Source organism: Lutjanus erythropterus, chromosome 4, assembly GCF_056507025.1.
Source record: "Lutjanus erythropterus isolate fLutEry1 chromosome 4, fLutEry1.hap2, whole genome shotgun sequence".
NCBI classification, from domain to species: Eukaryota; Metazoa; Chordata; class Actinopteri; order Lutjaniformes; family Lutjanidae; genus Lutjanus; species Lutjanus erythropterus.
In genome coordinates, this window is record NC_139320.1 from 41,883,747 (window position 1) to 41,944,616 (window position 60,870).

Below are 60,870 nucleotides of genomic sequence, written 5' to 3' on the forward strand. Positions count from 1 at the left end.
CAGTCCGCCACTTCTGAGCCCACAGTGGTTGATGAACTTTTACTTAAGGAAGTCGAACAAGGATTCATGATCGGCCGATTTCCCACCCCACCCTTCCCCAAATTCAGGATCAGTCCATTAGGCATAGCCACCAGAAAATACTTGGGGAAAAAGAGACTCATTATTGATCTCTCTTCCCCCCACGGTTCCACCATCCCTAGTATTAACAGTCTCATTCCAAGCCCCGACTTCTCAATGCAGTACGCAACAATCGACCATACCATCTCACTCATTCGCATTGCAGGCCAAGGAGCCTGGCTGTCCAAGGCGGATATCACCAGCGCCTTCAAAGTCCTTCCGATCCACCCCGACTACTGGCATCTCTTCGGTGTCCTCTGGAAGGGCGTTTACTATTTTGCAGTGTGCCTGACCTTCGGGTGTAAGAGCAGCCCAAAAATCTTTGACTCCCTTTCTGAAGCAATGTGCTGGATCCTGACAAACAACTACAAACTCCCATTTGTCATACATCTTCTGGACGACTTTCTCACAGTCCTGCCACCTTCTTCTCCCCCATCATTTGGTCTTTCCACCCTGATCTTCGCCTTCCATGAACTCGGTGTACCTCTCTCTTCTGAGAAAACAGAGGGTCCCAGCACATCTCTGGAGTTTCTTGGTATCACCCTCGACTCAGTCTTGCTCCAAGCATCCCTGCCTACTGAAAAAATCCACCGGCTTTCCTTACTCATTTCCAATTTCCTCCTGACTCACAGATGCACCAAACGCCAACTTCTCTCACTCTTGGGCCATCTCAACTACGCCATCCGCATCATCGCCCAGGGTCGATCCTTCTTGTCACACCTCCTTTCCATCGCCACCTCCGTTCCATCCCTCCACGGCCATGTCTCACTGGATGATGCATGCAAGATGGAACTGAAAATGTGGCATCAGTTCCTCTCATCATGGAACGGCATCTCCTTCTTTTACGACGACCACATCACTCAGCCAGAAGACTTCCAGCTCTTCACAGACGCAGCCCCCTCCATCGGTTTCGGGGGCTACTTTGACGGCAGGTGGTTCTCAGCCAAATGGCCGCCTGAATTCACTTCCCTCACCCCCTCCTCTGCCATCTATGAAATGTACCCTGTCATCGTAGCCGCTATCCTTTGGGGGCACAAATGATCCAGAAAGATCGTTGCCATCCACTGTGACAATAGCGCAGTCGTTGATATTATCAATAAAGGACGGTCCCAGTGTTTAGACATCATGCAGTTCATGTGGAGACTTACCCTGACTTCCGCCCAGAACCAGTTCATCATCCGAGCTTTGCACATTCCAGCTCACAAGAACTCAATTGCTGACTCACTTTCTCGCTTCTCAATACAGAAATTCAGACAATTGGCACCAGCCTCCGACCCTCTTCCAACCCCTGTCCCACCGTTTTCAGCCACCATCCTCAACTGATCCCCCAGCTGGAACATCTAGTAACCACATCACAAAATGCAATCCTCAACACTCTCCTCTTACCTGACAGGATGGAACTGCTTCAAGGCCTTCCACATCTCCCATAACCTTCCATTCCCCACTCTTGACGTCCTGACACTCTCCAGTTTCATTTCTTACGCCCATTCTATCCTCAGTATCAAGTCTTCAACCATCCAGGTTTACATCAGTGGTATTAACTTCTTAGTTAAACTGTCCTCAGGAGCACCATGCCCAGCCCTGTCTCACTCCCACATCAGTATGCTACTCAAAGGCCTTCGCAAGGCCGAACCTCACCAGACACCAAAACGCTTGCCCCTCACATCAGACCTCCTCGCCCGCTGCATTGCAACACTCCGTTCAGGCTACCTTACTCCTCCCATAGACAAGGTCCTAGAATCAATGTTCCTGCTGGCTTTCTTCGGCTTCCTACGCTGCTCGGAGTTCACCACTTCCTCCCTTAACTTCCAACCATAGCGACACGCAACCTTGTCAGATATTACAATTCAGTCCACCGACACCGTGGTTTTCCACCTTAAATGCAGCAAAACAAACCAGTCTGGTCCAGCGGAACTCATCTATCTCTTCCGACTAAACTCATACCTGAATCCATACAAACCCATATGTGACTACATCAACTCAAGACTAGCCAGTCGAGCATCCCCGCAAGATCCTCTATTCGGGCAAGGCCGTGTCCCGCTTCTGGTTCCACCACCATTTCCGCCACATCCTGTACAGATCAGGAATATCTCCTGAGCTTTACTCTGGACATTCCTTCTGCATCGGAGCCGCCTCAACCACATCCAAGCAGGGGATCCCTGACCACATCATTAAAGTTCTTGGTCGCTGGTCCTCTCCGGCTTACCTCTCCTATATCCAACATGACCTGAAAGACATCAGAAATGCCCACATGCACCTTTCAGCCTGAGGTTCTCTTGGGGGGCTCCATACATCAGGAGTCCGAGAGAGACGGTACCCCCACCCAGAGTCTCAACCCTGCCTGGTTCCACTCCATCTTCCAGCCACCAGCTGACTCCACCGAACCTGTCCATCCATCCAACTCAAACCCCTCGTTCCCCCATCCAACAACCCCCATCCCTCACCCCTCATCTCACATCCCTTTACCCTCACCCTCTCCCTCCATCCCACATCCCTTTACCCTCATCCCTCACCCTACATCCCACATCCCTTTACCCTAAACCCCCTCCCTTCATCCTGCATCCCTTTACCCTCATCCCTCCATCCCGCATCCCTTTACCCTCGCCCGCTGCATTGCAACACTCCGTTCAGGCTACCTTACTCCTCCCATAGACAAGGTCCTAGAATCAATGTTCCTGCTGGCTTTCTTCGGCTTCCTACGCTGCTCGGAGTTCACCACTTCCTCCCTTAACTTCCAACCATAGCGACACGCAACCTTGTCAGATATTACAATTCAGTCCACCGACACCGTGGTTTTACACCTTAAATGCAGCAAAACAAACCAGTCTGGTCCAGCGGAACTCATCTATCTCTTCTGACTAAACTCATACCTGAATCCATACAAACCCATATGTGACTACATCAACTCAAGACTAGCCAGTCGAGCATCCCCGCAAGATCCTCTATTCCTCACTGAGACGGGCAAGGCCGTGTCCCGCTTCTGGTTCCACCACCACTTCCGCTACCTCATCATCCAAGCTCTCCTCCATCCATCATAACCAATAAACCATTTATGTGCAAATCTATTCTGGCGTGGTCTTTGTTAGTGAATGTAATATTGTGATTTAAAAGAACACTTCACCCCAAAATCAAACATATTTTCCCCTAATCTGTAGTGGTATCAAACCATTTAGTTTGCTTTGGTGTGAGCAGCAGAGTTTTGGAGATATCAGCTGTAGACATGTCAGCTTTCTCTCCAATATACACTTTCTATAGATTCTACTGCAGAAAGAAAGTAGTTCCTATAGGAACAGCTCACAACAAGGCATGTGGATTATCATCAATACATTTAAAATCATTAAATTATTAATAATTTTGTAATATCATTTATTTTAAATCATTAGAGAATGAGAGGAGGATTTTGAATAAATAATTATTTATAGTCATAATTATACAGTGTTCGTTATTTTTGTTCACCCTTTAAAACAGTTTTCTCAGTTAGTAAAATAAAAGATTGTGTCTCAGTCAGACAGTCAGATACTGAATTTACTTCTTCCACTGTCAACGACATGGAAAAGGGATGTAAAATGTTATAAATCTCATTTCAGTTTTCATTGCTGTATTAGTTATTCCTCTTATACTGCATATACAGTGTTAGAAAATATCAAATTACATGTCATATCACACATTTTCCATATGTGCCATTAAATTAGTTTAATTCATAAGGAAATTAAATATCTTACACACAGAGCACACATACTGAAAATATTTTTTTTAGTCATTCCATTGTAAGGGAAAGAAAATTATGTATATTTTTCCATTTCCACATCATTAGCTCACGTTATAATCCACAAATGAGAAAATATTAAATATTTGAGGACACAATGGTATTACATAACAAAGTTTCACACCAAACAGAATGGGTGCATAGCATACTTTTTATTCAGATATGTTGGCCATGCATCTGTTGTACATTTCTTATTTACAGTCATAGTTTTGCTGATAACTTTCAGCAATCTTTCATTTCTGAAAGGATCTGTTATTGTTGTGAGACCATCTTTCTCTCACAGTAGATGCTGACATTAAATTCCCTTGAATTTGTGAGTCATTTATCAAAATGATTTACAGAAAAAATTCAATGACACATCACAGCTATTTCATGTGATGTGTCATATGTTTTGGAAAGTTCGATCATAAACCTTACTTAAAAGTGAACACTAGATAATTTTAAAAAATCACTAAATAAATGATCATCAGATGGAGTAAAGTGTAGTTTATTGTCCATGGTGAAAGAACACTGGCAAATATTTTTTCTCAAAGGATTTTGAAGTCTTCATTATTTTATGACCCCAAATGAATGTATAATATTTCACAGGAAAGCTGAAACTACAAACTTGTTATGGCTTTGATGAACCTACATTTCTTTTTAGTAATATTTTTATGCTCTGCTTGAGTTCTTTGGTTTTCAGCCCATAAATGATCGGGTCAAAAAAAGGAGGAAAAATTAAAACTGACACACCAAGAGCTCTCCTCAGAAAAGGGGACACACTCGCAATGCGATGAGCAAGGAGTGTAACAAAAGCATTGATTTCTAGGATTAAATAAATAGTTAAATGTGTGCCACATGTCTGAATGGCTTTTCGCCGGGCATCAGGCTGATTAGTTATTATACATGTACGCAAAATCTGTCCATATGTGTATAGCATTATTAACAGTGGACCACCTTGGAATAAGGCTATAGTAAACAGTCCATAGTAGTTGTTTACTCTGGTATCGTCACAGATCAGTTTCACTAATGAAGGATTGTTACAGTACAGATCTACAATATTTGTCCTGCAGATTTTGAAATGTAAAAGCAACAAAAACAATGTCACCATTATTAAGAAATTGATGCACCATATTAAAATAATAATTCTGACTAAGTTATATGGAGTCATGATGGCATTATACCTCAGAGGACAACATATAGCAACATATCTGTCATATGCCATGGCACTTAAGATCAACAAGTTTGCTACACCATAAAAATGAAAAAGAAAGGCCTGAGTGATGCACACAGGGTGAGAAATCAGTCTGTTCTGTGTCACAATGCTGAAAATCAGGTGAGGGAAAAAAGCTGTAGCACCCACCATGTCACTAATAGGCAAGTTCAACAGCAGGATAAACATGGGTTTGTGAAGCTTTTTACTACAAGCAATTGTGACTAAAACCAACATGTTGCAAAACATAATAGACAGATATGTTAAAGTCCCAAACAAAAATGCTGGGTAGACAGATGCATTAGATAAACCCAGTGCTTCCAATGTTAATAAAACTGCAGACGATGCATTTGTGTACATAATTGTACAGCAATGTACATTATAATGTTGTTGTTACTGTTGCTTCTTCTGTTGAAAACAATTGAAAAAAGAGAAAAACATTATGAACATTATCCCTTTACAAACAATCTTTAATTAAGTGCTGTGGAATAACTCAGCTGTGCCTCTGATATCTTACCTCTGACAATATGTGATCCTAATCTCACCTGCAGTTGAAACGTTTTATAAGATGTAATGTAAAAGACCCTGACTCTTGCTGGCTTTTATGCACAAGGACAACTAGTGGTTTTTCCCAAGAGTGCAGTGCAGAAGTTTGTGTGACAAGATTGACGTACAGTGGGAGGAAAAACATGTATGATGTAATGAAGTCTCAAAATAGTTTTAAATCATCACTTGGAGACCAACCAATCCAACCAACAGAACAAATAAACCGATCAATTGTTGTTACATTGGCCATACACCATTGTTGGGCTGATGGATAATGCTATTATCCATCGTGATGGCTGAAAGTCATCAACCACTGATTTCACAGGAAATATGGGACTGTGGGAAAATGTGGGAGAAAATGTATGCTGTCATGCTCTTCTATACAGTATGCAGCCCATAGCTGAAAACACTGCCTAGCATTAGCTTCCTGAGCTTAGCTATCAGCTCAATAGGAAAACTCTCTCTTAAACTTTACAGCACAACATTAATGGTGGCTCACAATTAAAAAAAGAAGAGGTGCCAGAGGACAAATATCAATATCAAAACACAACATTAGCAGCACCTAATTTTATTTACTTACTGAACAGTGTGAACAACCAAGGTGAAAGCACAGTCTGCAGGTTTAATGACAGAAACTCTGGCTTCAGTTGAGGGAGGTGTGTGTATAATGATGGGGATGTGGTGCATTGAGGACTTGAGGTGTCACGTCCCAGTTATTTGGAGTTAAGCATCAATAGTTCAGAGTTAATGTCACTACAACAACACTTACAGATTTAAAAACACTCAGTTAGGGCCCGAGCACCAAATTATGCGAGAACCCTACTGGATTTGCTTGGATTATTAATTAATTTCTTCTTTTTTTTTCTTTGTCCTCTTCAATCACATTTTTGGTGCTTGATGGCACATGAAATTTGGCACACGCATTAGTTGTGGTGAAAAATGTTGGCTGATATAGTAGCATTTGACGATGGGTGTGGCCCTCTAAAAACTCTCTTGGATCTCCTGAGTTAGCCTCGTAAATTACCCAAGAAGAACATCTTTGGGTTTCTCATCAGATGTTACTAACACATTTCTCTGCAGTGCTCAGTGTCAGCACATGTGCAGAGTAGAGCCGTAGCAGTCTTCAAAACCCACAACATAAACAAATGGTATATAGACCCAACTTTAATAACTTCGTGCATCACACACCAACAACAAATGTGTCTGAGCCGCGTTCAGCACTTTTTTAATGTCCTTACAAACACTTCTGTTGCTGTTTTATGTATTTGCGGTGTGTTTGTGTATTTGTTGTGTTGTGTGTATTTGCAGTGTGCTTTCTAAATGCCGTGCCTGTGTTGTCAAATAGATGAAGATGTTTTCTCAGTTTGCTTGTGTTTTGTCTATTTGTATGCATTTCATAAAGTTTCATAAAGTGTGTTTGCCTTTGTCTGCCACCATACAAATGAATTACAGGAGGTTTTCACATGTACATAACAATTTAGTGTTTGAAAATATCGAGATTAGTCGTATCACACATTTTCTACATTTGCCAATCATTTATTTGGAAATTACATAAGTTTCACATAGAGCATAGGCACATACTGAAACTATTTGATTTAATTTACTGTTGAGGACAATAAAAATATGTGTATTTTAAAATTTCTGTATCCTTATATTTTAAAACAATATAAATATTTGTTTTACATTTCCACATTAATAGCTCAAATTACAGTCCACATACATTATTAGAAAATATTACATATCAGACACAGTGGCATGAAATTACACAGTTTTAAACCAAGTTGAATATACAGTCAGCTCCAGTATAAGTATTTGACAGTGACAACATTTCTGTTATTTTGACTCTGTATACCCCCGAGACAATGGATTATACATTAAAAAAAAGCTTTAATTTGAGATCATTTATATCCAAACTGGATGAACAGTGTAAAAAGTCTATAATCTATAATCAACACTTTTTAGGGACGATTGGACAATGTACTCAGCTGTTTCTATGGCAGGTGTGTCTATCATCAGATGAAAAAAATGTGTAAGTCGCTGTATTCATTAGAGCCCACCCAATACTGGATATTTACTGGGGCCAAGCCAACAATATTGGAGAGTTAAAAAAAAACAAAACAATTGGGACAATATTGTAATGGTCACTCAAATGTGGTTATCAAACATTTGTGACACAAATATGCATTTGTAGGATATTTTATAGTTTATCAATAAACTTATTTGTCCAAAAATGACATCAGAGCATTGTTTTTCATAATTATAAATGACTACAAATAAAAAAAACACAAATTAAAGAAAAAATGTCTACATATTAAACTTGAATGAAGAAAAGGGATAAAATATAAATGAAATGCTGCCTTTAAACCTAAAAAAGAAAATCAAACATTATGTTCTGTCAAAAACAAAGTCTGCAATTTATAAATGAAATTATAACAAATTAAGTAATAAGTCTAAATTTGAAAAATAAAGGTTTAATTCCCTTCATGAAATTAAAATACTTAATAGGAAAACTAAAAACTGTGACTGCCACTCTAAGATTTTCTCTTTAGTAATATTTTTATGCTCTGCTTGAGTTCTTTGGTTTTCAGCCCATAAATGATCGGATCCAAAAAAGGAGGAAAAATTAAAATTGACACACCAAAAGTCTTCCTCAGAAAAGGGGACACACTCCCAATGCGATGAGATAGGAGTGCAACTAAAGTATTGATTTGTAGGAATAAATACACAACTAAATGTGAGCCACATGTCTGAATGGCCTTTTGCAGGGCATCAGCCTGATTAGTCATAATACATGTACGTAGAATCTGTGCATAAGTATAAATTACTAATAACAGTGGTCCGCCTTGGAGTAATACCACAAAAAACAGTCCATAGTAGTTGTTCACTCTGGTATCATCACAGATCAGTTTCACTAATGAAGGATTGTTACAGAACAAATCTACAATATTTGTCCTGCAGATTTTGAAACGTACAAGCAACAAAAACAATGTCACCATTATTGAGAAATTAATGCACCATATTAAAATAATAATTCTGACTAAGTTATGTGGCGTCATGATGGCATTATACCTCAGAGGACAACATATAGCAACATATCTGTCATATGCCATGGCACTTAAGATCAACAAGTTCGCTGTACCATAAACATGAATCAGAAAAGCCTGAGTGATACATGCAGGATAGGAAATCAGTCTGTTCTGTGTCACAATGCTGAAAATCAGCTGAGGGAAAAAAGCTGTAGCACCCACCATGTCACTAATAGGCAAGTTGAACAGCAGGATAAACATGGGTTTGTGAAGCTTTTTACTACAAGCAATAGTGACTAAAACCAACATGTTGCAAAACATAATAGACAGATATGTTAAAGTCCCAAACAAAAATGCTGGGTAGACAGATGCATTAGATAAACCCAGTGTTTCTAATGTTAATAAAACTGCAGACGATGCGTTTGTGTACATAATTATACAGTACTGTACACTATAATTTTATTGCTGTTGCTTCTCCTGTTGAAAAAATTGGCAACTCTTAATGACCGATGAAGAAACAATTTTCAACTGGAAAAAAGTGAAACACAAGCAAACAACCTTAAGTGCTATGGAATAACTCAGCTGTGCCTCTGTTATCTTACCTCTGGAGATATGTTATCTTATTCTCACCAGTCGAAACATAGTACAAGAGATAATACAAAAGACTCTGCCTCTTATTGGCATTTACCGCAAGCACCAAGGATAACCAGTGATACTAACCAAGAGGGCAGCTTTTTGTAATGGCAACTGTCATCCCACAGGGAAAACATGTATGATGTAACGCAGTTTCAAAACAGTTGCCTTTTGTATATCAGACAGAATTAAATGTTTAAACAGCTTACTTACCTTTAAATACCTGTCCACTGGTATTTATGTTTAATTCATGTTTAATTCAATCTCATGTTTGCTGCTAGTTTAACTGTTTGTTAAGACTGAGTCATAAGCAAATTTCACTCAGGTGGGATCATAGCTTAGATTCATGGTTTTTCCAGCACTGTCTGTCCACCGTCAGTCTGGTGATGGGTTAAGATGACACTACTTGAATTACATTCAAACCAAGAAAAGCTTCTTGACTTGTTGGATGAGTAGCTTTTATTAGGATGAATGGATGGAAACAGACCGTATAAAACATGAGTGATGTCTATGTGATGTCACCCACAGGTTTCTGAGGAGCCACTGATTCTGTTAATTCCTGACAGATCCAAAAATGAGCAAAGAGGTGGGCAGTTGTCAGGAATGGGAGAGTTAGCTGTAGAAACCAAAACCGTTTTTTGACAAGGCTGTAAATATACTCACCGGCCACTTTATTAAGTATACCTGTTCAAGTGCTCATTAACACAAATATCTACTCAGTCAATCAAATGGCAGCAACTCAATGCATTTAGGCGTGCAGGCATGGTCAAGACGACCTGCTGAAGTTCAAACCAAGCATCAGAATGGGGAAGAAGGGTGATTTGATTTCAAATGCGGCATGGTTGTTGGTGCCAGACGGGCTGGTCTGAGTATTTCAGGAACTGCTGATCTACTAGGATTTTCACGCGCAACCATCTCCAGGGTTTACAGAGAATGGTCCGAAAAAGAGAAAATATTCAGTGAGCGGTTGATACCAGAGGTCAGAGGAGAATGGCCAGAGTGGTTTGAGACAATAGACAGGCAACTGTAACCACTCGTACCTTGAAGCAGATGAGCTACAGCAGCAGAAGATCGCACCAGGTGCCACTCCTGTCGGCTAAGAACAGGAAAGTGAGGCTATTATTCACACGGGCTCACCAACTTGGACAATAGAAGATTAGAAAAATGTTGCCTGGTCTGATGCATGGATCCATCCTGCCTTGTATCAATGGTTCAAGCTACTGCTGGGGGTGTAATGGTGTAGGGGATATTTTCTTGGTACACTGTGGGCCCCTTAGTACCATGTCCATCACTTTATGAGCCCATCTTCTGAAGGCTACTTCCAGCAGGGTGAGACGCCGTGCCACAAAGCTCAAATCATCTCAGACTGGTTTCTTAAACAAAACAATGAGTTCATTGTACTCCAGTGGCCTCCACAGTCACCAGATCTCAGTCCAGTAGGGAACCTTTATGATGTGGTGGAACAGAAAATGCACATCGTGGATGTGCAGCTGATAAATCTGCAGCAACTGCATGAGGCTATCATGTCAGCATGGACCAAATTCTCTGAGGAATGTTTCCAGAGCTTTGTCGAATCTATGCCATGAAGAATTAAGGCAGTTCTGAAGGCAAAAGGGGGTCCTAGCCACTACTAGCAAGGTGTACCTAATGAAGTGGCCAGTGAATGTATATCGGGAATTGATTACTTTTTGGAGCCAGCTTCAAGTGGCCATTTGAGGAAATGCAGTTCTGGCATTTCTGCATTGACTGCATTTTTCAGACCAGGAGGATTTTTTTTTAATTAAATAATCCACATCCAAGTTTAGAAAATGAGGAACACACTCTGTTTATCACATTGCTAACATTTAACATTTAGATACACACAATTTTTAGTAGTTACCAGGGAACAAATTAAGAGCAAATGAGGAACAACCTCAGTACTTTCTGTTTTTGTATGCCCAAAGTGAAGTGATACATAATACTGAGTAGTTATTAAGTCGTCCATCATTAATTCATCATTGGCTTATGACATTTTTTGTGCACCCTAAAATCAAGTCATAATCCCGCATAGTCTCTCATTTCCTTATGATTAATATTAGTCACTCACTATTTCACGATTAATTACTCTTTTTGTGTCCCTTAAAGTAAAGTGATATATAATACTAGTAGTTATGAGTAGTTTCTCATTATTTTCTCATTATTTACCCTTCAAGCAAAGTTGTGCACAATTACTAAGTGGTTATTGAGTACTAAATCATTATTTAATTATTACTTGTGAATTATTTAAACTTTTTGTGTTTCTTCAAGTAAAGTTGTGCACAATACTAAGTGGTTACTGAGTACTGAATCATTACTTTATCATTGTGACGTGTTTCAGAATAATTCGATTTTTATTACATGGCATACATCTGCACATATTGTACAGCAATATTCTTTTTTGTTTGTTTTGAATTTAGCAATAACTGCAGTGTGATTGATAGATGTAAAGCTGTCTGCATTTTTGACACCAGGTAAGTATGGTGCATTTAGTGCTTGATAAGTAAAGAAAAATGTGAACACTGAAGGAGATCAGATGCAAATTTCACTCTTTAACATACAATTAAATGTGAAGACTATAAGCACAAGTTAAGAATGTGATAAATATCTGAGAGAACGTTTTGCAAAACACTTAAAATGAAAAAAATGTTTTTTATTTTGTATTTTCACATGTAAAACTACATTAAATCCATATAATGAAAAAAATCTATATGAAAAAGAAATGTTTCATCATAAGTTAGGAAGATATGGGTTTATATGATGGACCTCCCTCCCTTTAGGAAAAACACCAAACAATAGAAAATAATGTTATACATATATATATATATATATGTAAGAAAAAAAACAAAGTTAACATCACTTCAGGAAAATGCAGCAAAGAACAATGAGCAGAAAATCAGTAAACAATGATCAAATAAAGACAAAGAAACACATAAACAACAATAGGTGTAAAAATTAGATGAAAAAATACAGTATTTTTAAATATACACATCAAGAAATACACACTATTGTACTTTAACAACACAAAACAATCTACATACCAAAAGAAACACAAAAGTAACAGTGAAAAGTATGTGTTTTAAAGTAACATTTTTTTTTTTTGAGAAGATTGCAGAGGGAAGTGCACAGTTTGACGGTTTGAGTTCATCTTATCATTTTCAACTGTGGGACTCCAACACTCTCAGAAGGTTGACTTTGTATCATTGACTGGGATAAATATGTTCCTACCTTTTACAAAACTCTTTTTACAAAACAAGTTAAAATTATATTGACAAAAGTATGAGTCAATGCACCTCAAATCCAGAGTAAAACGAAAACAGCATTTCCATCAAGAATGTAGAGCTTCCACACAGCACAGAAGTGATTTTAGTTTGTTCAGGTTCATGCATGTGTTGCAGTTGATAATGTTTCCATATCATTGTTTACAGTATCAGAGTGAACCCTTTGAGATCGCACAGTGTTATGATGGTGACTGCAGTTCAAATATTCATAATTCATTGCTGTTAACGGCCTTGTGCAAAGATTAAGATGGATACTCTACTCTTTTTTAAGACACTCAAGAGAGTGTTTCGTATTTCACTCGTATACAGCCCGTAGACAATGGGATTGAGAAGAGGGGGTACAAGAAAAATTAACATTCCCATTATCTTTTGCAAGTCAGCTGAGACATTTTTAAACCTGTGAGATAAAATTGTGAAAGTTCCCACAATCTCAAATATGATTAATATGACCAACTGCGCCACACACGTGTTGACAGCTTTCGTCTTTGCTTCGGACCTCCTCGACACCACACACGCGATCAGAATCTTTACATAGGAAAATGCCTGAACAGACACACTCACAGCCTGCATGACAGCTGTGTTGAACAACCCTATAATGTTATTGACTGCCGTGTTTCCACATGTGAGCTTCAGCAGAGACGGGTTATCACAGAACACATTCATAATAACAGACTTGCACCTGGGAAGTCTTGTCTGTAAAGAGAACAACGATACAATCAAGACAAAGTCAAGACCCCAAACGAGAGCGATAATACAAATGACAACTCTGGGGGTCATGATGGAGGTGTAGCGTAGCGGCATGCAGATGGCAGCATAACGATCAAAAGACATTGCTGCAAGAATGAACAAAATTCCACCGCCATACATGTGCAGCAAGAACGCTTGTAAAACACAGAGAGGATAGTGAACCTTATTTGTCTCTGTGACGATGTCTGAAAGTACTTTAGGCAGCATTGCAGTTATGCCTATGAGATCATTTAGGGGAAGACTGAACAGGATGAAATACATGGGCTTGTGCAGGTTCCTCTTCAATATGATCAGAGTCAACAAGGTCAGGTTGCAAAATATGCCAAAGAAATAAATTGTAATACCAAGAAAAAATATGGGATACTTTCCTCCAGGTGGAATAACAAACGGGTCCAGGGTTAACTGAGCGCTAAATCCAAAAGATTCGTTTTCCATTTTTACTCAGATTAGTAAGAAGAAAAACAGTGATGAACTGTCATTACTGGAAATCAAGTCAGTGTCTAAAGCAAGTTACACAACATTTCACTTTCGTAGTAGTTCTGCATGAAGTCTGAGAACGGCCCTGACCACCTTGCTTTATCTAGAGTTATAACCATAACTTCGTGACATCACCTTTGTCCTCTGGGATTGTCAGCTGCTTTGCAAATACGTGAAGACAGTATAAAGTTCTGAGATTGCTTTTATAAAGAAAAACAAACCTATGGATCCCAGCAGGTATAAGTTTAATTATTTTTTTATGAATGAATATTATGTCCAAATAAATTACTGGAAGTGTTACATTTACATTTAAAAGTAGAATCCATAGGATTTTACAAGCTGTTTGTAAGCACACCAGAAAGAAAGTTGATTGTTGAGTCTCATTCCCAGGACGTCAAATACCGGCATTTTGGATTGGTAAAACCTCACGATTGAATAGGATTATGTCTATATGAGTCTGTACTTGGTTGGTAGTGATGCTAAATGTTTTACTGTAGTGCTGCACCCAAATTACTAAATTAATTCCCAGCAAACTGATAAGATAAAATGAGATGAGGTTATGATTACAAGTGATGGCAAGATAAGGAACAGCTAAAGATGTAAATTGACATAAATAAAAGAAAATGAATTCACTGCAAAAATCATGCACTAATTTATAATTAACATAACATAAAATATACAGGTTTTATTTATTCAGGCCAATTGAACTAAAGAAATTCTAGTATTTATTTGCAGAATACTTCAGAACTTCAAGTTGTTTGACTTGAATTGATGAGCTGAATTAAAGTACTGATTTCAATCGACTCATTAAAGTCAGTTTCTAAAGAAAAATGATTTGCATATAAGGAGACTTCCCAACATTCATTGTTTAAGAGTTAAAACTTTCACTTACTGAACTTGTTTTCTCAAGTAAAACTGAATTAATATCCAGGGGTGGAAGTAACTAATTACAAATACTCAAATTACTGTAATAAAGTAGTTTTTTGGGGGTTGGGGGCTTGTACTTTAATGAGTAGATTTTCAAGTCTGTACTTTTACTTGTACTTAAGTATGCATTACAAGATGTGATCTACTTAGTTACTTAAATTTGAGGGCAGTCTTGAGAGGTTTTTAAAATGAAAACTGTTTATTTTTACAGGACAAAAAAGAGTTTATTATTGCACCTACAACATGTGAGACTGACTTAGTTTTCAGGAATGCAGAGTTAAATGTTCAAACAGAGAGCAAAAACAAGTTTAAAGAAAAAATATTTTCAATCCAGACAAAAAAAGAGGAACAGTTTTTCTGTTGCAATATTACAGAAGCCGTGAATGGACGTGCTTACGTTTTTTGTGTTTGTTTCAGCTTATTAATTATAATGTAAATGGTATCTTGACAACTGCACCAACTGATTAAAACTTTCAAGAACGACTGTACCTCAATCAAGATCTAACATAGGCAGAAACTGAATTGTGTGTTCATATGTTAGAGAGACCATTCAGATCAATCGTTGTCATTTAAGATGAAGGATACCTGCAACGTCACAGGCGAGTGAAAAGTCACTTTATTGTAATAAATTATCATGAGAAATCTGCCTTTTGTTTTCTTGAGATAACCAGATAAATTGTCCTGTTATCACGAGAAACCAAGCTTTGTTATCTCAAGATCACAAAAAAATGAACATGAGATAACAGCATTAAAACCTTTCACCTTCATCAAGCCTTTCTCAGCTTCTTTACAGTATGTGGTTTGTGATACATTTTGATCATGTACTCTACGTGAGACATTTCATCTAAGGAAGTGACTGAAAGTGAGATAAGGTTTAATCTTTAATTTGATTGATTGTCTCTTATTTGACGTTGCAACTAGGGCTTTATCTTTTCAAACACAGGACCTGATGTAGAAACATTGTTTTTCTTGATTACCAAACTTATTACAATCTCCACAACCAATCAAAAAAGACAATTTTACAGTCACTTTAACCTCACAGTCTTGATCTTTGAATTTCATAAATCCAGCTATAAAGTTGGCTTTGTTTTAATAGTTGACTATAAAATCTAATATCAAATCCACACTTTATTGTACAACACTGCTGGGAAAGGCCCGGCTGGAGGTGCAAACCTTTAGCAAACTCATGCGGCATCTTCTCTTCTTTAGTTTCATTTACTTCTAAAAGGCTGTTTGATGTCGCACAATTTTAGGAATACTCAGAATTATCTTTTCCAACTCTGATCGTATCCAGGGGCTACTGCAACAATATTATGTAACTGGATTCACTACAAATTGGAAGAGTTACATCAGCCAGATGTGTCACTACTTTGTCAAAACACATTTATTAATGAGCACCTTTGAGATATAATTAACTGATTTGTTATTAACTGTGTCACATTGTAATTAATCCCTTGACAATTAGTAAACCTCCAGCTTGCTCGTTGTTTGCTAATGAAGAGTTTTGTTTTAATAACACTCAGGGGAGGCTACAACATGAGACCATACAACTTATAAACATTTGATTCTTTAACTTTAATTATCAATTTTCAACAGATTAATTCACAGCTGACGTTAAACTACCACAACATAATCTTTGCTTTGTGTGTTTTTTTCCGCCCTCTCCATTCATCTACAGTGTTTTATGACATTAATACTCAGGTTTAATGAACAGGTCAAAAGGTTCCATCAATTAAAAATGTCTAACATATTAGATTTGTACTGTTCAGCCTTTTTATATGTCTCAGAAGAAAAATACTAATTGAAACAGAGCAGTGAAGTGACAACACCAGGCCTGTGGGAACAAGGACACTGCTCGTGCCCACAAAAGAGCCATTAGGACATTAGGACATTAAGACTAATCATCTCACCCAAGGGAAATGGACATGATGGACCGCTGAGTTGCTTTGATAGGCCTAATTGATTTGACCCTCTAATTTCATTCTGTGTTTTTTCTTCTGTACAATACCTTAATTATAATCGCAATAAAATGGTTCAGTGATCAGTGCTGTCACCTCACATCAAACCGTGTGGGACAAATCTACTTTTTGAGGCCTTTCTTTGTAGAGTTTACATGTTTTTTGGGTGTTTACTAACTTGTCCTGTAGGTCTGCTTATACATATTAATCCAGGAGACCAGTCACACTCAGTATGAAACTTCCACAGGGTTTTTCTTTGCTGCCTGAACTGAATCCTGTATTTGTTGGAGAAAGACCTTAGGAGCCCAGTGTGTGAGTGTCCATGACTGTAATGCTTTCTGGTCATAAAAACCATGGCAGAGTGGATTTGCAAGTTATCAAGTGATATAGATGATCAGTTACACAGCAAAGAGTTGTCACTGCATACTCTGGCTTTTGAAGAAAGCACAGATGATTGATTGATTGATTTATAATTTTATTGTCAGAACATGTCTGAAATTTGTCTTGCGTAAGAGCAGCTCCTTTGCAACATCAAACTACATCAAGACAAAAAAAAAAAAAAAAATACATACATCCAACATGATATTACAATCACAAAAAGTAAGACAGCAGACAAACAATCCACTACATTTAACAATATTAACACCGAAGATGACATTCAAGGGCCTTTAACATACATTTGATCTGGGATTGAGCTCCACATTTCATTTTAAGATTGACTGAGTCTGGCCTTATTAAATCACAGGACCCTGTTGCTCTGGTTGGATGGTAAAAATCTGTATTCACTGTTCAGGATGTGGCAGGACATGGTGATTAGAAACAGTGTTGTTAGGCAGTCTTAATATGTTATTATGGTAGGCTGATCCATAGAGTTTCTCCAAAGGTTGGCCTACAAACAAAACACAGCTAAAACTAAACTAAAATGAAACTGCTGCATGCATTTTTTAAGTATGACATAAAATGTTAGTAATAGAAACAACAACAACAACAACAACAACAACAACAACAACAAAAAAGGTTCTCTCCAGGTACTCTGGCTTCCTCCCACAGTTCAAAGACATTCAGCGTGCTAGATTAACTGGCGACTCTAAATTGGCCATAATTGTGAACGTGAGAGTGAATGGTTGTCTGTCTCTGTGTGTGTCAGCCCTGAGATGAACTGGCAACTTGTTCAGGGTGAACCCTGCCTCTCACCCAGTGTCAGCTGGGACAGACTCCAGCTATCCTTCAAGGATAAGCAGTTACAGACGATGAATAAATGAATGTAATGTTTGTTTAGATACATGTTAGAGAGTCTTGAGCAAGTAAAGGTTCAAATAGCCCCAGAGGTCAGAAGCCTCAGTTTTGTAAAAGTCAATCTCTCTTCCTGTATTTTAAAACTTTTCACCAGTTAAACCAAAGTACAACCCTGTCTCCTAGAAATTACATTTGTATATTTCTAAGTTGTTGTAACTGTTGTAACTGTGAATACAGATACAAGCAAACATTTTCAAAGGAAAGGCAGCAAGATTTAGATTTTGCTTGATTCAATTAAAAAGTTACAAATATCAAAAACTCTGCACAAGATGTAACGCATGTAACACTGTGATGCATCACAGTCATGATAAATATTATACGTCACAATATAGTCATTAGATTTTGTGATCTCAACATTCAAGAAAGAATGTAGTACAAAAGCTTTATCATAATGAATGTGTGTATTTGTCTAGTCTTGGGTAAAATTATCTTTGGAGAAAAGACATTTCATGCTGTCATATGCTTGCTTACCTTATTTACCATGTACTAAAAACATGCAAAATATCAACAAATTGCACAGATGGCACAAAGTAAGGTTGAACGATTCATACTGATTGTTGTATTTTGTATTTTGTAATCCACTGTGTAATGTTGCATTGAAGGAATCTGTGAATTTGACCACACGTTGTGTTGTTTGATGGAAGCTGTTGTTTTTGTTGCAGTTTTTAATGTTTTGTGAGGGTTAGAGCATTTTACAAACAAAATGTTTCATATTGGTCAGTGACTCTTAGTTCAGGGTTGTGAGTGTTTTGAAAACGTAACTTTTGAATGGACATATGTGTTCAAGTAAATAAACCACTGGATCTCTAATGGGGAGGGCAATGAAGCGATGTCAAACGTCACTCATGCTGAAGATAAAAATGAAGATCCAGCTGCTGAGTGGATTCACATCTCCACACGCAAGGTACAGTCATCTGAGAAAACATACAACACTGTGACTATGCCTGGTTGTAGGTTTTTTTTTTAGCATTTATTGTATATATTGTGTGTACAGAATAAAAGTCAGCATCATTATGGTGTAACATTAAATGCTACTTTAAAGTAGCTACTGTGCATCTCTATGTTTAGAATATAATTGTCATTGTCTGCTATTGCAGAACACATTTGTGCTCAGATGGTTAAAAGATTTATACAAGACAAGAAGACTGACATTAATAGTTTAGAAAAGTAAGTAATGTCTTAACATGCAATACATTTCTGCGTTTTTCATTTTGACTTTATATCTTTTTGGACTAAAAAAAATTCCAATAATATACATTTTTGTTACTGTACGTATTTTAAATTTCTAACACATTTCTCTTGTAGGTTTTTCATCAGATTGAACAGAATGGAAAGCAACACAACAGTTTCAAGTGACATCCTTGAGATCCAAGGCTTTGACATATCTCCAGAGTTCACTTACCCTCTGTTTTTCTTACTGCTGTTTGTTTACTTTTCCCTGCTGTTTTCTAACATTGGAGTTCTAGTTCTCATCATCACCGAGAAAAGTTTGCACCAGCCGATGTACATCCTGTTCTGTAACCTGTCTGTGAATGATCTGATAGGAAACACGGTCCTGCTGCCTCAGCTGATGGCTCACATCATCTCAACAGAACGCTTCGTCAGCTATAACCAGTGTGCCGTTCAAGCGTTTTACAGCCACACGTTTGGATCAGCTTCACACATGATCCTCATCATTATGGCTATAGACAGATATGTGGCCATATGTCACCCGTTGAAGTACAGCTCAATCATGACCACCAAAGCTGTGATTGTGCTGTCAGCATCAGCGTGGGGGGTGTCCTTACTGCTCGTGTCCGTCCTGATCGGCCTCACGGTGAGGCTGACCCGCTGTAGGTCAGTCGTACAAAACGCTTATTGTGACAACGCGTCACTGTTCAAGCTTTCCTGCGAGGACGTGTCCATCAACAACATCTACGGCCTCTTTTTCACCGTGCTGCTCTTTGGCTGCTCCATTGGAAGCATCGCCGTCACCTACATCAGGATAGCTCTCATCTGCTGGATCAAGAAAAACAAAGAGTTGAACAACAGAGCGCTGCAAACATGTGCCAGCCACCTTGTCCTCTATCTCATTATGCTCTGGTCAGGGTTTTTAACAATCATATTGCACCGTTTCCCAGATTACCCAGATTTAAGGAAGATTGCATATATTTTATTTCATGTGGTTCCTGCTAATTTAAATCCCGTCATTTATGGGATGCAAACAAGGTCATTACGGGACAAAATTACACAAATACTGCATGGAAAAGTGACTCCTACCTAAAAACTTGTGTCTTCTGCTCACTGAACATAAAGACACACATAGTTAATTATTTCACCTGATACACCTGTTCTGAAGCTTGTCTGTATCTGGAACACAGAGATGTTTTACACACAGATCCACAGTTTCAGTTGAAATAATAATATATTTTTTATTTACAACTGTACGTTGCAGCTCCTTCTGCACACTCATGTAAGTTTATTTGTTTTAATTTCTTAAAAAAATATCAGAAACAGGCAAAGAAGTGCAAGGTTTTGGTCTTGCTACCAAATTTGCAAATGATTTTTTTTTAACTCAACACAGTAGATTATTATTATATGTGTGAAGAAAGAGTGTCTACAGTAGCTGACAGCTTTTCTTTTGTTCGTTTGTTTGCTTTGTTTGTTTGATTTTATTCTTTATTTGCTTTTTTTTACCTGTTAATATGGATGAGTGACATACATTAACCTTTAAAAGTTCATTTTAATCTTTTCAATGAATAACAAAATCCTGACATGTGACATATATAGTGAGAATATAATATTAAACCTGTGAAGGTAAAAACTGACTGCTAACTCTTCAAGTATTTAACAGAGTGTACTAGAATTTGATGAGGCCTAAGATATTTGAAGAGATCATTTGCAAAAACAGTTAAAAGTAATTTCTTATAATGAATAATCCAGCATCAGTTTGATTGATATATACCTGACTGCACAATGAAAAACAAGATGATTTAGGAAAAGTAAAAATAAGAGAGTGATATCATCAAAACAATAAAACACCAGTGATATTCCTTGACATGCACAATTAAAAAGGAAAATAATTTAAAATGGAGATAACTGTTTTTGCAAATGAGCCTTTCAATTCTTGTGGAAATAAACAGAATATTCCTAGAAATCCTGTACGTCCTCAGTGTTTGCTGTAGTGGGGTCTTGTCGGCCTCAGATCAAAGGTCAACCAACAGGTCTTGTGGTCTGAGTTGCATCTCAGTTTAATTATAAAAAACAATTCTCCACTTGAACCTTTGCACTATATACTACTCAAATAGATTTTTTCATATCAAAACAGATTCAAAGCACAGTTCTGCTGATTAAACATTCTGTTTTCTTTTGGGTTCAGATTAACGAGTCATGGCCCATTTTGCAACATAAAGACCTGCAGGGATAATAAACATCAAGAGCTGAGCAAACGGTGGTGATCCAGGGGATTTAACAGATAATCCATCTGAGTAACACTGAAATGTTGTTTTCTCTTGTTCAGATTTCATGCAGAGGTTGAATTTCTTCACATGTTGACCCTTGTACAAAGTTTTAGCTTTTCATTATTACAGTAAATGAACCCTCCTCAATGTTCTTGTGCACTTTTGCACATAAATATAGTTTGCAATGCAGCAGTTGGTTTTTATATTTATTTGTTACTTTATATTTATCTTGTGAATTCCTTGACATTTTACTGAAAATACAAAGAAATAAAGACTGCTTTGCAGAAACTAATCAATATTTTATTTATTTAAAATAAAAGCACAACATTGTAGAAATACCATCAGTAAAAAATGTATTGATTTGCCAGCAGAGTACTTCTTGGCTGAGCTTTGTAACTTTCATAGCACATTGGGATGAAAGTTGGGGAATGCAAGTTGTCAACAACAAAACCTATAAACAAGAAGTTAATCAAATATCTAATGTTACTGAATGTTAGGACTGCAGTACGGTGGGAGATGACATGGCCTCCAGAATGGACAGTTTCTAAGAGGTTTGGAAAAAAAAATGTAATCTGATTGATTAAACTACTGTATAAAATGTAGTATTTAAGGTTAACTTCAGTATTTTTTTTGTGTTTTTTTTTGTGTCTGACTGACACAGTTTAGCCAGAAAAAAAAACAGTTTCATTTCTGTCACCAAACCCACCAGTCTCAGACATTTACAGAAACCATAGATTTATTTTTGTAAAACGCACTTCATTCAAAGTCAACAGAAACAAACAAACAAAAACCCACCAAAAACACCTTTGCTCATCTTTCCACTGTTTCAAAACTCACCAACTCTGGTTGTTTAGTCCAAATAAACCCTTCTTTCACTGAGGCAGATGTGAAGATACTTGCCATTTCTCTTCCAGTATTTTCACTTCCAATGCAATGAATTAAGTGTTTATTTCAACCAAACCAGAACTGGTGATTTTTGGATTAGAGGGAAGACGAGTCGAGAAGTTTTAGACGTGAATCGTTACAGTCTGTGGGTGTCAATACACTCTCGTATAAGACGGCTTTCTTGGTATCCCTGTGTTCAGCGAAGCGTATTGGGGATATACATGCTCTCTCTGTTCATCTATCGTGCATGCAGTTCGCACTAGACGACTCTAAGGTGATGTTGCGCCCTAATCCCGCATACATCTCTAAGGTGCCTGCTTTGTCATATAAAGCAATGGTTTGTCAGCTGTCATCTTTCTCACCGCCCCCATTTGCATCTGCTGAACAACAGCGCTTGCACAACTTATGTCCTGTGCGCACGCTGCGCATATACATTAACCGTACATGGGAGATGCGGCGGACAGAGCAGCTGTTCGTCTGCTTTGCCAAACCAGTGCAGGGAAAAGCGCTATCCAAACAACGCCTCTCTCAGTGGGTGGTGGAGGTGATTTCCCGTGCTTACGCATGTAAGGACGCACAAATGCCTGGTGGAGTGCGCGCCCAGTATATTATATTGAAGTGATGTAGCTACATCGCGGATACTGCTGTCCCAGGGCCGGATCTTCTCAGTCTAGCTGCTAGGGTGCCTTGAGGCGTGAGGCTAGATCCCCATAATCATGTGTTGTAGCGAGTGTACCGACCAAAAGGGAACTGGGGGTTATGAATATTACCAATGTTCCCTGAGGGAGGGAAACGAGGTACAATGCAGGTTGGCCCCTCACCACCTGTAATGGCCTTTTCCTAAATTAGGTCTTAACCCCAATTACCATGGTTACCACACAGTTAAGATAGGACCTGTAAGTTTCAATAATACAGCCTCAGACCTTCAAATATAAGTTAAAAAATAAGTACACAAGAAATACCTCTGTGGTGAGAATATATATCAGTATACACAAGTCGTAGTATAGTACATATGATATTATGTGTAACAAGGGTGAAATTAAAAATGTAGTACCGTATCAGAATCAGAAATACTTTATTGATCCCTGTAGGGAAATTGTTGGGGAAAAAAAAAAACGCACAATGTCAAGAAAGGAACTTGAGGGGGTACACTACATGGGCAAATAATGCAAGCTTTTAAACGGACAGTTCATCCTAAAATCAAAAATGAGTCTTCTCCCTCTTAGCTTTTGTGCTTCTTAATCAACTATCATCATTGAGAGACTGGCTTGTGCTGCTCAAAGCACAAAAATAACAATAATGATAAATAATAAAAAATAAATAAATAAATAAATAATAGGCAGACAGTGTACTGTCGCTTTAAATCACCATGTTACAAAGGTAGAGGACTCAATGGTGACTGACTGTTGGTTTCTGGTCTCCAGGTGATGAATTTTTAACCTATTTTCAGACTGCATTACATCATACATGTTTTTTACATCGTGTCATATAAAACATTTCAACTGCAGGTGAGATTAGGATCACATATTGTCAGAGGTAAGATATCAGAGGCACAGCTGAGTTATTCCACAGCACTTAATTAAAAATTGTTTGTAAAGGGATAATGTTCATAATGGTGTTCTGTTTTTTCAGTTGTTTTTCAACAAAAGAAGCAACAGTAACAACTTTATAATGTACATTGTTGTACAATTATGTACACAAATGCATCGTCTGCAGTTTTATTAACATTGGAAATACTGGGTTTATCTAATGCATCTGTCTACCCAGCATCTTTGTTTGGGACTTTAACATATCTGTCTATTATGTTTTGCAACATGTTGGTTTTAGTCACTATTGCTTGTAGTAAAAAGCTTCACAAACCCATGTTTATCCTGCTGTTGAACTATACTATTAGTGACATGGTGGGTGCTACAGCTTTTTTCCCTCACCTGATTTTCAGCATTGTGACACAGAACAGACTGATTTCTCACCCTGTGTGCATCACTCAGGCCTTTCTTGTTCATTTTTACGGTACAGCGAACCTTTTTATCTTAAGTGCCATGGCATATGACAGATATGTTGCTATATGTTGTCCTCTGAGGTATAATGCCATCATGACTCCACATAACTTAGTCACAATTATTATTTTAATATGGCTCTTAGATTTCTCACTAATAGTCACATTAATTTCGTTGCTTTTACGTTTCAAAATCTGCAGGACAAACATTGTAGATCTGTTCTGTAACAATCCTTCATTAGTGAAACTGATTTGTGAAGACACCAGAGTGAACAACTACTATGGACTGTTTACTATAGCCTTATTTCAAGGTGGTCCACTGTTAATAATGTTATACACATATGGACAGATTTTGCGTACATGTGTAATGACTAATCAGTCTGATGCCCGGCGAAAAGCCATTCAGACATGTGGCTCGCATTTAACTGTGTATTTAATCCTAGAAATCAATGTTTTCATTACTTTCCTTGCTCATCGCATTGGGAGTGTGTCCCCTTTTCTGAGGAGAGCTCTTGGTGTGTCAGTTTTAATTTTTCCTCCTTTTTTTGACCCGATCATTTATGGGCTGAAAACCAAAGAACTCAAGCAGAGCATAAAAATATTACTAAAAAGAAATGTAGGTTCATTCAGGGTCATAAAATAATGAAGACTTCAAAATCCAGTGTAAGTTAATCCTTTGAGGAAAAAAGTGTTTGACAGTGTTCTTTCACCATAAATACAGCAAAGTACACTTTACTCCATCTGATGATTATATATTTTGTGTGTGTTTTTTTTTTTTTTTTTTTGTTTTGTTTTTACAAATGATCTAATGTTCATTTTTAAGTTCTGTTTATAATCTAACTTCAAAAATGACACACTTCTAGAAACAGCTGATGTAATTTCTCCTCTGGAGTTTTCTTATGTAAATCATTAATGACTCACAAATTCAAAGGAATTTAATGTCAGCATCTACTGTGAGAGAAAGATGGTCTCACAACAATAACAGATCCTTTCAGAAATGAAAGATTGCTGAAAGTTATCAGCAAAACTATTACTGTAAATATAAGAAATGTACAACAGATGAATGTACATTTTCTTTGGTTTTAAACTTTGTTATGTATTGTCATTGGGTCCTCAGATACTTATATTTTTTAATATGTGGACTATAAGATGAACTAATGATGTAAAATGGAAAAAAATATACATATTTATTTTCCTTTGAAATGAAATAAGTAAATAAAATATTTTCTGCAAATGCAAAGCATTTGTCATTTACTCGTAAATTAAATTCATTTGATGGAAAATGTGGAAAATGTGTGATATGACATTTAATTTGATATTTTTTAACATTGTATATGCACTATAACAGGAATCACCAATGCTGAAATCAAAAACTGAGATTTTTAAGATGAACATGTGTTTTCCATATCTTTGACAAAGATTTAAATAAATTCAGTGGCAAAACTGACTGTCTGACTGAGACTTTTACCAACTAAGAAAACTAACTTCAAGAGCAAACTATGATGAACATTGTATAATTATAAATATATTAGTTATTTGAAATTCTACTCTAATTCTGTAATGGATTTTATAACTTAATCATTTCTCTTAAGCACAAAGATGACACTTTGTGTGAAGTTATTCAAAAGCAGGTAAATGTGATCTCTGCTCTAGTGAACCACAGTGTTTACTGGAGAAACATAAATGTAACACAGGACATCATGTGATGTCTTTTTTTTTGTTATCAACTGTTTTATTAATATAAACTGAAAAACAGATAACACACAAAAACTGTGCTGTGATACAGGCTGCACAGCAGCCCTTTTTCCTTTTTGTAAAACTTATACACAACCTCACCTGGTCTGTCCAGACACCCTGCGCTCACTGTACAACTTTCTCACCAACTTGAAAATGTTATCGTCTGGCACACACTTGTTAGCTTGTCTTATGTTTATCTCCTTCTCTCAGGAGTGGATCCAGAGGAAACTCATGATAAATTTCAAGTATTCTGGAGCTTTCTGTTGTGCTCAGACCCTGGAGGGGAGAGTCAGGGGGGATCAACATTTCACGTCAGATTCTCCTTATACTAATGATGACAAATGAGCAGGACATGCAGTCCTGAGGACCATACTGGTACGTCATAAGCACAAGGGGTACTGTGTCCTGATCACTTTGATGATCGTCACTATGACTAGCTGCTCCACCACTGGAGGATTAAATCTTTAATCACTCCATCACTCCAGGAATGGCTTTTTCCCTAAATTGAGCCCTAACCCCAATTACAATGGTTACCAAACAGTTAAGATAGGAGCTGTACAACAAGTACACAGAAAATACCTCTATTACTGCAATGAGAGTATACATCAGTATAAACAAATCATAGTATAGTACGCAAAATATTACATTTTCACTGAAGAAAAAAGAAAAAGAAATACTGTATATGACAGGGCTGGACAATGTCTACCAAACTGGCATATGGCAATGTCCACAGTCAAACGTGGAAATGTATTGCAATGAACAGCAGCAACAGTTTATTTTTCATTTGTCTCCCACATGTCAACAAAGGAACTTCAGGATGCACAATGCCTCAAATAATGAAGACTTTTAAAGGGACACTTCACCCTAAAATCAAAAATAAATATTTTTCCCCTGGCCTGTTGTGCTATTTATCAATCCAGAATTTTTTTTATTTCTTTTTGTGAGCAGCAGAGTTTTGGAGATGTTGTTGTTTTTGAGAGATTGGCTTGTGCTGCTCAAAGCATCAAATCAATCAAAATATTGAAAACCAGCGTCACTTTTCACCAAAGATAATCCACACACTCAGATGTGAGAAGTTAGGAACTACTTTCTTTCTGCAGTAGAATCTACAGGAAGAGTATTCTGTCCTTTTAAAATATCTATCCCTTTAAATCACCATGTTAGAAAAGTAGAGGACTCAGAGGTCAATGACTGTTGGTAACCTATTTTCAGACTGCATTACATCATACATGTTTTTTACATCATGTCATATAAAACATTTCAACTGCAGGTGAGATTAGGATCACATATTGTCAGAGGTAAGATATCAGAGGCACAGCTGAGTTATTCCACAGCACTTAATTAAAGATTGTTTGTAAAGGGATAATGTTCATAATGTTTTTTCTCTTTTTTCAATTGTTTTTCAACAGAAGAAGCAACAGTAACAACAACATTATAACTTACATTGCTGTACAATTATGTACACAAATGCATCGTCTGCAGTTTTATTAACATTGGAAACACTGGGTTTATCTAATGCATCTGTCTACCCAGCATTTTTGTTTGGGACTTTAACATATCTGTCTATTATGTTTTGCAACATGTTGGTTTTAGTCACTATTGCTTGTAGTAAAAAGCTTCACAAACCCATGTTTATCCTGCTGTTGAACTATACTATTAGTGACATGGTGGGTGCTACAGCTTTTTTCCCTCACCTGATTTTCAGCATTGTGACACAGAACAGACTGATTTCTCACCCTGTGTGCATCACTCAGGCCTTTCTTTTTCATTTTTACGGTACAGCGACCTTGCTGACTTTAAGTGCCATGGCATATGACAGATATGTTGCTATATGTTGTCCTCTGAGGTATAATGCCATCATGACTCCATATAACTTAGTCACAATTATTATTTTAATATGGCTCTTAGATTTCTCACTAATAGTCACATTAATTTTGTTGCTTTTACGTTTCAAAATCTGCAGGACAAATATTGTAGATTTGTTCTGTAACAATCCTTCATTAGTGAAACTGATCTGTGACGATACCAGAGTGAACAACTACTATGGACTGTTTACTATAGCCTTATTCCAAGGTGGTCCACTGTTAATAATGTTATACACATATGGACAGATTTTGCGTACATGTGTAATGACTAATCAGCCTGATGCCCGGCGAAAAGCCATTCAGACATGTGGCACACATTTAACTATTTATTTAATACTAGAAATCAATGTTTTCATTACCTTCCTTGCTCATCGCATTGGGAGTGTGTCCCCTTTTCTGAGGAGAGTTCTTGGTGTGTCAGTTTTAATTTTTCCTCCTTTTTTGGACCCGATCATTTATGGGCTGAAAACCAAAGAACTCAAGCAGAGCATAAAAATGTTACTAAAAAGAAATGTAGGTTCATCAAAGCCGTAACAAGTTTGTAGTTTCTGCTTTCCTATGAAATATTTTACATGGCTGCAAACACACAGGACTCAAAGTTTCTGGTCAGTGTGAATGACTGATGGTTCCCAAAATCTGCTGAACATTCCCTCCACCAGTATGTCGACTATATCCTGATCTGGCAGTCTATAAGCCTTAGGCCATTACGTGAAATATTCCATGGCAGTAAGGGTGTATCTTTACCCTTTGTGTGTGCAAGGAAATATCAATATTCTCTGCATGTGACACTTCCCTCAAAATTTCTGCAGAAGGGCATTATGGGTGGACGATGTGACCCTAAAATAATATCATGATGTTATTGAAGATATGACAAAATAATAGCTGTTTAGCTGTCATCATCATCTACCAGGTGCTTTTGCTTGACTTTGTGAAATTAGTTTATTATTTTGCCCAGTTTTGTTGTTACAGTCTTCTTGCACTGCTTACACATATCATATCGCAATAGGATTTTTTGAATCATGAACAAAAAAAAACATTATGTTGTGTATACATGTAATGGGCATGGGGTCTATTTGAGGAGATCCTTGGATACAGCTGACAGAGAGGGAGAATTATTTCTGTGTTGGCCCATTAGAACCCCTGTTTTTGTGACTCTGGCTCCCCTTGTCTGCTCCAGAATACCACATCTCATAGAGCTCTTGGCACCACCACCTCATCTCCCCCATAGTACTCTTATCAGTTATCTCTCTCTCTCTGTTGTTCTTTAAGATCTGACCACACACTAATGCCCTTGCTCTCTAGTAATTAATGTATACAAAACTGCGCGATATCAATATTTCTTATGTGCAATAGTGTGTCTCTTTCTTGTTTATATTTTTATGGTACTGTGTCAGTGACGGCCGTGGCAGGAGGCATTATGTTTTCAGGTTATCTGTCCATCTGTCCTTTTTTTGTATATAAGATATCTCAAGAATGCCTTGAGAGAATTTACATGACTAAACACATAAAGAAAAGTAGTCTAAACACATCCACCATGCTACCCTCCCTGTCTGCTCAGTGTGTGGTCAAGGTTGTGATAATAAAAATAAATGGTGAGAGTCAGCTACACAAAGCGTGTCCATTATGGGTTGTTTCTTAGGTAACACACAGAGGGCGGCCAAATCTTTTAAAACTGAGTCTTTACATTTGATGGAGGATTTTTCAAGGTGAACGGTGTCTGTCATTTCTTTGAGCCACAGCTTAAAAGTGGGAACATCCAGAATGTCAAAATGTAATGTGTTTGTAATACAGATGTGAAATGTAAACTAACAAATGTCCAATTGGACTCAAGGAAGAAACTGATTAGATTTTGCTCGCCAAAGGTCACAGGTCAAGGTCACTTTGACCTCGCAAAACAACTCTAGAATTCATAGACTATGACAAAAAGAATGGATGGTGAAATTTTAAACCCAAAAGGTTAAAGGTCAGAAGGTACATTTCATAAATTTTATTAAATTCTTTCAAAGTCTTCACTACATACATGACATGAGTCTGGACAGACATGAATGTCAACTGCATCTTGACTGATTGTTGGTAACATAAACACTGTGACGGTAATTTTAGCTTTTTCTATTGTCCTATTTTTTGATTACATCTTGCTTGTTTGCATATTTATTATATATTGATTTTTATTGGTGTTGTAACATCGCAAATTTCTCCAGTTGTTGGATTAATAAAGGATTATTTTTACCTAATCTCTCATCTCAATGTAAACAATCATGACTTACATTTACAACACTAATTCAATACATTTTACAATTCTTTAAAGTGTCTGCGTGTCAATTCAATCATTATTTTCTTTATGTGAATGTGTAGGTGGCGTTGGGGTAACTAAAACACTTCATATTCTTCCAGATTCCCTCGTGACCCAGTACTTATGTCATTACCGTAAAACAATGTAAAGATGAATTTTCTGGAAGACTCCAGGGAGACGTCAGGAAAAAGCTCTCTTATAAAGCTGCCAGTCCTCCTGAACATCTCGCCAGTTGGTCATTGCCAGTATTGCTCATGCTGAGTGGTGATGATCCACTACATATGTCTCATTGCAATATTTATTCTGCTTGTTTTCTGTCTGTCCTCTCTGTGTATTTTGTTCCTTGAGCTTCAGTATAACTTATAAATGTATATAAGTTGTTGTGAATGTACAGTATATGATGTGTTGTGATTAAGTGAAATGTATGTGGACTCAGTGTGAAGAGGTGGGAACAGGCTTTAATATGGTAAGTTGTGACCTCAGCAGTGAGAATTTACAGTTTGCAAATTTTAAGTTGCATATTGTACACGTTTTTATTTTTTTATTTTTTTACATCATTGACTTTTAATATTCTTTGTTTTTCTTGTCTTATTGTGTCATCTGATGTTCACTAAAGTGATGTTGAGTATGAAATAGTCTGAATTATTAATGACTTTTACATTTTCTAGGGAGGAAGAGCATAAAAATGGACAACCCGTACAACACATCATCTGTTTTAGTGCTAAACCGCTTCAATCTCCCCTCTGAAACTGTCTTTCCTGCATTTCTCTTTGCAGTTCTCAGCTACATGATCATATTTTTCTGCAACCTTATTCTGATTCTCACCATTGTGCTGAACAAATCTCTGCATCAGCCCATGTATCTAATTCTGCTGAACCTTCCCATCAATGACCTCATAGGCGCCACAGCACTTTTCCTGCAGGTCATGAAAGAAATAGTGACAGGCAGTAGGACAATGCAATACTCGGCATGTGTCGCCCAAGCTTTTTTCATCCACATCTACGCAGGGGGTGCAGTGTTCATTCTGACTGCTATGGCATATGATAGATACATTGCCATATGTTGTCCTCTGAAATACAACACTGTTATGACTAATGTTCATCTTATGAGAATAATCACATTATTGTGGATTAGTAATATATTTTTAGTAGCTGTGCTTTTTGCTCTGCTGTTGCGTTTACCGCGCTGTCGATCTGAACTGACACATCCCTACTGTGATAATCCCAGTTTGCTGTCTCTGGTCTGTGGCAACACGACCATCAATAACATTTATGGGCTTTTTATAGTGGCTCTTTCACAAATGATAGCTAACGGGATGATTTTGTATACGTATCTCCAGATTCTTGTTGCGTGCTTCAGATCGAAGCGATCAGACACCAAAGCCAAAGCTCTGCAGACATGTGCGACACACCTCATTGTTTTTCTCTTGCTGGAGTGTCTGGGTCTTTTTACCATCATATCATACAGAATAAGGGACATTTCACCACATTTAAGGAGCTTCATAGGGGTGTCAACATTAATTTTCCCTCCAACATTGAATCCAATAATATATGGACTGAAAACAAAAGAAATCAGAGAAAAAGGAGTGCACTTTTTCAGGAACAAAATCCTTCCATCAAGCTAAGCAAACTAAACCTCCTTACAATTGTGATATGATTTTCTTCTCCCACTGACAATCTTTTATTTATCTTGCTACCTTATAAATACACTCTTTGCTATTAAATCCATTTTATTTCCTTAGCTTTATGTTCATGAGCATAAAATTCATTTTCAAATAATACATATGAAAACTACAGTGCAGTATGAGTGTTTAACATTTGACTTATTCATGAACATTTCATTCATTCAAAGCTGAGTCTTTTTTTTAAACACATTTGAGCACAAAACTCATTATTGCTTTATTATTACACTACCATGCATGAAAGGCAATTTACCTCTAAGATGCTCATATTTATTTCTCATCCAGCTGTTGGACCCACAAACAGAAACTTCTTTTTTTACATTCATCTAATATTGCTTCAAAAATAAGATATTTCTGTTGTGTTTACAGTCAGTCAAATTACACAACACTACTGTATTTTGCAGCTGTATTATTTGCATATAATTAATCTTGTACTAACAAAATAGTTTAAGTTATTCTTAAATGTTAATAGGTAAACCTGTGAATCCAGTGTCTCATCAAAGTTTGCTGTGACTATGTTAAAGGACAGTTCATCCCAAATTAATAACACATATTTTCCTCATACCTATCGTGCCATTTATACATCTAGATCTTTTGTTTTGGAGATAGGTGGTGCAGAAATATCTGCCCTCTCTTAAATATAATGGAAGAATATGTTCCTCAGACTGTGGTGCTCAAAGTGCCAAAAAAATACATTTGAAAAACTTAACAGCAACGTCTCTTCCAGAAATCATGACCCAATATAGTATAAAAAGTATAATCCAAAGACCTGGCTGTGAGTAGTTTTATGTAGGAACTATTTTTTTTAACAGTAGAAAAAAGTAGGATTAAAAGAATATATTTTTGACTTTGGGGTGAACTATCCCTTTAATATATGTTTATATTATGTGTTGCTTCAATGTTACACTTTCAAAGGCACGAAATATAAAGTTTGTGGGGCACTGAGGCATATGAAATAAAGAAATGAGAATACATCCTATAACTCATTGGTTTATGATTTATGCATGTAACTAAACTCACAATTTATACAAAAGTCTGTATAAAAAATTAAGCTCCAAGGAACAAAATGTTGGGAACCACTGATATAACCTGAATTTTGAGTTACTTAAGACTTTGTGTGTGTAACTGAAACAGAGAAGATGAAACTTACTGAGTTTTAAAGATTAAGATTTTAAAGACAGGATTCAAATACAGTACATAATGAAAGAAAAAGAAAAAGAAAGACTAAAGAAGAAAAGAAATTATATTCACTCCTTCATACTGTATTCACAATACAAATACAGCAGAGGGCGCCACTGGTACAAACTAAACTCATTCATTCAAACAAATAAGCAGAAAGCACATGAACTTGCTCTCATACTGTGTGGATCTGTTGCATTTTGTGTGATTTAATGCCCTCTTGTGTCTGCTGAAGTGAACGGCTGAGGCCAGTGCTGAACCATAAGGCTCCCCTCTAAAAAAAAAAAAAAAGCTCTGTGGCTCCGGATATAACAAACAGGAGGAGAAATCAGGAGGAGAAATCATCTTTTTATTTAAAGGTTTAGATTCCATCATCAAATATACACGTCTAAAGAAGCCTGACTATTTAACAACTAGTAAGTACATAATACCTGAACCTACAATAGTTTTATTTTTATATTTGCTTTTTGTTGTTTGGTGTTGATATCAATGTTTTTGCTGTGTGGCTCTGTGTGTGTTTTTTTCTTGGCAATGTGTGTGAGCACACTGACAGTTACTGGAAATCAGAGTCAGGTTTATAAACATAATTACCCAAATAAGATGATTTTGTTCAATGAAAAATATATTTTCCATTAATTCAATGATTGCAGGCTGCTGTGTATTATATAATTAAGGTTATCAAGTAAGTCTAAATCACTGGTTCCTACCTGGGGTTCCTGACCTCCACTAGGTGCTGCCAAAGATTCACAGGGGGCCATGAGGCCTTCTTGACTGTAAGGGGTAAATACAATATAAACAGTAAATCTCATTATTCATTCCCTTCTGTAAAGACAGGAAAATTTAATTATTTTTGAAGTTTAGATAATTATTTAAGTTATAATAATGATAAAGGGCAAGGGGATAAAGGCATGCTGGACAAAAGCTATGTGCAGGGCCTTCACTCTCTTCTAACCAGCCTGGTCCTGCATTAGAAGAGTTTGCAGGTAAAACAACCGAAGAGCTAATAGAAAACTGGCAACGCATCAGGAAGAAGAAAATACTGAATGTGTCAAAAAAAAAAGAAAATAAAAAGAATCCTATTTAGTATGTGCAGAATGACTATTTAAAAAAACTACCTAATAGAGACAGAGAATTACATAAAAAAAGTGTTAAACATATCAGGAAAACTATTTACAGGAAACAATCTGCTCAACATTCATTCAAATCACACATTTTACACAAACCTCCAGTTATTCTGTTCACTATTTGTTTAATATATATAATATCCACATTGTAAATACTAACATGAAGTTTAATGACAAATACTGAGTTCACCTAACTCAGTTTTATAAACTTTTATTAACGCTCATTTTCAATAAGTTACTTGTACTTTGAGCCAAACTCAGTGTACTTGAGATGGGTTCACTTAAACAAAGAGAAGGAAAAATGCCTCTAAAACAAATTGTCTCAAACCATCCAGTTACTGAAAGTAAAAAAAATGTTATTTATGCAGTTTCATTTTTGTCTTCACCTGTCTTGTTCAATAGAGGCAAAAAAAACCAAAATAATATAAAAAACTAAAATAAATAGGATCCTTTATCATTAATTATTTTTCATAATCTGAGCAGATGGGTAAAGTGACTCTTTGCACAGGAAGTTAATGGAACTTGGGATCTTAGTATCATTTCGTATCTATACAAAACATCGGGTGTTTGCTTTTGGCTCATGGCCCAACAGGAAGTTTCAGTTTTTGCTAGTTAAACCTGCCTGTTGGACGTCCTGGAGCAGCTCGAATCCTCCATCCTGTGATCCAGAACAGAGTAAATATACTAAATATTGTAAAAAAAAACAACAACAACAAAAAAAACTGTGCAAGTCATTTTGAGTTAAAACAATTTAAAACAGTGTTTTAGTTTAGAACTAGTTATGGGCCTTTTAATGTTTAGTTATTTTTCTGGTAAAGTTATTATTAAAGACTGTTTATTAACTGGCCTCTAAAATATTAAAATAAAAGATTTACAAGTGAAAAAGAATAATGAAGAATAAAATAATACAACAGAATGATAAAGAAATAAAATAAAGAAATAAAGGAGAATAAAATATTACTACTTTAAAAATATACAAAAACTCAGATATGTGATATCTGATGTTTGCTTTATTTAAATTCTTTATGAAGAAATGTACTGAGGTTTTATTCATTTTCAGTTAATGAGTTCATGAAATTATAAAATGATTATGACTTATAAACATTTTCTTATCCAGTTGTCTTTTCTTTTCATTTTTTCATAATGCCTCTGTAAAGTAGGGAGGTTGTTCCAAACATCTTGGAGAACAAACCACAGATCTTCAGTGGATGTAGGCGGCCTCACATCCGTCTGTCTCTTCATGTCCCAGACAGACTCCATGATGTTGACATCAGGGCTCTGTGGGGGTCATACATCACTTCCAGGACTCCTGGTTGTTCTTTATGCTGAAGATAGTTCCTAATGACATTGGCTGTATGTTTGGGGTCGTTGTCCTGCTGCAGAATAAATTTAGGGGCCAATCAGACGCCTCCCTGGTGGTATTACATGATGGATAAGTATTTGCCTGTATTTCTCAGCACTGAGGACACCATTAATCCTGACCAAATCCCCAACTCCATTTACAGAAATACTTGCAAAGAACCTCCAAAATGCTTCACTGTTGCCTGCAGACACTCATTATTGTACTGCTCTCCAGCCCTTTGGTGAACAAATTGCACTCTGCTACAGTCAAATATTTCAAATTTTGACTTATCAGTCCAGAGCACCTGCTGCCATTTTTCTGCACCCCAGTTCCTATGTTTTCATGTCGGAGGTTTGTCTTTTTGTCCGCAAGTCTTCCATGAAGACCACTTCTGTCCAGACTTCTCCAGACAGTAGATGGGTGTACCTGGGTCCCACTGGTTTCTGTTAGTTCTGAGCTGACTGCACTGCTGGACATCTTCTGATTTGGAAGGGAAGTAAGCATAATGTGTCTTTCATCTGCTGCACTAAGTTTCCTTGGCTGACCTCTGCATCTATGGTCCTCAACCTTGGCCGTTTCTTTGTGCTTCTTCCCTGGGGCAATGAGAGTCAATTAAAACTCTCCTAATATTCACAAACTTGGTTCTCAGTTCTTCATGTTATAGCTAATCAAAGTAAATTATTAAGTGCTTCATGGATAAAAAGAAAATAACAAAATGATCAGACATTCTGTTCTCCTTTAAAACTGAACTAAACCACTGAAACCTGACCAGAGAGTTTTAACTTTGAATATATGAAATGATTGAAACTTGATCATGTGAAGTGGAATATAAGTGAAGTTTTTTAGAAAATCTTACCATCATCACAATGCTAATTTCAATTAGCATGTTAATGGTAATTCCCATTATGTGTTAGCATCAAGCTAAGCAATAATACAAATTGAAAACACAAGGTGGCACCAGTAGGATGACATCAGATTTCATTCCATACATTCAAGTGTCATTCCATATATTTGAGGTTCATTCAATATATTTGGAGTTTCATTCCATATATTCGAGATATAAGGAATTTCATATATGTATAAATATATGTATATGTATATATATATATACATACATACATATTACTACTTATTTACTAATACTTCATAATAATACTGTTTTGACAAATCGCTGCTTCTGAGATTTAGAATATTGCACTTTGCCTTATTGCTAGTTTGATACTATTTCGATTACTTGTGCAGCCCTAATACTCATGCACACTGCAGCTTTTAGAGAACAGAGGTACAAAATCTGGATGTATAACAAAGAACAAACAGGGCGAAAGGCAGCTTGTAATGAAAAAGTAATGTTAAAGAAGAATACAACTGTTGTATGCCTCTGCCATCAAGTTAAGTTGCAGTGTAAAATGTAAATGAATAATCTCCAGTGAGAAACATGCTGTCTTCACTTAGATAGTGTTTTTTTTTTCAGAGGAGTACAGAGGACTGATAGAAAGCTTCGTCACATGGTACAAAAACAATCACCTGAAGCTCAATATTACCAAGACCAGTGTGCTTGTGGGAAACAACAGTGTTTCAAATGCAGATAACCCAGCAGCACAGAAGATCCATACAATCAGGACAGTGTCAAGATGGGCATCAATTTAGTATCTGACCATATATGAAGCACACACTGCATATACAGAAGATAAAAGTCCTCAGCAGGTTTGATTCCTGCCTAAGGCCCATTTCCTGTGTCTGTAAAGCTGCTCTCTCAAATAAAGACCCCCCCCCCACCCCCCCCCCAAAAAAAATTATCAAAATAAAACTTCTTCTTCTGCTCCTGAGTAATGGCTTTAAATAATAGCCAGTTTTGGCTCAACATTATGATGTAACAGTGGAGCTGACCTTTGACCTTTTGGGTATTAAATGTCATCACCTCATCATTCTATCCTTATTGACATTTTTGTGATTTTTTTTTTAATTTATTTTAATCAGAATTAACATTGTGTTATGGCCAAAAATGTGTTTTATGAGGTCACAGTGACCTTGACTTCTGAAGACCAAAATCTATTCAGTTCCTCCTTGAGTCCAAGTGGCCTCAGGGTGTTACGTTAAATTATAACTTTGCACGTTGTTTGCAGTATTTCTAACTATCTTTCAGATTTGCCTCTTTTATGTCCTCTGTACAGTCTGTTTTTTAGAGCTGATGTAAGACAGTTTCTCAGAAATAAAACACAACTGTTTACTTGATTTACTTGTAAATCATGAACCAATCCAGATTCACCTGTCGCAGTGTTTACCAGCATCTGATCAGGTGACTCTGAGTATGTCATCACCCATCAGAGGGTCTCTGAACTTTGAACTGTTACCAAGCGAGCCACAACAATTCATTGTGTTGTGGTTACTGGTGCCTGGTTACTGTTTCTTTCTTTAACTTTGCTCATTAGGTTAATGACTTCTTTGTCGACTGGGTGCTGATGGGAACGATGTGTCTCCATCAGTCCTCCGGAGTGATTCCTCCTCCGCTCTGGTAATGAACCTCAAAGGGTTTGGGGACACGCCGCAGTAAACAGCTACTGTTTTGTTTTGCAACAAGTGAGTTTGTCAAAGTGATTTGAGGGGATAAACAAAGACTTAACTTATAAAGTTATTGTATAATCAAATAAAGTGAATTACTGAAACAGTACCTTCACTTTCTTTCCACCTCTACATTTTGTTAACATTCCAGTTGTAAATACAGTTGGACAGTATGGTGATGTTTTAACACAATATCAAATTGAGAGGAGTTTTGTTTCTATAAAACAAAATATCATGATAATGCTATCATAATATTAAAAACAGTCAAGTATCATCTGTTTCAAGATGCACTTCACTAATTGAGGCTAAAGTCATAAATATTCAAATTACTGCACCTCTGTTGATCATCACAAAGCTCTGAGTAACTGAAAGTTCTTCCACCTGACAGAAAAGAGTAGACAGGTCATTATTTTCAATATTATTTCCATGCATTCACATCTTAGTTTCCTGCATTGCATGCTTGAATGTTGATGCTATTTATTTATTTAAAATATCAAATCATTTATGTAAGTAAAAATGACAATACTGCAGTTTAAAAGTCCTGTAAAAGTCCAACAATGGAAATATCATAATTAAAAGTAAAACAAAAAAAGCTAGGAGTTTAGGGATTTCACCATCTGTCATTCATAATATTAAAAGATTCAGAGAAGTCGCTGCATGTAAGGGGCAAGACTGACAACCAACACTGAATGCTCATGACCTTTGACCCCTCAGGTGGCACTGCATTACAAGCCCACATGAGTGTATAAAGGCTCAGGAACATCTTGGTTAACTGTTTTCAGTAAACACGGTTCGTCGCTGCATCTACAAATGCAAGTTAAGACTTGCAAAGTGAAAGCCAGATATCAACAGTAAACAGCAATGCAGCAGACTTGTCTGGGCCGAAGCTCGTCTGAGATGAACTGACGCAAAGTGGAAAAGTGTGCCGTAGTCTTTTTCTGTAAAACAGGAGGAAAAGGACCTCCAGATTCATACCGGTGCAAACTTCAAAAGCCAGCATCTTTAAAAATGTGTGGTGGATTATGAAACGCTAAGTACAACAAAGGAGACCCTGGTTAATGTTGAGCACCTGAAGTTGTATATCAAGCAAGAATGAGGAAGAATTTCACTTTCGAAAACTTCCAAAATTAGTGTCCAAAAATGCTTACTGAACACTGTTAAAAGAAGGGGTGATGTATCACTGTGGTAAACACTTTCCTGGAACATGTTGCAGGCATCAACTTCAGAATTAGTAAACAATAAAGTGGATCAGTTTGAACATTAAATTGTCTTTGTCTTGTCTTTGTGCTGTATTCAGTTGAATTAAGGTTGAAAACTATTTGAAAATTATTTCACTATGTTTTTGTTTACAATTTACATGTTTTAGCACAATCTTGTTTTGGAACTGGGAATTGTAATGTGCATTTTCATGATTACACTTGCATACTTTTATTGAAGCAAGATTTTCAATGCAGGACTGTATTTTTACAGTGTGGTATTAGTACTCGTAAAAGACCTGAATACTTTCTCAACCAAATTAACCTCAGGCTGTGTATACCTTGCAAAGCTTAGAAGACCTGTTAGTTTCCTCTTGTATAGTGCTTATTTTGAAGCAAAAAATATAAATATTGTATGAAGCTAATCACTACTAGGCTTTCAGCTCTGCTTCAAACAGACTGGCATTCTCTACCAGTTTTGGGAAATGAATGAGGCAAAATTACATATTATTCTTAATAGTATAATAACTATGCATGTAAATCATGCATGTTTGCTCAATATGTGCTTTCATTCACTCACCGTAAACACAGGAAATATTACACTGACACCTGTAATATTAGTGCAGTGTCTGTCACAGTGGCTCTATTATACAGTATTTGTAATATTTTGTTTTCTATTTGTTTTAACTGGGAGTATAGTTTTCCAAGGATGTATTTTACTTAACATTCTTGGCATGTGTCCTTTAAGTTAAAATGACATGATACACTGATTTCTTTCATACTGACTGTAGAACACAAATAAAATTACAATATAATTCCTGTAGCTCTTCTGCATGTTCATGAGGCTCACATGTTGTTTTATTATTGTGAAATAAGCAGATGTGCTTTCAAATTAATAATTAAGAGTCCAAGCAGGGTCACTCGCTGTGGACCTCTGTTGTTTTTGTTCTGATTCTTTCTTTCTTTCTTTCTTTCTTTCTTTCTTTATTTCTTTCTTTCTTTCTTTCATCAAATGAGATTTTTTTTCTGTCCTTAAGCATAGGGTGTGACATGCTATTCCATTGTTAGTGTAATTAATAGTGCTTACATTAAAGTGTAAATAGTTTGTTCACTCTATAGTGAAAACCATGTCCAGCTTTAGTTATTTGGATTTTTTCAGATAAACTATGACATTAAGTGGGATCACTGGTTGAGAAAATCCCTCCACTCCTGCAATGAAATAAACAGATTAAAAACCCAGTGCATTATTGAAAAAAATAAAATGCCACAAAGCTCAAAACTGGACGGTTATAATTATCTCATGAAAAGCTGTTGTTTTGTAGATTTATTTCAGGATAGCTTTTGAAATGTGTAATTTAATAATTCATGCAACATTGATTGTGTGGTGAGACAAAACTGGTATCTGGCTCAGTTTTTATCAGAAAGATTGCAGCTGGTTTGCTCTGCTTTTATTGCAGCCCTGTTTTCTGCTTAATACAGTCTGTCTTCTGCTTTTACTGTACTTATCATGCCTCAACAACTGTTATAACTTGTTTCTTAATTATTAATTATTAATTTTTATGTTGATTTTAGGTTCCCAACTTTATATCTGTCCAGACACTATGGATGAAAACTAGTCTTTTGACTAATTCATTTATTGATATGCACTGTCCCTGAGAAATAAAAATGGTACAACATGCATGGCCTCTCAAAACACACTATCTTTCCAGGCCACATGAAAAAAACATTTTTTTTATAAACTAATGCTAATACATGGCTTTAAATCTTAAAACAAATATGTAAACAAATCATATGTTATATGAAGATAATCTTTATACAAGGCTACCCGAGGCTGGTCTCAAATTTAATTGTGTATATACTGTAAATATGCTAATGCAAGAGATATTGTCAAGGCTTTTGTTCATAAAGGTCAGAATGGATGATGACATAAGTGAACAAGTTAAAAATGATCATGAAAAAGGTGCCTTGAGTGGCTCTGACACAGACTTAGACAACCTTGAAGTCCTTGATTCTTGTCTTTTTTTTTTCTTACATAAATAATGGCACACAACTGTTTCTGGGTTTCTCTGTGAACAACATTATGTGATATGTATTAAAATAAAGTATGTTGTAAGGCTGCAAGTAAGGATTTTTTCCCCATTGATTTATTTGTCAGTTATTTTCTTGAGTAATTTTGTCTGTAAAATGGCATGAGAAATAAATAAAATAATGTGACATCTTACAACAATCACAACTGGGGAGTTATAAAATGTTGAAACAATAATTATCAAATAATTGCTGATCAATTTTCTGTCGATCAACTAATCAATTAATCAACTCATCTTTGCAGCTCTCACATGTTGAAATGTTTCTGAGACGTGCATCTGTATGTGAATTTGTGGTCTACAATGATGACACATAATGTTATAGATCAATGATATACAGTATATTGACATAAAAATAGTTTGGAAAGGCAAATATTCCATAATGCAATTACAAAACTTTAGTATAATACTTAAACCATAAAGTGATGTAACTTTTATGAAAAAATAAACTCAGTTCACATCAGTCTACTGAAGTGTCTCATCTTTTCTGAATATCTTAAAGACCTTATTTTTAATTTCTTTTGTCACAAGAAAATACACAAAAGGATTAACGAGAGGTGGGCCGAGGATGGACCCGACCATTAAGCCTATGCGTGTCTCGAAAGTTAATTCCACAAACCTGGTCAAGACAATGCGGATAAATACTGGACAGTAATAACATGTCACTACAATGAAGTGACTCAAACAAGTGCTGCCCATTTTTCTTTTGTCACTTTTTGAGGATACTTTCACATAAACTATGATCCAAAAGTATGACGCGCAAATGAAAGTGAAAGTGAAAAATAAAAGAAAAAATGCTATGGTTGTTATCATGTTAAAATAGATATTATGGTCAGCACAAGTGGTTCTTATTACAGCAGCAAAGTCACAATAACTGTACTTCAGCTTCAAAGAGCAGTGAGGGAGAGGGATCACACATGCAGGCATTACAGCCACAAAGCCACAGGCAGCAATCCACAGGATGTATGTAAGTACAAGAGTGCGCACATTTGTTAAATAACTGTGGTACTGAAAAGGATAGCTAACAGCAATCAATCGATCAAATGCCATAACTGCTAAAGCAAACATCTCCATCACCCCTGCCATGTGAAAAACACACATCTGAATTAAACACGGCACGTAGGATATAGTGTTAACACCAGCAAGTAGGACCCCTATCATTGTTGGACAGGAACTGGAGGTGTACATTATATCAACAACAGCAAGGTTGCAAATCAGAAGATACATTGGTTTGTGTAATCTCTTGTCATAAATAATAAAGAGGATGTTTGTTATATTAGCTAGGATAGCTAGAACATAGGTAATCAATATAACTACACCAACTACCAAAGGCCTTTTGGTTGTTTCAAAACCACCTATGATAAATTCAGTTACTTTGATTGAAGCATTATGTAAAGGCATATTCAGCTAAATGTCAAGATGAAAAAAATGCAAAAAAAAAAAAAAAATTGGAAAAACTCACCTCAAAGCAAAAGATAATTCAAACTGTAAATGTTAATCAACCCTGACCAGCTGTCATACAAAAATAACTGAACTCAATCAAACAGCTTTCACCACAACTAACAATGGAGTTTACCAGACAGCTGTTGGGACTAAATCTTATAAAGCTCAACAGAGCTGTAACTTTTCCTTGCATCCAATCACATTTGTCATTGTAGTGGGCCTCCTGTCACGTTCAGATAATTACGCAACACTATAATACAGTGGCCCTGAAGATCAAAACACACAATTCAGAAAACAACATTTCACAAAACACAACATTTTTAGAAAAAGCAGCATTTAACAGAATATGACATTTCACAAAATATGACATTTCACAACATTTGACAAGACAAAACATTTGACAATACATTATGCAGAAAACGCAAAAACATTTAGGAAAAAACAACATTTGACAAAACACAACAATCAGACAAACATCAAACACATCAGTTCATCACAGATCATCTTCACTGGAATGTTTTGGAGCGACAAGGACAGGATAACAGCCTCTCTACTCTGAAACCTTCAGTTACACATATAACCCTCCATTTTCTATGGCGTCTCTCCATATATACATATATGTAAACATGTCCCACATGTATGGGGACTCTGTAAGACACCTCACAACCAAGCAGACCCAGCTGCTCTGACAGGAGCATGAAGGCCTCACCTATGTGCTCAGACACTGCGTACATTTACTGCTGCCTCTGGAAACATCAGACTGAAGGCTCTGGTTATAGCTAAATTCACCCTCCAATGGGAGACACCTTGCTCTCCGTCCAGCCTGCTGACAGTTGCTGAACAGCCCTGCAGATTTGGGGAGCTTTCTTTTAAAGGCCTCTTCGAAACACTTCCAGCTCCAGCACCGCAACTGGCATAATGGATTCAGGTACAAGGACGATGTCTGGTAGCTGGATAGCGATAAGGTTGGGCAACTCCAGCTGTTGCCTCAAGTCCTCTAACAGAGGTCAGGATGCCTGCAGATGTTCGTTTGGCTCGTTTTGGCCACTCCCCACCTCTAACAAAGGCGATGGCATGGCTGGAAGGTGGATCTGCTTCTCCCACTCAAGTTCTGTGCTACTGACTTCAGTGATGGTCTTCAGGAAATGATGGTGTCTCCACTGGTTCTGTCCCTCTTCGTATGCCTTTGCGCAGTGGCTGAGGATGTGTTCGAGGGGGGGTTTCTTGTCCAGAACAGAGTTGAATCAACTTTGCAATTTGTGTGCAGATTTAAAGGGCTTGGAGGCACATCATATGCTGCCTGGATGAGAAATCAGTTGTGTTGTGGCTTGGCTTTCCAGAGCTCAGACCAGGTCACTTCCTTCTCAACCACTCGATTCTCACATCTGGTTCACTAGGACCAGATGTGGTCATACGTGGTTCCTTTCCTGGTATTTATCTGGGGAGCCAGAAAGGATCATAATCCTGCTCTGGCTTGTGTGGCCACTTCTATTATGATGCAGCCTTACCTATACTTCATGAACATCTTCTGCCTTCCACTTCCAGAGGATCCTCAATTAGATCCCCTTCAGGCGCCTTTGGGATCACTGCAGTCCCTGTAGTGTGCCACGTCTCTGGCTCTTGCCACTTTTATTTCCTCTTCCAAGGATTTGAAGGGCAGGTGCAGTTTGTTGTGATATGTAATTTACACATGAAATGATATATTTGTTAAGTCCCATAGATATGGGGAAGATAAAATACAAATACAGCAAAATGCCAAGAAAAAGTTAAATCTGTGACACCAGGAGCCTGTAAGGCAGTAATACGCAAGGGCCTAAAGCTTCGCTGGCCACAGTACAGACAGTATTTGTTCATGGAGGCAAACGCTATGTGGTTCTGAACCACATTAAAACAGAACATAGGTCTACAACTAGAAGTCTGGTTATCAAATATACTGTTTCTCTTTATTGAGTGAATGAAAATTTATTGAAAAAATGTCCATTACAATGTCCCAAACCCCAAAGTAGTCCATATTTCTAATTTTGTTTAGTCAAAAGTAAGACAAATACAATGTTAAGTTCAACATTTTATGGAAAATATTTTTTTTTTCTTTCAAAAGTAGATATCACAAAGGCTTTGCAATAAAAGATAGAAATATACAGACAGAAATATGCTAAAACCACAAAAAGTGTCAAATAAGATAATACAGGGGTGTCAAACTCAATCACAGAAGGGGCCAAAATTTAAAACGCAGTAAGTCGCGGGCCAAACAGGATTAACATTTACTCTACTGTCTAAAACTGGCTATGTTTTATTCAGGAATATGAATTTGAACAGCCAGACTGCATCAACTTTTTCCTCAATAAAAACAATAAAATTGAAATTATTTTTTTTCTTCCCCAATAACATAAAGCAAAACGAAAATATTTCAGCTCAGAATATTTAAGCTTCACATATTAAGTTCACATATCCGATCAGCAACAGTATTTCTGAGGCTTACATTTGAAAATGATTGCTTTTGTCTGGACGCAAGACGTTGCACACTTTATCATGCAGCGCTTCAAAAACTCTCCCTCCGTAAATGGCCAGGCTGATTCAGCTGATTTGGATGATTTGGCTGATCTCTTCTGCCACTATAAAATATGGCAGCTTCACTTTGTGATTTTGGCCATTTATTTTGGGGGTTAGCTTAAGTGTCACTGTAAAAGCTCCGACCGATGCATTCATCCGCTGACCACTGATCAGTGTGTCATTAAAGCAGCGGGAGGAGAGGTTGGTGCACAGGTCTTGACTTGCATGGCAGCTGTTGAAGTGCACTGTGGGATTTGTAGTATAGTGGTGGGAGTACCTTTTAACAGTTTCAAAAGTTCAGAAAACTGCATGTCGAATAAGTAGAATACTCACTTATAGATGAGTACCTGAAAGAACATAAAACATGATGTAAGTCAGGATTAGGGCTGGGCAATTTGGAGAAAATACCTAATTGCAATTTTTCTGACTAATATTGTGATTTGCTGTGTACTTTAATTTTAAGTCAAGCTTTGGTTCAAAGCTGTCAAGCTTTTGATGAAACACTTAGGCAAAAACCAGGAATGCTGAGACAGATCACAAGATCAGGGATCGAAGGCTGTGGTGAATATTCGGGAACCAGGCAAGAGAGGAGAGTCAGAGACAAGCAGGGTAGGCAATAGGGAAAACAAACCAGGAACAAAAGCTGGAGAGTCTTGCAGGGAAATACTGAAGAACAGTCTGGCAGGGAGTGAGAGTGCTGGAGAGGCTTTATACTGGGCTGATTGGGGATGAGCTGCAGCTGAGCTGGCAGGTGGGTAGAGTCGGGCTGATGAGGTGGGAGTGGCTGGCAGGTAGAGTGGAAAATGACTGAGGCAGAGTGAGAGGAGGGAAACTGGGAGAATAGGGGACACGTCAAGGGAAACTGGGCCTGTAGAACTGTGACACCATCTATATGACTTATAGGCTTTGACCCTACAATGCAGTATTATGTTGAGGAAAACAACAATAATTATAATAGGAAGGGCTGAAGGATACATCAAAAACATAAATCATATTGCAATTATCTTGACAGATGTTGTGATATGACACATTATCAGTGTTGATCTTTTTTGCATGACAATTTTCATTTTCACAAAAAAAAAGTTTCAGTCATGATGATGTGACATTTTTGGAGTTCTGTATGAGGATTTTTAGGCCAGGGCATCTCTGCAGCACGACTCTACTTCATTATAATGCATTCATAATAAGGTGCTTCCTGATAAGCAATTTGTAGATTAGATTTTGATGATAGAAATGACTCATTTATGGTAATTTTATGTAGTTTTATTTTATTATTTAATGTTATACATTAGTTTTGTGTCTTTGGAAGAGTACCTCCTATTGCTTCAGATGGCATCCCAACCCAAGCAGCACCACGCCATGGGGAATGATGGTGAAAAATATTGATCAGTGTTTCCAAAAGTCCAAGATGACATCTTAAAATGTCTTGTTTTGTCCACAACTCAAAGATATTAAGTTTACTGTCAGAGAGGAGTAAAGAAATCAGAAAATACTCATATTTAAGAAGCTGACCATAACATATGTAATTAAGATTGCCTTGTATTCATGGATGTGGGTTTGTTCATTATTTTTTCAGACACCTCAGGAGCACACGGTCAGAGCTGCTGCTGCTGGTCCAGCTCCTTCAGCAGCTGTGGGCTCTGCTGCAGTTTCTCCATCTAATGCTGCAGCCCCTTCTTCTACAAGTCACGTTGGACCCAAACTAAACTTAAAACTGCTCTTCTCTGAAAAATCAAATCAAAATCAGAAGCTTACACAATGATTAAGTTCCACTTTTTAAGTACATATATTTAGCTTTGACCTGCACATCTCAGTGGTTGTTTAATTTGTGATATTTTATCATTCCCTAGTTTGTCAAGTTACAGAGTGCTGCACTCAAACCTAACCTCAGCCTCACCAGAAACCTCAGGTACAATTTCATATATTGGCTTATGAATGTGGTAACCATTTTCTAACGTTAATTGCAATACTTAAAGAAAAACTAGGATATGCTGCTGTGTATCTCTTCCAAATTCTGTGAATCTCATAGTGTCTTGTTTCATTTCACCTCACTTTATTATCCCTTGAAGAGGAATTTTCTTATCTTATGTTTTTTTATTATCTTATCCATTGTGATACCTGAACGTTAATCTAATATGATAAATGACTTTGTATTGAAATTTTTAAAATGTGTTTGAATAATTTGTATTGTTATGCCTCTCATAGAATGTCTCATTGTGTATCACACCATATATGTAATTTCTCTTTTCTCCCGGCTTGCATCCAGCACCGTCACCATCTCATCTGACAGTTTGACCTCAACAAATCCCAGTGTCCCCGGGACAGTGTGGACAGTTTGGGACTGCAGAGACTGTGCACAGCCAGTATCAGGAAATAAACATGTTTTAAGACTTATAAATTATTAATGATTTATCAATTGTAAGATAACACAAAATTTGCAACCCTAGTCTGGAGAGGTGACATGACATCAACAGTTAAAAGTAACTAATACTCTGAGTAGTTTTTGCAACAAGTACTCTGTACTTTTACTTGAGTATTTTTCTAACACCAGTACTTCTTCTTGTAATTGAGTAATATTTTAGCAATGCAACAGATTTTCAGTTCAGTTCAGTTCCATAACCCATTTTTCAGACAAATAAATTCAACACGAGATAGAAAAGGCAAGGCAGATTTATTTACAATTATACAACACAGGGTTGTATAGCGAGGTTTTGTTGTAGTTGGATGTTGCATGGCAGATAGCTGAGGATGATTGAGGCAGTCTGTCAGCCTGAGGGAAGAAGCTGCTCCTTAGTCTGGGAGTACAGGAGCAAACACTTCTGTATCTGTGAACAGGCTGTGCATTGTTCCTGTAGAGTGGCACAACATCATGAATTAATTTATATCAGACACATATCTTTGCTTCTTGGTGAATGTAGGATTAAACTTAAGAATCTAATATATTAGAATATTATATAGAATATTATTATTCTAGAGGTAAAAGGTCCATATTAAACTTACATTGGTTCTCTCCGTGTTCTGCTCGGAGAGAAAAGAGGCAGATCTCAGAGAGCTGAGCACAGTCACCTTAATAAAAAGACAGTGGACAAAAGAGAAAGTGAGACGTACAGGCTACTTCTCAAATCAAAACCATAATTTCTCAAAATGATGCAGAAAATCTTAACATTTCACAGGTGAGGCTTTGGCATAGTTACGAGAGGAATAGTGGAGTTGATGTTGATGGTGATGATGATGACGTTTGGTGCCTGCTGTGGCATCAACTGTGGAGACATACAGCACAATCCTTAGTTAGCAGAAGCTCATAGTTGCCAGTTGTGGCAACAAGCTGCTGTGTTTGCAGCGGTGAGTACAGTGAGAGAGGAGTTCAAGGTGGTACCTTAAAAAATGGTAGAATACAAAGAAGAAAGATAAAGTGAGAGATACAGTCCAGTCCTTAAGGTTTCTCTTAAACCAGAATTTCTCAGAACAATGCAGAAAATTCTAACATTTCACAGGAGAGGTGTTTAGATACTTACATAGGAGGAGGAGGCTGAAGGCTCACTGGACACCAATGTCAGATGATGAGGAGCTGTCAGATGTTTTGAGGAGCTGTAGCTGCTGTCTTTGCTGAGGCAGCAGGTTTGGTGAGGGAGGGATTCAAGGAGGTGCCTTAGAAATTAGTGCGGACAAAAGATAAAGTGAGTCATACAGCCCAAAATCTTAATTTATCAAAATGATGGAGAAAATTTTAACATTTAAGATGAGAGACTTTGAGATACTTACAGCAGCAGGAGGAGGCCAGAGGCTCACAGGAGCTTGTTGATGGATACCAGCGTGAGAGAAGGTCAGCTGAGGTGTTTCTGCAGGAGCTGTAGCTTGTGTCTGTGCAGAGAAAATGGGTATGATGAGGAAAGTCAGCCAAATCCTTAAGATGTTTCTCAAACCAAAACCGTAATTTCTCAAAATGATGCAAAAATTGTTAACATTTCATCAGAGAGGCATTAAGACACTTACAATAGGAGGAGGAGGCCAGGGTCTCATTGGTGCCTGTTGCTGGACACCAGTGTGAGAGGAGGCCTTGATGTGTATCAAGGTAAGCAGTGACGTTTCCTGAGGAGCTGCAGCTTGGTGAGGGAGGAATTCAAGCAGGTAGCTTTAAAATTGAAATAGACAAAGAAGAAAGATAAAGTGAAACATACAGTCCAATCCTTAAAGATTTTCTCAAACCAAAAATATTATTTCTCAAAATTAGGCAGATGACAGAACATTTAGGTTCTGACAAACCTACAGGAAGAAGGGATAGTGGAGTCTCCAGAAGAGCTGCAGCAGTATGATTGCAGCTGTGCAGAGGCGATGAGGACGGAGAGGCAGGACTTTGTCTTGACTTTTAACAGTAGGAGCGCATGTAGTAGGAGACTGGACGGATTGCAGTTTCTGTGGTTGCTGAGGTGAGAGCTGCTTTGTTCTTTGTTCTGGCACAGAGGTAGGCCTTTCTTCATAGTTGGTCAGTGGTAGGAGGATTTGTCTGACCAAAACGCCCTTTTTGTAGAGCAGGTAGGGATCTTGGAAGGCTTTGAGGTACAAGGCCTTCATACTGTCAAGGCATCTCTAGTGCCTTGCAACCACTCCCAAGCCCGGGCATTTTTTTTTTGTAGTCTATGCCTTACCAGACTACACTTTGTGAGTGAGAGCACAAGGTAACTGAGGAGTTGGTACAGAATATATCTTTGCCAAAGCCAGCGACTGACCTGGTGCTGGAGAGGCTGGCGGTGGGAAATTAGAAGCATTAAACCTAGCAACCCACTGAATCAGCTACTGGCTTGACTGATCACGAGCTTCCCAGGATGGTACATTGGACTACATACACTACATTATCCTGCTTGTGTCTGGGTGTTCTGTTTTGCGGCAAAAGCTCATTCACCCCAAGGACAGAACACCCAGACACAAGCAAGATAATGTAGTGTATGTAGTCCAATGTAGTGAGGAATGCACAGACCTGTACACTGGGGAGACAAAATAACCACTGGACAGGCACATGGCCGAAGAGCCAGTTCCTCAGGACAGGACTCAGCAATCCACCTACATCTCAAGGCCAAGGGACACTCCTTTGAAGATAATTGACCTTTCTACGAATGCCATGACCTAGATGACTGAGACTAAGGGCCCTATCTTACCCTCAGTGCAAAGCCATTGCAGCCGCCAGTGCAGGTGGTTTTGCTGTCTTACACCAGAGCAAGTGCCATTTTTGCCATGTGTGTAAGATAGCAAATGCCCTGGCACCGAGTCTGTGCCGCTGTGGGTCTAAACGTGAAGGCAAAATGAAGGCGTGGCCCGGCACGTTTGCTGTTTTGTGCTCGGCGCACTGAAGTAACAATCACAATCACAAAATAACTTCATTCATGGTCATTCTCTTCCTCACACAGGAGTGTTCATTAGTTAAGTGTTATTTGAACATATTCTCTATCATATCTCTATCACTCATTTTACAAATAAAGAATTTAAAAGAAATATGATTTTTAGGCATTTTGATATTTATATATAATATATAATATTAATATTTATTTGTTTTATCTGATAAATAACATTATGATTCATGTTTAATCATTCACTGGCCCCTGACCTCCTCATTTTGCAAAAGTGGCCCCCAGGCATAACAAGCTGAGTACCTCTGCTGTAAGGCCGTCACACTCCCACATGCTGTGTGCTGAGAGACCATCATTAAACACTGGGGATGTTCATGCTCCTTTCTCAAAATCAATTCAGCTACACCTGGGGTTTTGTTGTGTAGTGCAGTTGTTTACTCCTGTGGGATGCATTTGTATTATTAAATTAATGATTCTTCTAATCAGCCATCATGAGGCGAGTGTTCTTTGCTATGCATAGCATATACAGTATTTCCTCGCTGACCAGTTTAATGTTAGAAATAGCCTATGTATAGTATTGTCTGAAAAGTAGTATAACACCTATTGAGGAAAAAGAAAATTCTGAGATTATTCTTTATATTAATGAGTGTCTTGTTTTTTGATGAAAAAACTGCCTGACTAATATTAGTAACTAGATATTAATAATTGTTAGTGTCCACAGAGAATTAAAGAGGGTGGATATTATACTGTCATCACAAGGTAGGTGGGCAGAAATATTTTTAAGAGGTAAATCAGCAGGTGAATCAGAGTTTGCTGTCATACTATTTAACAAAGGTAAGTGTAAACGCTAAATGACTACTACTACTACTATATGATCTACAGATACTACATAATGTAATTATTATTTCTTTTAATGTTTGAGAGGATGTTAAAGTGTTTTATCTAATGTATTGCATCGTCATTGTTTAGGTAATTTCCACTCATCATGCCAGAGGGAAATCAGAGCGTTGTGACTGAATTCATCCTGACTGGATTCCCTGGACTTCATCCAGAGTACGAAGGACTCGCCTCAGCTGTATTGTTCTTTGTTTATTTCTTAACCATGACAGGCAATGTTACAGTTCTTTTTCTTTTTGCAACCGACCGTGGCCTTCATAAGCCCATGTATTATATCATTCTCAATCTGTGTGCATGTGACATTCTCTTCAGCACCACCACTTTACCAAAGATCATAAGTAAGTATTGGTTTCAATCGGGGGCCATTTCATTCACTGCTTGCTTTGTCCAAATGTACTTTGTTCACTATCTTGGCTCAGTCAATTCTTTTATTCTCTTCCTAATGGCTTTGGATAGGTATTTGGCTATCTGCCATCCTCTCAGATATCCACTTGTTCTTAAAAACTCGACCATCCACATTCTCAGTGTTACTGCATGGATTGTTGCCATGGCAGCCCCTTTAATGTTAGTTATTCGGGCGTACCCTCTTCCTTACTGTGCCTCAAACATCATCAACCATTGCTACTGCGATCATATTGGTATAACAGTACTGGCATGCACTGACAGGGGCCCTTATGCTCGTCCTGCTTTTGCATTAGCAATGATCGTGCTGCTGGGACCTCTGGCATTCATAGTTTTCTCCTATGGCTGTATAATTATAACAATACTAAAGATGGCAAATGTACAAGGTCGCCTCAAAACCATGTCCACTTGTAGTACTCAACTGATTATAGTCACACTCTATTATTTACCCAGATGTCTTGTATATTTATCCAATATGGTGGGTATTAAATTTAGTTCTGATGCGCGAGTAGTAATTATCATGATGTATAGTCTTTGCCCCCCCATGATTAATCCACTTATATACTGTTTAAGAGCTACAGACATGAGAGAGAGTTTGTGGAAGCTTATCAGGAGGAGCGCTCCACAAAAAGCTCAGGTTTCAGCCATTAGTAACTGATGAATGAATACATTAATCAGTGTCTTTACTTTCTTTTTTTTTTATCAATCTCTCTTCATGAGAACTGGAAAGCTGCATAACAAATATTGATTGTGGATGAACTGAAAACCAAAACTGTTACAATGTTAAACACATCGCTTTAAAATGTGTTTCACTTTAAACCAAGTCCGTTCTTAGAGGGAGGCAAAAGCTTTCTTTTATCTGATGAAAGGGTGTCACTTTGTGTTGTAGGTACATAAGATCAGCTAAAAAGAGATTTCCCTCAAAACATGTAAGTTCAGGAAATGTAGTCAGCATAGAATGGTGTGAGGTCACAGTGATAATTAAGGCAAGCTGAAAAAGAAAATGCGTAACTATTAGGGGTGTAACGATTTACATGCATCTAATGCATTGGACTTTAACATGTTAGATGTGACATGATGTGTTAACATGAATCGGAAACAAATTGACGCAGCACTAGTGTATCGATGCATCTCATTAGGATGTGCATATGTTTCATTTTTTGCATCAGGGAGCTGCCACTGTTAATTTCCTCTGTTTTCTTTCTACTCCTGCCTGTGCACCGCTCTCACTAAACGCCTACTGCTGCAATCACACAAAACAGGCGCTCCCCACGCCCTCTCCTGTGTCTCTTCTTCATTTACTCAAAACAGACCATGCTAAAAACAACGACAAGAAGTGACATTGTTCCCTGTCGCATCACCAAACCTTCATAACGCTTAAGTGTAGACTAAGTTTGGGTTTTATAAGAAAGATGAGAAACGCTGCTGCAGATCATTTATACAAAACGTGTCTTACAGCAGAGTACAGAGACACGAGTCTGACCCACAGAGACGTCATTTCACTGTGAGAGCAGGTAACACTTCACTGTTCCTCCACACTAATCAAAACCACAGCTCTCTTCATTTGAAACAGACCAGCAGATCATCTTACTGCAGAAATACTGATATTTCAAACAGTTTTAAAGTTTTTCACAGATTCTCATTTACACACGAGACTCATAATTAGATGTTAATACCACTGTAATGACTCCTCTCTGTCTCTGATGTCATTATATTTAGTAAAACTATCAGGATGTGTTTTTGCACCTAATAGCACTCTACAAATGTGGCATTAGTTGAAACAAAATGTCTTGTATTGCATCACATCGTATTGTATTGTGACAGAGCTGAATCGAATTGTTGGCCATTTTAAAATGTTAAGATATATCGTATTGTTGAACATGTATTGAGATACAGTCAGTTTCAGTCAGTGAGATACACACCTCAATAACTATGCATCAAAAGAGCGGAGCCTGGGGTACTACAGAGTCAACAATGCAAAAATACACAACAGCAACACAAGTAACCGTCATCCACCACGTCCACAGCTGCAGTACCATTTCAATCAACTGAACAACTGCCTTGTTGTTGCAATACTGAATACTTTAAAAGCTTGTTTTTGATTTTTGTTTGTATTGTCTAAAATTTCAATATTATCTTAATGTCTTATGTTTAATGTATTGTGTAAAGTGTAAAGTGCTATACAAATAAACCTGCCTTGCATTTATGAACGAAGTTCAACCAAACATGACTCACTGTGTGTTTTTAGTGCAAATACACAATTCTCAAAGTGTTCCCTTTATTAGTTAGCTTTTCTTGGTTCAAGATATTTTTCAGAACATTTTTAACTAATTTTAATTTTAAAAAGTGATAGGAAGAAAGTCGTCCATTTCAAAAAGTGTCCCCAGCATCCCCAGTGAAAATGACACATATTATCTTGTATGTCACCACTTTATCATCATGCTATGATCATGTGAACAAAAACTGTCAAGCATGCTATGACTACAACAATGTACAGTGATTTCTGTTGCAGGATACAGTAGAGCATCTTAAAAGGGTTTGCAAACATTTTCTGACCTGCAACTTTATTTTCTTATTTTCATGTTATATTTTAGGTTTATTTTGACTCCTAAAATTATAGCAACCTGTCAAGTTTAAGTGTAGATATAAGCACAGAAAAAAACAAAATATCAAAAAACAGGTATTGTTCAGAGTCTCTGTAATAGTCACAGTTCTTACTCCAACAAGTGGGGGTCCGCTATGAATGTATGTTCTGTGTGTCTGCAGCTGTATGTGTGTGTACAGTTTAATCCCACTGCACTTGATGAAGGTGTTCGGTTCACAGACTCCTAACTCGTCTCTGAGATCGTCTCTGAAATCTTTGCTCATCTTGAGAAGACACAAAAACCCCTTACTTATAATTGACATCAAAATAAAAATATCTTTATCCAAATTCTATGAACATGAGAAAAAACACAAATAACAGTAGAGCTGCAACAATTAATTGAGTATTAATCAATTATTACATTAATCGCCAACCATTCTGATAATAGATTAAATAAGTTATTTTTATAAGAAAAAGAAAGTCACAATTTTCTGACTTCAGCTTCTTAATTGTGAATATTTTGTGGTTTCTTTACACCTTTATTACAATAACCTGAGTATCTTTGGGTTATGGACTAAACAAGACATTTCAGGATGCTTGTTGGGCTTTGACTGATTGACAATTTCCACTGTTATCTGATTAATCAAGAAAATACTCAACAGATTAACTGACACCAAAAATAATTGTTGGTTGCGGCCCTTAAGTAACAGCATAAGTTCCTAGTGCACCTTTAGTCTCATGAACTGTAAAAAAAAAAAAAAAAAAGACCAGCATAAACAGTGAAATTCACTGGAAGAGTACATGTTAGCCAGCAATTAACACAAATAGTGCAGAGCGATGCATCAAAACAAACAACAATAAATAAATAAATAAACAAATAACATAAAAAGTGTGTCCTTAATACACCAACATCACTATGTCTGTATTTCTGATAACCATTACATATCTAGTTTACTAATACTTATAGCATAATCAAATGGAATATTAAATGGCACTCATTAGCATTGAAGCTAGCAGACATTTTTGCCAGTTAGCTACATGTTACAGATTCTTTTTTTGTTTTCATTTTTGTTTTTCTTTATCTATTAATTCTGAAAACAAGACACTTTCCAACTATCATAATAATAATACCTACTTCTTGGATGAGGATGGACTACAACAAATATAAAAAATGTAATTTAAAGTGAAATAAGACTGTTTAGGAACAAGAAAAAAAAATCATAAACAGAAGAAAATAAGATACATTATATAATAATAAAAAACTAAATAATCTAAAAGTAGTAGGGCTTATCTCACATTCATTTATACATATCAAAAAAAGAGAATGTGATTCAGATGTGATTGTGATTTAGACAGGGTTTAGTTTCCAAGTATCTGCATTTGTATAATAAAGAATTTACCTGATAACAATAAAATATTAGTATCAAATTTCAAATTCCAATTTTCAAGAGAAAAAACACATTTTTATTGTTTTGTCTGTCAGTGATGATAGCTCAATCCCTGTAGCCACCTCTGCGATCTAAGAGAGGCTAGTTTGGCTTTTATCATTGTATTATAATCCTCAACAGCACATTGAACTCTTCATGGTGTTACAAATTTCCATAGTCATCCGTAAAATGAGCGAGGGTCCAGATCCCCAGGATTTCCATTTCTCTATGTACAGAGATTTTTTTTACTCCACCTAATTTATCTATTGTTCCAAACAGGTGTGTCATGTGCTGATGGAAATCAGACAGTTTAACTGATAAAGAGCTACAGTCAAAATCACAGTTGAAAATCAAATTAGGGGCAATAAACTTTGAGACATCTGCACATGAAAGATTCTATATAAATTGCAAACTTTAACTTTTTTTTTTTAACTAAGTGAATAATTAATTTTCACCTTTCCTTTTTGTCTACCAGTTATCAGGGCTGCTAATGTTAGTGCAAATCAAAATGTAACATTGCTGGTTGCAACCAGTGATGTTTGTTTTGATTGTACTCCCGTAGTCCTACATCCAGGCAACTTTTTTTTTTTTTGCCTGGCAGCAACAGCATGAACTAGAAACCTTTGTGAGACATTGCCAGATCTAAGATAGTAAGTCTCAGAAGCCCAGAAGATTTAAGTTGGACAGACTTTAAGAGTATTTGAGGATACTTGGAGATACTTTTTCATTTATTTCATTTTTTTTTTTTTTTCACTTTTATGTGAGTTTCTCTTTGGTGTTTTCTGTATCTAAGTGCTTTTATTTTATTGTAAATGAGGTCTCTACCAAGTTAAAATGAGGGTTGCATGAATGAATTGATGAATGAATGAGCAGTTCAGGACCCAGTAGATTTTGAAAGACTGATATAGTTTATTATACAAAGTATTTTATTTAATTAAACATGCAATAAGTATACCACAAATAGATTTGAGACATATCCTCATTCAGTATTATCCAGTTTGAGCTCCCTTTGTATTCATACACTAAAATATGTGACATATTCCAATTCAACCTGAGCGGTCTCTACAGTAATTGTTTCTTGGGGTATAAACAGAGTGATAAAACCAGTGAAGAGGTTACAGGCTGGAAAACCTTTGCAAACCAATTATTTTGTCCTCTGTATCCTGTGGCAGAAATCACTGCACATTGTTGTGGTAATGACATACATGATATTATTTATTTTACATAAACATAGTGTATGACTGTTTCATTCGATAAATATCGATATAGCAGACAGAAGAAGCCTTTTCTTCCCTCTAAGAATGGGCCTGTTTTAAGGTGAAACATCAACAACAGCTTTGTTTAATACTTTTTATGAAACTTTCCTGTCTTCATGAAGAGAGATGGATAATAAAAAGAAAGTAAAGATACTGAATAATTCATCAGTTTCTAACAGCTGAAACCTGAGCTTTTTGTTGAGCGCTCCTCCTGATAAGCTTCCACAAACTCTCTCTCATGTCTGTAGCTCTTAAACAGTATATAAGTGGATTAATCATGGGGGGACAAAGACTATACATCATGATGATTACTATTCGTGCATAAGAACTAAATTTAATACCAAAAGCACTGGTCAAGTATACAACACATCTGGGTAAATAATAGAGTGTGACTATAATTAGCTGAGTACTACAAGTGGACATGGTTTTGAGGCGACCTTGTACATTTGCCATCTTTAGTATTGTTATAATTATTGAGCAATAGGAGAAAACTATGAATGCCAGAGGTCCTAGCAGCGTGACCATCGCTAACGCGAAAGCAGGACGAGCATAAGGGCCCCTGTCAGTGCATGCCAGTACTGTTATACCAATATGATCGCAGTAGCAATGGTTGATTATGTTTGAGGCACAGTAAGGAAGAGGGTACGCCCGAATAACTAACATTAAAGGGGCTGCCATGGCAACAATCCATGCAGTAACACTGAGAATGTGGATGGTCGAGTTTTTAAGAACAAGTGGATATCTGAGAGGATGGCAGATAGCCAAATACCTATCCAAAGCCATTAGGAAGAGAATAAAAGAATTGACTGAGCCAAGATAGTGAACAAAGTACATTTGGACAAAGCAAGCAGTGAATGAAATGGCCCCCGATTGAAACCAATACTTACTTATGATCTTTGGTAAAGTGGTGGTGCTGAAGAGAATGTCACATGCACACAGATTGAGAATGATATAATACATGGGCTTATGAAGGCCACGGTCGGTTGCAAAAAGAAAAAGAACTATAACATTGCCTGTCATGGTTAAGAAATAAACAAAGAACAATACAGCTGAGGCGAGTCCTTCGTATTCTGGATGAAGTCCAGGGAATCCAGTCAGGATGAATTCAGTCACAACGCTCCGATTTCCCTCTGGCATGATGAGTGGAAATTTACTCAGCACACTGAAAAGGAACTGTGTGAGCAGTTATACAATACATACAAAAAATAACAGTAATTCTATATTGTAGTGGCAAGTTACCTTAAACTGGCTATATCAGTTTTATTAGGACTCAACCTTTTGCACTTACCTTTGTATGACAGGATCCTCTGACTCACCTGCCTATTCACCTCTTTAAAACACTTCTTAACAATGTGGATGGATGCTATCCGCCCTTTTAAATTCTCTGTGGATTACTAACAATTAGTGTGCCCCTATTGTAGATTTAAAAAAAACAAAACAATGAATGCCCTCATTCACTCCAGCTACTATGCTGCTCAGCTCTAGAACCATCTTCCTCATGGTATCACAGATGCTCCTACTATAGCCATTTTTAAGTCTAGACTCAAAACCCAGTTTTTAGATGCCTTTTCCTAACTGATTGAATGCAACCTACTCTTTCTTAAGGAATGTATTCTTTGCCATTTGAATTGCCAATGCAAAACATCAAGGAAGTAGGTCCACTCTGTTCTTATGAAGCTGCAAAATGACAGGAGGACTGGCAAAGCCCAAGAAATCCAGGATCATCACGTGGCTCTCGGACTGGACCTCATAGTCACACCAAATGAAGTAGAAGTGGAAGTCATCATTGGATATGATTGACTACTATAAGCAAGCCATTCCAGTGGACGAAACATAATATAGTGCCCTTTAAGGTGATCTTTCACCAAACAAAACATGATAAAGTGCCCTTTAGAGTGATCTGCCAGGGGCCAAAACATGAAAAGTGCCTTTTGCAGTGTCCTTCCAGTGTACAAAACATGAAAAGTGCCCTTTATTGTGCAACTCCAGTGGACAAGACGTAATTAAGTGCCCTTTAGGGCTCACTTTCACTGGACAAAGCATGATAATGTGCGATGCCCTCCAAAGTGCATTTTTCAGTGGAGAAAACATGATCAAGTGCTTTGTAGGGAGCCTTCCAGTGAACCACATGTGTTCAAATGTGCTAGTGCCCCACTGCATACAATAGTGCCCTTTTAATTTTTTTTCACCCCTCAGAGAGCCTCAGTCCACCACTGTCTCTACACTAATTTCATCGAGCAGAAACACAGGACTCAAGATAAACAAAAGCACATTAAACTCACTGTATAGATTGATTGTTTATGGTCTGTGCAAAGCTTGTATTCAAAATGAACATAATGGAAGTATGGTATTCAATCTTTTAAATTCTCTTTGGATGACTAACAGTCAGTGAGGTAATATCTTAAAGCCATTGGTTCCCAACCTGCAGTTTGGGCCCCTCTAAGCAGGAGGCAGACATCATACAGAGTCCCCAAGAGTCCCCAGAGTCTATCTGTTCTGAGGTTGTCAAAATTACATTTGCACATGTTAACTAAGATCACAATTAATACAAAACAATTCTAAGTCAAAATGATTTAAAAAGACACTTTTTTTGTCCTCACTAATATTCTACTAGGCCCACTTAGTTGGTCACACCTCTGTAACGTCTCAAGCTCTGTGATAATGAATCATTATTATTCTTTTGGTGAGGATGTGTGTAAAACGAATAAAAGTACAGTAAACACTGCATGCAGGATTGGACTTCGGTCACAGCGGGACTCAGGCTACACCCAAGACTCTGGCAGGACGAGGGGAGGAAAACTCAATGATAAACTTTTTATATGAAGATGTTGACCATATTATCATCATCGTCTTGTTGTTGCTGTTTACATTCAACCTGACACAAATTCAAAAATGCACTACAGAATTATTTCCTGGTTGTATATGTGTATATATTTAAATGTATACATTGTTATTTTCTTTATTTTATTATTTTATTTAATCCTATTCACTACTAATAATATGAATTGTCTGTATACATGTTATATATGTGTGTGTAACTTGAAGGGACTAAAAGCCTCTTTCCATTGTGTAATCCTGTGTTTTATAAGGATGATAGATTACCTTGATATGTAGCAAACATGGATAAAACTTCTCCATTTTCCATCGTTCTATCCGGCATTCCAGAAATAGAAAATTTGAAAATCAACTCCAAAATCTTAATCATACATTGACCTGACAAATGAAAAAAACAATTTAATAATTTGCGTCTCATAATTTTCTTTTTTCTCAGTACATTCCGTCCAATATTTATGATAATACCCTATAATATAAAATATTATAGGATATTACACTCATCTCAATGATGGGTATTTGGAGGAACCATTAATTTAATAATGCTAACGGATTATAATTCCCACAGGGGTAAACAACGGCACAACACAACAAAACCCCACGGTGAACCTACACTGATGCTGAGGACGGTGTGTTAATATCCCCAGTGTGTAATGGTGGTCTCTCAGCACATAGCATGAGTTTAATGTGAGCCGATGGCCTTATAGCATAATCCTCAAGGTTACAAGGAAATAACCAACATTTAAGTTGATTGGCTTTTGGGTTTTATTAAAGG

At 37.1% G+C, this 60,870-nt stretch overlaps 10 protein-coding genes across 10 annotated transcripts; 5 read left to right on the forward strand and 5 right to left on the reverse strand.

Annotated features, from left to right (window-relative positions):
• Positions 1 to 4,493: 4,493 nt before the first annotated feature.
• Positions 4,494 to 5,435, reverse strand: LOC146329040 (olfactory receptor 1M1-like). The gene has a single exon (XM_084716730.1). The coding sequence runs from the start codon at positions 5,433 to 5,435 to the stop codon at positions 4,494 to 4,496; it is 942 nt and encodes a 313-aa protein (XP_084572856.1).
• A 2,717-nt stretch (positions 5,436 to 8,152) lies between these two features.
• On the reverse strand, positions 8,153 to 9,210 carry LOC146329041 (olfactory receptor 56A4-like). Its single transcript, XM_084716732.1, has one exon. It carries the CDS (start codon positions 9,077 to 9,079, stop codon positions 8,153 to 8,155), a length of 927 nt encoding a protein of 308 aa, XP_084572858.1. The 5' UTR covers positions 9,080 to 9,210.
• A 3,519-nt stretch (positions 9,211 to 12,729) lies between these two features.
• LOC146329042 (olfactory receptor 52B2-like) lies at positions 12,730 to 13,804 on the reverse strand. The gene has a single exon (XM_084716608.1). It carries the CDS (start codon positions 13,756 to 13,758, stop codon positions 12,799 to 12,801), a length of 960 nt encoding a protein of 319 aa, XP_084572734.1. The 5' UTR covers positions 13,759 to 13,804; the 3' UTR covers positions 12,730 to 12,798.
• A 5,504-nt stretch (positions 13,805 to 19,308) lies between these two features.
• Positions 19,309 to 20,298, forward strand: LOC146329043 (olfactory receptor 5B12-like). Its single transcript, XM_084716609.1, has one exon. The coding sequence runs from the start codon at positions 19,309 to 19,311 to the stop codon at positions 20,242 to 20,244; it is 936 nt and encodes a 311-aa protein (XP_084572735.1). The 3' UTR covers positions 20,245 to 20,298.
• A 3,699-nt stretch (positions 20,299 to 23,997) lies between these two features.
• LOC146329044 (olfactory receptor 4D11-like) lies at positions 23,998 to 24,945 on the forward strand. Its single transcript, XM_084716733.1, has one exon. It carries the CDS (start codon positions 23,998 to 24,000, stop codon positions 24,943 to 24,945), a length of 948 nt encoding a protein of 315 aa, XP_084572859.1.
• Positions 24,946 to 27,460: 2,515 nt separating this feature from the next.
• LOC146329045 (olfactory receptor 1M1-like) lies at positions 27,461 to 28,438 on the forward strand. The gene has a single exon (XM_084716734.1). The coding sequence runs from the start codon at positions 27,497 to 27,499 to the stop codon at positions 28,436 to 28,438; it is 942 nt and encodes a 313-aa protein (XP_084572860.1). The 5' UTR covers positions 27,461 to 27,496.
• Positions 28,439 to 30,466: 2,028 nt separating this feature from the next.
• LOC146329046 (olfactory receptor 52J3-like) lies at positions 30,467 to 32,127 on the forward strand. The gene has a single exon (XM_084716610.1). The coding sequence runs from the start codon at positions 30,883 to 30,885 to the stop codon at positions 31,819 to 31,821; it is 939 nt and encodes a 312-aa protein (XP_084572736.1). The 5' UTR covers positions 30,467 to 30,882; the 3' UTR covers positions 31,822 to 32,127.
• Positions 32,128 to 41,827: 9,700 nt separating this feature from the next.
• On the reverse strand, positions 41,828 to 42,763 carry LOC146329047 (olfactory receptor 13G1-like). Its single transcript, XM_084716735.1, has one exon. The coding sequence runs from the start codon at positions 42,761 to 42,763 to the stop codon at positions 41,828 to 41,830; it is 936 nt and encodes a 311-aa protein (XP_084572861.1).
• Positions 42,764 to 51,682: 8,919 nt separating this feature from the next.
• On the forward strand, positions 51,683 to 52,654 carry LOC146329048 (olfactory receptor 2AT4-like). Its single transcript, XM_084718018.1, has one exon. It carries the CDS (start codon positions 51,683 to 51,685, stop codon positions 52,652 to 52,654), a length of 972 nt encoding a protein of 323 aa, XP_084574144.1.
• A 4,774-nt stretch (positions 52,655 to 57,428) lies between these two features.
• LOC146329049 (olfactory receptor 2AT4-like) lies at positions 57,429 to 58,487 on the reverse strand. The gene has a single exon (XM_084718020.1). The coding sequence runs from the start codon at positions 58,398 to 58,400 to the stop codon at positions 57,429 to 57,431; it is 972 nt and encodes a 323-aa protein (XP_084574146.1). The 5' UTR covers positions 58,401 to 58,487.
• Between the last annotated feature and the right edge of the window lie 2,383 nt (positions 58,488 to 60,870).

What these genes read in the sequence shown, in the direction of transcription:
- LOC146329040 (XM_084716730.1), bottom strand. Translation starts at nt 5,435, where the DNA reads ATGTACACAAATGCATCGTCTGCAGTTTTATTAACATTGGAAGCACTG.
- LOC146329041 (XM_084716732.1), bottom strand. Translation starts at nt 9,079, where the DNA reads ATGTACACAAACGCATCGTCTGCAGTTTTATTAACATTAGAAACACTG.
- LOC146329042 (XM_084716608.1), bottom strand. Translation starts at nt 13,758, where the DNA reads ATGGAAAACGAATCTTTTGGATTTAGCGCTCAGTTAACCCTGGACCCG.
- LOC146329043 (XM_084716609.1), top strand. Translation starts at nt 19,309, where the DNA reads ATGGAAAGCAACACAACAGTTTCAAGTGACATCCTTGAGATCCAAGGC.
- LOC146329044 (XM_084716733.1), top strand. Translation starts at nt 23,998, where the DNA reads ATGTACACAAATGCATCGTCTGCAGTTTTATTAACATTGGAAATACTG.
- LOC146329045 (XM_084716734.1), top strand. Translation starts at nt 27,497, where the DNA reads ATGTACACAAATGCATCGTCTGCAGTTTTATTAACATTGGAAACACTG.
- LOC146329046 (XM_084716610.1), top strand. Translation starts at nt 30,883, where the DNA reads ATGGACAACCCGTACAACACATCATCTGTTTTAGTGCTAAACCGCTTC.
- LOC146329047 (XM_084716735.1), bottom strand. Translation starts at nt 42,763, where the DNA reads ATGCCTTTACATAATGCTTCAATCAAAGTAACTGAATTTATCATAGGT.
- LOC146329048 (XM_084718018.1), top strand. Translation starts at nt 51,683, where the DNA reads ATGCCAGAGGGAAATCAGAGCGTTGTGACTGAATTCATCCTGACTGGA.
- LOC146329049 (XM_084718020.1), bottom strand. Translation starts at nt 58,400, where the DNA reads ATGCCAGAGGGAAATCGGAGCGTTGTGACTGAATTCATCCTGACTGGA.